At 49.9% G+C, this 66,510-nt stretch overlaps 7 protein-coding genes and 1 long non-coding RNA gene across 9 annotated transcripts in view; 2 read left to right on the top strand and 6 right to left on the bottom strand.

Moving 5' to 3' along the window:
• The first annotated feature begins 13,502 nt into the window (after positions 1 to 13,502).
• On the top strand, positions 13,503 to 16,808 carry Ino80b (INO80 complex subunit B). Its single transcript, XM_075983763.1, has 5 exons — positions 13,503 to 13,658; positions 13,880 to 14,069; positions 14,233 to 14,351; positions 14,498 to 14,667; positions 16,197 to 16,808. The coding sequence occupies exons 1-5, from the start codon at positions 13,550 to 13,552 to the stop codon at positions 16,731 to 16,733; spliced, it is 1,125 nt and encodes a 374-aa protein (XP_075839878.1). The 5' UTR covers positions 13,503 to 13,549; the 3' UTR covers positions 16,734 to 16,808.
• A 137-nt stretch (positions 16,809 to 16,945) lies between these two features.
• On the top strand, positions 16,946 to 19,470 carry Wbp1 (WW domain binding protein 1). Its single transcript, XM_075983764.1, is given in 6 exon segments — positions 16,946 to 17,353; positions 17,679 to 17,780; positions 18,266 to 18,368; positions 18,501 to 18,677; positions 18,839 to 19,055; positions 19,057 to 19,470. Coding segments are annotated over 6 exon segments (879 nt in total). The 5' UTR covers positions 16,946 to 17,284; the 3' UTR covers positions 19,268 to 19,470.
• A 92-nt stretch (positions 19,471 to 19,562) lies between these two features.
• Positions 19,563 to 23,029, bottom strand: Mogs (mannosyl-oligosaccharide glucosidase). The gene is made up of 4 exons (XM_075983762.1): positions 22,591 to 23,029; positions 22,256 to 22,485; positions 21,690 to 21,886; positions 19,563 to 21,538 (listed from the first exon to the last, which is right to left on the bottom strand). The coding sequence occupies exons 1-4, from the start codon at positions 22,934 to 22,936 to the stop codon at positions 19,807 to 19,809; spliced, it is 2,505 nt and encodes an 834-aa protein (XP_075839877.1). The 5' UTR covers positions 22,937 to 23,029; the 3' UTR covers positions 19,563 to 19,806.
• Positions 23,030 to 29,134: 6,105 nt separating this feature from the next.
• Mrpl53 (mitochondrial ribosomal protein L53) lies at positions 29,135 to 30,170 on the bottom strand. Its single transcript, XM_075983767.1, has 3 exons — positions 29,933 to 30,170; positions 29,669 to 29,781; positions 29,135 to 29,594 (listed from the first exon to the last, which is right to left on the bottom strand). Exons 1-3 carry the CDS (start codon positions 30,022 to 30,024, stop codon positions 29,428 to 29,430), a joined length of 372 nt encoding a protein of 123 aa, XP_075839882.1. The 5' UTR covers positions 30,025 to 30,170; the 3' UTR covers positions 29,135 to 29,427.
• Positions 30,171 to 30,358: 188 nt separating this feature from the next.
• Ccdc142 (coiled-coil domain containing 142) lies at positions 30,359 to 39,924 on the bottom strand. Of its 2 annotated transcripts, none has more exons than XM_075983765.1 (9): positions 38,821 to 39,923; positions 38,390 to 38,476; positions 38,163 to 38,312; positions 37,911 to 38,041; positions 37,724 to 37,837; positions 31,972 to 32,086; positions 31,518 to 31,695; positions 31,199 to 31,398; positions 30,359 to 31,063 (listed from the first exon to the last, which is right to left on the bottom strand). In XM_075983765.1, exons 1-9 carry the CDS (start codon positions 39,773 to 39,775, stop codon positions 30,804 to 30,806), a joined length of 2,190 nt encoding a protein of 729 aa, XP_075839880.1. In that variant the 5' UTR covers positions 39,776 to 39,923; the 3' UTR covers positions 30,359 to 30,803. The 2 variants fall into 2 exon arrangements, 1 of the variants encoding a protein (XP_075839880.1); XR_012911628.1 differs by having other exon boundaries at positions 30,931 to 31,063; positions 31,199 to 31,391; positions 38,821 to 39,924.
• An 8,936-nt stretch (positions 39,925 to 48,860) lies between these two features.
• Lbx2 (ladybird homeobox 2) lies at positions 48,861 to 50,345 on the bottom strand. The gene is made up of 2 exons (XM_075982032.1): positions 50,146 to 50,345; positions 48,861 to 49,249 (listed from the first exon to the last, which is right to left on the bottom strand). Exons 1-2 carry the CDS (start codon positions 50,339 to 50,341, stop codon positions 48,861 to 48,863), a joined length of 585 nt encoding a protein of 194 aa, XP_075838147.1. The 5' UTR covers positions 50,342 to 50,345.
• A 6,004-nt stretch (positions 50,346 to 56,349) lies between these two features.
• On the bottom strand, positions 56,350 to 59,545 carry Pcgf1 (polycomb group ring finger 1). The gene is made up of 10 exons (XM_075983768.1): positions 59,120 to 59,545; positions 58,880 to 58,957; positions 58,369 to 58,474; positions 58,093 to 58,245; positions 57,869 to 57,940; positions 57,629 to 57,734; positions 57,417 to 57,450; positions 57,234 to 57,320; positions 56,569 to 56,649; positions 56,350 to 56,491 (listed from the first exon to the last, which is right to left on the bottom strand). Exons 1-10 carry the CDS (start codon positions 59,150 to 59,152, stop codon positions 56,444 to 56,446), a joined length of 798 nt encoding a protein of 265 aa, XP_075839883.1. The 5' UTR covers positions 59,153 to 59,545; the 3' UTR covers positions 56,350 to 56,443.
• A 5,664-nt stretch (positions 59,546 to 65,209) lies between these two features.
• LOC142855554 (uncharacterized) overlaps positions 65,210 to 66,510 on the bottom strand; it is a 1,875-nt gene continuing 574 nt past the window's right edge. Inside the window, exons 2-3 of the long non-coding RNA XR_012911524.1 lie at positions 66,331 to 66,510; positions 65,210 to 65,639 (exon numbers count right to left, since the gene is read on the bottom strand). The exon at positions 66,331 to 66,510 is cut by the window's right edge and continues 31 nt beyond it. This is a non-coding gene — a long non-coding RNA (uncharacterized LOC142855554). The remainder of the gene's footprint in view (positions 65,640 to 66,330) is intronic.

The following is a 66,510-nucleotide window of genomic DNA, read 5'->3' on the forward strand; positions in this document are numbered from 1 at the left end:
CTAGTCTATTCTATGAGGATATTGTAGTCTCAGTTGCTACAAAATTCATAGATGGGAATGAAAGTGAAGCCCTCACAGAGAAAGCGCCCGATAAGCAGAGCTACAAAGACTGGGGAGCAGGTCCTCAATGACTGAGTCCCTAGATGCAAGTGCTTCATCTCACCCCACCTAAACTTTAAGTGTCTTAAGAGTGTTAGGACTGTTCCCGGCATGATGGGGCAAAAAGCTTTATTCCAGATCTCAGGAAGCAGACGTGGATCTCTATCAGTTTGAGGCCAGCCTGGTCCACAAAGCAAGTTCCATGACAGACAGAGCTGTTATACAGAGAAACCCTGTCTCAAAATACAAACAAACAAAAAATCCAAAAACAAAACAACAACAAAAAAGAGTCTAAGACCTGGCTCTCTCTACTGCTGCTTGCCAGGGAGCAGAGCCCTGGGGTTCTCAAGAACAGGGCTCCCTCCTCCCTAGCAGAGCTCAGTGAGACCAAAGGGAATGGCAGAGGACTAGTTGGCTCACTGGCCAACTAAACAGAGTCTCCTGGAAACTTCAGAACTGGCTGGGTAGAGTTTGAGACAGGGTGGGGCTTCTACAGAGCAGATGGCAGGAGCCAGCTTGCAGGGCAGCCAACTTGGAAGCCCTGTGCAACAGTCTCTTAGAAAGTGGACTTAAACCACTTCAGCAGAAGATGGAGAGAACTGGCTTATACACCTGATAAGTGCAGGGGTCTGGCTTTAGGTGTGGCTTTGACCCAGGCATCCAGAGTCACAAAGATTCTGTGTTTTGTTCACACGCGCACACGTGCACGCACACACACACTATTTTGTTCTACTTCCCTTCATATTGTTCTTATCCTCGATAGCATAGCATAACAATATTGCTGCCAAAAATCCTGGTACTGCATCTTTCAGATGGAAGTTCAACTACCGCCCGTCCTCCCGTTCCCCGCCTGCTGCAAAAGAACAAACATCTGCTGCTTGAGGCTTCTGCACATGTCTGGGATTCATGCTTAGCCATCTGAGATCATTCAAGCATCCCCAACACATCCTGTAGCCAGAGGCTTAACTAGACCTGAACCAGTCTAGTTCCCTGGCAAAGACTCACAAGGTGTTTGCGGCCACACCTGAGTCACTTGGTCACTCCTAGAGAGTAACTAGAACCCAATCATCTGGAGGGGGGGAGGATGGGAGGGAGAGGTTCCTCAAAGGATGCTTCAGATACTACCAACAGGTGAGGAAGTGGATGGTGGCAGGAAGAAAGACAGCCATCCGCCTTCATCCTCCTACAGTCACACAGCTGTGACAGTTGATATAAACTCTAATGAGGGATGAGGGAAAAGGAGACAGGCATGTCCTCCTCCTTCACTCCACAGGTCCACTACTGCTGCTCTAATAGGTGAGCTTTCCAGAGATGGGCAGTCGTCTCATCCCTCTCCTATCCCCTGTACATCACCAGTACTCAATAAACAAAAGCCACACTGGATTTAAGATGGCTCATTAAAGCCACGTCGTGGATTAAAACAGCTCATTACCCCGCCATGAATAACAGTGAACACCAGTAATCCTAGCACTCATGAGGTTAAGGCAGGAGGATTGCTTGGAGTTTGTGGCTAACCAGTGCAATATAGTAAGAATCTGTCACAAAAAAGGGCAGGGGTTGTGGAGATGGCTCAGCAATTAAAAGTCCAAATCCTCTTCCAGAGGACCTGAGTTCAGTTCCCAGCACCCAAGTCAGGAGGCTTACAACTGCCCCTAACTCTAGCTCTAGAGGCATTCAACGCCTCCAGACTCCTCAGGCACCTACACATACACACTCACACACTCACACACACACACACACACTCTAAATCTTTTACAAAATCATTCATCCACACAGACAGAATATTGTATACATAATAAATAAATAAACAAAATCATTCATCATGATAAATATTAATTGGATTGGAGAGGTACTTCAGTGGCAGAGTACCTGCTCAACATGTACAAGACCCTAAGTACCACAAACAACTAAAGAGGTTCATTTCCAGCTGGACATGGTGGCACTTGCCTTGATCAGAGGCAGGAGGATCTCTGGGAGTTCAATAATACATAGCGAGTTTCAGAACAACCAGAATTAGACAGTGAGACCCTGACTTTAAAAAAAAAAACAAAAGCAAAACAAACAAAACAAAATGTCCAATTTCAGTGTTTGCTTCCCAGCACAGAACCAGTTTTTCCCAGATTAAATGTGACCTGGGATGGGTGACACCTGAGTCCAGCGTGGGACAGAATCAGGTTCTGGAGTCAGCACCCCTGTGGCGCAGGATACAAGAGCTTCTAGGCTTCCAGAAAGGATGGCACAAGCAGTAAGGTGGCTTTTTGTGCAAGGAGCTGTGGAGGAGCTGTGCCTGGGCTGGTGAAGCCAGCCTGCAGGACTCAACAAGGGAGAAGAAATAAGAGACAAGATAGTCATGGATTGATTTTTAAATTGAAATTTTATCTGGCAAAGTATTTACAGCCAATCTCAAAGACCTGAACTCTATCACAAGGGGACCACATGATGAAAGCAGAGAATCAGCTCCTGAAAGTTGTCCTCTGATGCACACGCACACACAAACACAAACACACATGCACAAGTGTAAAAGAAAAAAATTAATATGTTTTTACCAAGACAAGGTTTCTCTGTGTATCCCTGACTGTCCTGGAACACACTCTGTAGACCAGGTAGGCCTTGAATTCCACCTGCCTCTGCCTCCCGAGTGCTGGGATTAAAGGTGTGCACCAGCCACCATGTTAAACTAAAAGAAAAACATAAGGAGAGCTGGAGAAATCATACGTCAGTTAAGAGCACTGGCTGCTCTTCCAGAGGACCCGAGTTCAGTTCCCAGCACCCAAGTCAGCTTCACAAGCACCTGCAACTCCAGCTCCTGTGCTTCTGACCTCTGGGCCCTCACCCTCATGTGCATCTCCCCACACACGACATACACATAACTAAAGATTAAAAATGAATATGGAAACCAAGCCGCGGTGGCACACGCCTTTAATCCCAGCACTCGGGAAGCAGAGGCAGGCGGATCTCAGTGAGTTGGAGATCAGCCTGGTCTATAGAAGCGAGTTCCAGGACAAGGTTTCAAGGACAAGGACAGAGAAACCCTGTCTTGAACCCTCCCCCTTCCCCCCCCAAAAAAGAATGTGGTTTTCATGTTTATTTTAAAAACTAAAGCAAAGGTGGTCAATGCCAGATGCTCATTACTTCCTGGTCATTTTACTATTATCTCCTTCTGTGTTTACTTCTCTGGCATCTGTAGCACAGAAATGTTATGTTAAGCTATGAGGTTTGCCTATCTGCTCCTGGTTGTGTGTTTAGTGACTTTCCTGTTTGAATGGCTTCAATGAGAGTATTTACATAACAGACGAGGTGGCTGACTTTCCAGTGTAGCTTTTGTCAAACATTTACCAGTGTACCACTGGTTTCAGAGGCCTCTCTTTCCCAGGGTTTCCCATCATTTGGAGAAGAGGTTAGTCACACAGGTTGCAGATCACCTTCCTTGTTGACACCAGCACCCTCAGGAACATGCTGGTAGCAGGAGCTGTAGCTCCTTTAAGGCAGCTGAGGAACATTTGTCTCCTCTGCCCACCCCATGCCCTTCTTCCTAGACCTAGAGAAGCTGGATTGCTCCCAACTGGACTTTGAATCTTGGAGTGCAGACAAGCCCCAGTCAGAGTTCATGATAAATTCGCTGCAACTGCAGCCCCTGAAGACTCGATGCTTTTGGCAACGAAGCCTCATCAGGCAGTTCCTGGACATGGGTTCCCATGTGATGTCTTGGCACAACCTCAGTCATGTGTTCCTTCGCCTGGCCTGCCTCTGTTCTTAGTCCTTACCCTGGGAGAGTCTAGTCTCAGCTTAGAACATCTGGTAGTGTCAGACAATAAAAGTGTGTCCAGGAGCCGATGAGATATGTCTCCGTGGGTAAAGGCTCTTGTCATGAAGACCGATGACCCGAGTTTGAGCCCCAGGAGTGGAAAGAGAGAACTGATTTCTGCTTGTGGCCTGCACACAGCTCTGTCTTCCTCAGGGTCTCTACTGCTGTGATGAAACACCATGACCGAAAAGCAAGTTGGGGAAGAAAGGGTTTCTTTGGCTTATTCTTCCACAGCACAGAAGGAAGTCAGGACAGGAACTCAAGCAGGAGGCAGGAGCCGATGCAGGGGCCACGGAGGGGTGCTGCTTGCTGGCTTGTTCCCTATGGCTTGCTTATGTCAAGTTTACATAAACACTATTCATCAATGCATCATGGCACACCTCCCTGCCCCCAAATAAATAAGTAATAAATGTGATTTTGTTGTTGTTGTTGTTTTGAGACAGAGTCGCTCTGTTTGTCCCAGAACTAGACTAGGATCGCCTCAAAGTCATGGAGATCTTTATTCCTCTGCCTCCAGAGTGCTTGGATTAAAGACTTGTACCATCACACCTAGCTTGCAATAAAAATTTATTTATATAAAATAATTTATTTTTAATTTTAGGTGCATTGATGGTTTGCCTGCTTGTGTGTCTGTGTGAGGGTGTTGGATCCCCTGGAACTATATTTACAGGCAGTTATAAGCTGCCATGTGGGCACTGGAAATTGAATCAGGAACCTCTGGAAGAACAGCCTGTGCTATTAACCACTAAGTCATCTCTCCAGTCCCTTGTAATAAAAATTTAAAACTCCTTTCTTGGCTGGAGAGATGGCTCAGAGGTTAAGAGCACTGGCTGCTCTTCCAGAGGTCCTGAGTTCAATTCCCAGCAACCACATGGTGGCTCACAACCATCTGTAATAAGATCTGGTGTCCTCTTCTGTACTGCAGGATACATGAAGGAAGAAACCTATATACATAATAAATAAAAATCTTTAAAAAATAAAACTCCTTTCTTGAACTGAGAATCTAAACTGATATAAATATATATATGGAAATAAATAGAAGCCAGACATTCTGGCACACACCTGTAATTCCAGCACTTGGGAGGTGGACGCTAGGGAACGAGGAGTTCAAAGTCATCCTCTATCCTGGGCTACTAATGATCTCAAGGTTAGCAGCATGGGCTATCGGAGATCCTGTCTCAAAAACAAAACAAGCCAACCAAACAAGCAGCCACCCCTCACAACAAACAACAGCAAAGAGGAAACCCTTCTTTACAGTGGTATGCTGACTAACATATGACATGAAGGCAGTAATAAAACGTATATCTTCTTCGTGTATATCCGGCCCTCCACGGGAGAGTGTGGCGGGACCGTAAGGGCCAAAGGTCAGCGAGGCCGGGAGTGAAACTGTGTTCTGGACCACTGACCACACTCATGAGCTCACAGCAGCTGGGGTGGCCTACTCAAGATCAGCCAGTCAGCATTCTAGTGTGGGGTGGGGAAGGGATCCTGGGGCCTTGGCGGTTGATGACTTCTCAGGGAGAGTCGGTTTCCTTTGGGGGTGTAGCGCTAGTAGGCTGACCACTCTCTGGAGGATGGCCCGACACCCAGGAGTCCATAGGCAGTGCAAACTGGAGTTGACATGCAGCTGACGGGGATATGGGGGTAAGGGTATGATTAAAATACATTGTATAAAGTTCCTCAATAATTAATAAAATATATATTTTTCAAACTAGATCATCTGAACATTAGTAGGGCTGACTGCACAGTACTGCTGGGTAAAGCCTGATTGGAGACACGGGGATGGCTCTGAGGGAGATGAATGGTATAGTAATTCATCTCTTCAGAGCAGTTCCCCAGAAAATGTTCATGTTTCCGAAGACAAAAGTTGTGATGTTGAGATTGGTAAGCTCACAACAGGCAACAGAGAGTGGGAGAAGCTGGTGACACCATCTGGATAGGGCTGAGCAAAGTCAATGTCATGGGTCGGATGGGAAGACGGTACTTCTGATGAACTACACTCAGAGCACAGCAGAGGGATTGGAGTAAAGGCTCGGCTCTTAGGAATGAGTTTTGCTCTTTCAGAAGACCCAAATTCAGTCCCCAGTGCTCACATCTGGTGACTCAAATCTGCCTGGAACTCCAGCTTGAGAGATGCAGGTCTCTGACCTCCTCACTCATGTATGCAAAACTAGAATTGTGTGTGTTTGCATGCATGGCGTGTGTGGGAGTGTTGGTGTGTGTGTGTGGGATGCTGATGTATGTGTGAGGGGATGCTGGTGTGTGTGTGTGTGCTGGTGTGTGTGGGGAGACGCTGGTGTGTGTGTGGGGGAAGCTGGTATGTGGGGGGTATGTGGGTGTAGGGGGGATGTGGGTGTGTGGGGATGTGGGTATGGGGAGATGCTGGTGTGTGTGTGGGGATGCTGGTGTGTGTGGGGGGCAATGCTGGTGTGTGTGGGGGATGCTGGTGTGTGGGGGATGCTGGTGTGTGTGTGGGATGCTGGTGTGTGTGTGGGATGCTGGTGTATGTGTGAGGGGATGCTGGTGTGTGTGTGTGCTGGTGTGTGTGGGGAGATGCTGGTGTGTGTGTGGGGATGCTGGTGTGTGTGTGGGGGGATGCTGGTGTATGTGGAGGATGCTGGTGTGTGGGGGATGCTGGTGTGGGGGGGATGCTGGTGGGGGGATGCTGGTGTGGGGGGATGTGGGTGTGTGGGGGGGATGCTGGTGTTTGTGGGGGGATACTGGTGTGTGTGTGGGGATGCTGGTGTGTGTGGGGATGCCGGTGTGTGTGGGGAGACGCTGGTGTGTGTGTGGGGTATGTGGGTGTAGGGGGGATGTGGGTGTGTGGGGATGTGGGTATGGGGAGATGCTGGTGTGTGTGTGGGGATGCTGGTGTGTGTGTGTGGGGGATGCTGGTGTATGTGGAGGATGCTGGTGTGTGGGGGATGCTGGTGTGTGGGGGATGCTGGTGTGGGGGATGCTGTTTGTGGGGGGATGCTGGTGTGTGTGTGGGGATGCTGGTGTGTGTGGGGATGCCGGTGTGTGTGTGGATGCGGTGTGGGGGGGGGTTGCTGGTGTGTGTGGGGGATGCTGGTGTGTGTGGGGGATGCTGGTGTGTGGGGGGGATGCTGGTGTGTGTGTGGGAGGCTGGTGTGGGGGGAGATGTGGGTGTGGGGGTATGCTGGTGTGTGGGGGGGGATGCTGGTGTGGGGGGATGCTGGTGGGGGGATGCTGGTGGGGGGGGAGGCTGGTGTGGGGGGAGATGTGTGTGTGTGGGTATGCTGGTATGTGGGGGATGTGGGTGTGGGGGGATGCTGGTGTGTGGGGGATGTGGGTGTGTGTGGGGGAGGGAGGGAAGATCTCCCACTAAGAGTTTAACCCTGGGAAACACTGTAGAGATCCTACACCGAAGGACATCCTACACCAAAGACTCTAAATTGTCAAGTTAGGGGCTGGAGAGATGGCTCAGTGGTTAAGAGCATCGCCTGCTCTTCCAAAGGTCCTGAGTTCAATTCCCAGCAACCACATGGTGGCTCACAACCATCTGTAATGAGGTCTGGTGCCCTCTTCTGGCCTGGAGACATACACACAAACAGAATATTGTATACATAATAATAATAAATAAATATTTAAAAAAAGTTGTCAAGTTAGAGATGACAAGGGAAGTGAGGGAGGAAGTGAGAGGCCTGGCTTCCCCTTCAGGACCCCATCATACTCTACATGATAACCGTCTCTCCCACTCTCCCCTGTTTCCGGCCACCTCTTTTAATGCAGCTCCTCTCTAAACTTTTTTTAAAACTTATTTTATGTGTGTGGGTCTTTTTCTTGCATGTATGTCTAGCCCCACATCTGAACCTGGTATTCACGGAAGTCAGAATAGGACATTAGTTCCCTTGGAACTAGAAACCCAGGTATTATGAGCCATCATGTGGGTGCTGGAAATCAAACCCAAGTACTCTGGAAGAGAGCAGCACTTTGAACTCCTGAGCTATTTTTTTCAGGCCCCTAAGTTTCTGAAGAGAAGGCTTTTCCCCTTAAGGCCCTATCGTGCAGCCTGGTATGAAGCTCTGTCTCCTAATTGCTCTCCCATTCCAAAGCCTATCTCGGCCCTTCTGCTTACAAGAGTCTTTCCTAATAAGGAAATGCCCATGGGAAGCAACTGGACACCCGTGATAAATAACTGCACTGTGTTATCTGGACTTAGCTCCTGGACTGCAGAGAAGGAAAGGAGGCACTTGCTGCACACTTGGTGAATTTCAAATGGACTAGATGGTGGTAGGCTCTGTAATTTGTTCTCAAATTGGTCGGCAAAAGAATAATTATAATGGCATTAAATACGAGGAAATGTTACCTTTTGTTTGTTTGATGTTTGAGACAGGATCTTGTTATGTTATGTAGACCATGCTGGCCTTGAACTTGAGAGTCCAATCCTCTTGCCTCTGTCTTCTGAGTGCTGGGATTACAGGCACGTGCCTGGCCTGTTTATTTTTGTTTTGTTGTTGTTTGTTTTATTGTTTTTAACCTTTATTTTTGGTTTGTGGGTTTAGGTGTTTTGCCTTCATAGATGCCTGTGTACCACATGCATGCAGAGTTCGGGGAAGTCGGAAAAAAACATGAGGTCCTCTGGAACTAGAGTTCCAGGTGCTGTGAGTCTCCGTGTGGGTTCTGGGATTCAAACCCTGAGCCTCTGGCAGAGCAATTCAGTGCTCTGAAAGGCTGAGCCAATCTTCCAGACCCAAAGCCTTTTTTTTTTGTTTTGTTTTTTGATTTTCGAGACAGGGTTTCTCCGTAGCTTTTTTTGGTTCCTGTCCTGGAACTAGCTCTTTTAGACCAGGCTGGCCTCAAACTCATAGAGATCCGCCTGCCTCTGCCTCCTGAATGCTGGGATTAAAGGTGTGCGCCACCACCACCAGGCCTTGTTTTTGTTTTTTTGAGACAATTTCTCAATACATCTGAGACTGGCCTCTAAATAAACTAATGATCTTCGTGTCAAGCCTCCCAAGGGCCAGAGGTTGTGACTATTGTTCCTCGGCTCCTGGCTAGCCTCTGGGTCAATGCCAACAGCTGCAGGGTCTGGATTAAGTGGGGAAGAGAGCTCTTCTTGCTGTGCCCGCACTGCTCTCCCTGTGTCTTAGTCCCTGTTCTGTTGCTATGACCAAGGCAGTTCTTTTTATTGAAAAAAAATTTCTGACTCCTCCCAGCCTCCCATTTCCCTCCCCCTCCTCCCGCTCCTCTCCCCCTACCCCAACTCCTCTCCCCCTCCCTCTCCAGTCCAAAGAGCAGTCAGGGTTCCCAGCCCTGTGGAAAGTCCAAGGTCCTTCCCCCTCCATCCAGGTCTAGTAAGGTGAACATCCAAACAGCCTAGGCTCCCACAAAGCCAGAACATGAAGTAGGATCAAAACCCCATGCCATTGTCCTTGGCTTCTCATCAGCCCTCATTGTCCGCCATGTTCAGAGAGTCCGGTTTTATCCCATGCTTTTTCAGTCACAGTCCAGCTGGCCTTGGTGAGCTCCCAATAGATCAGCCCCACTGTCTCAGTGGGTGGGTGCACCCCTCGTGGTCCTGACTTCCATGCTCATGTTCTCCCTCCTTCTGCTCCTCATTGGGACCTTGGGAGCTCAGTCCAGTGCTCCAGTGTGGGTCTCTGTCTCAAGGCAGTTCTTATAAAGTGTTTAATTGGGGGCTTGCTTACGGTTTCAGAGGTTTAATCCATCATTTGTTCATCACCATGGCGGGGAGCATGTTGGCAAGCAGGCAGGCATGGTGCTGGAGAAGTAGCTGAGAGTTCTACATTCTATCTGTAGACAGCAGGAACCACCCTGCTGGATTCTTGAAGCTTCAAAACCCACCCACAGTGACGCACTTCCTCCAACATGGCCATACTTCCTAGTCCTCCCAATCCTTTTAAAAGTTCCACTCCCTGGTAACTAAGCATTCAAAGATATCAGCCTTTGGTGGCCATTCCTATTCAAATGACACTATAAATTTTAAAATATTTCATGAGATTTTAAAACACGGCTTAAGAACTCCTTCAGAGCCGGAGGTGGTGGCGCACATCTTTAATCCCAGCACTCAGGAGGCAGAGGCAGGCAGATCTCTATGAGTTTGAGGCCAGCCTGGTCTACAAGAGCTAGTTCCAGGACAGCTAGGACTGTTACACAGGGAAATCCTGTCTTGAAAAAAACAAACAAACAAAAACAAAAAACAAAAAAAGAACTCCTTCAGAAGCTAAAATTCATCTTAGCTTATAAATTTTTACCATACTAAACAAAGCAAAGTTACAAACCAAAAACTGAAGCTAATTTTTATTTACTTCCTCCCTCCTGGACACTGGATGTAGAAAAAACAGCCCAGACAAGAGTCAGGAAGCCTCTGTTTGATGCTTGCTCTGCTACTCCCACTGTGGCTCTGACCAAAGCATTTCGTCTCCCTGAGCCTCACTTTCCTTATTTATAGAATAGAAAAAACATCACCTTCCTATGGAACAGCCGTGTGTTATACACCCCGGCATGTTCGAGAAAGGCCTCTCTGAGTTAGTCTTCTAAAATGCAGGGGTTACTCTTTTTTTTCCCTCGGTTTTTCTCTATGTAATACTGGCTGTCCTGGAACTTGGAGATTCACTTGTCTCTGCCTTCCAAGTACTGGGATTAAAAACACGCATCACGACCACGTGACACAGACGTTGTTCTTGCTACTACTACCCAGCCCACTCCCGCTAGTGCACCCAGCAAACTAAAAACAAACTGAAAACTGGGCTGGGAATGTTGCTAGAGTGCTTGTCTAGCGCACATGGAGTACCAGACTTCCTCCCGGAACTGCAAACTAAAAACAAACTGAAAACTGGGATGTTGCTAGAGTGCTTGTCTAGCGCACATGGAGTACCAGACTTCCTCCCGGAACTGCAGGAAACTGGGTGTGATGGTGTACATCTGTGATTGTAGCACTGGCAGAGGCAAGGGAATCGGAATCCGTGGTCATCTTCAGCTATACTGCAAGTTTGACACCAGTCTGGAACATATGGGATCCTGTCTAAAAACACATATAACTAAAACCAGGTGCGGTGGTGCAAACCCTTAATCCCAGCACTAAGGAAGCAAGTCTAGCCTGGTCTATGGAGTGAGTACAGCAAAGGTTACATAGTGACAAAAAAAAAGAGAGCAGAGAGAGAGAGAGAGAGAGAGAGAGAGAGACAGAGAGAGAGAGAGAGAGAGAGAGAGAGAGAGAGAGAGAGAGAGGTGAAAGAAAAAGAAGAGGGAGAAAAGAATTAAAAGAAAAGACCACCTTTTCTCCAAACACTTGGGTTACAAGTCCATTTATTGTTGTTACTAATATTCTTTATTTTTTTAATGATAGGGTCTTCTGTATCCCAGGCTGGCCTCAAACTTGCTGAGAATGACTTTGGTGAATTCCTGCTCCTCCAGCCTCCGACTCCATGCACTGGGCTTGCATTTGTGGATCACCACAATTTTATCCTGTGCTGGAAATGTCCAAGGCTCCGTGCATGTCAGGCAAGTACTCGTCCAACTAGTTACATATCCAGCCCTACATTTATTACCTTCCAGGAACATCTTTTATTGTGGTCAATTCTACATAAAATATTTGTGTTCTTGGTTTGTTTTATAGCTTGGAAGAGCCCTATGAAGCACTCAGCAGTAGAACACTTTCTTACCATGCACAAGACTCTAAATTTAATCCCTACTACTGAACAAGGAAAAAGCTCAGTGAAGTAGGTTTTACTTTATCTTATCTTACAAACTTGTAACCAGAGGGTTCAAAGAACTTAAACAACCTTAAGCCCGAGATGTCCGGCAAATAAATAGTAGAACTTGCATTTGATAGTCGGCATCTCTGACTCCAAAGTCCATTTTCATTTAATAACTTTATCACATTGCTCTCTTGCTGAATTCCCACATAGAACTATGAATTGGCTCTTCATCACTCTTGAATAAATTCTCCCCCTCCTGTTCACTGCCAGTACCTTGCTCACATACTCTGTTCAGATATGAAGTACATATACATAGGTGTTGTCTTCTTCCTAGTTTCAAATGTATGTAAGAAAGCTTATCGCAATGCCGGGTATTGGTGGCACATACCTTTAACCCCAGCACTCAGGAGGTAGAGAGACAGGCAAATCTCTGAGTTCATGGCCAGCCTGGTCTACAGAGCAAGTTTAAATCTAGACAGTAAAAGATCCTTAACTGTAACCTTTAGAGACAATCAACATTAGCGACACATTGTATATTCCTCAATTTTTTTTCTAAGTAGATACTACCTTATGATACTTTTAAAAATAAAACCAAGGAACTGGATTTGGTGGCACACACAGTCCCAGTACTCTGGAGGCAGAGGCAGGGGAATCTGAGTTTGAGGCCAGCCTGGTCTATGAAGTGAGTTCCAAGACAGTCAGGGCTACACAGAGAAACCCTGTCTCAAAGACAAACAAACAAACAATAAGCAAGTAAACAAATAAATAGAATTAAGGGCCTGGAGAGATGGCTCAGCTGTTAGCAAGATTTGCTTGTAGAGGACCTGAGGAGGCCAGAAGAGGCAGACAGTCTGAAACTGGAGTTACTGATATCAAACTGTGAGCAGCTGTATGGATACTAGGAACAAAACCAGGATCCTCTGAAACAGAGCAAGTGATCTTAGCTGATGAGTCATCTCTCCAGCCCCAGCCATATTTTTTTTAAAAAATTTTTTTTTTTCGAGACAGGGTTTCTCTGTGTAACAGCTCTAGCTGTTCTGGAACTCACTCTGTAGACCTGGAACTCACAGATATCCACCTGCCTCTGCGTCCCAAGGGCTGGGATTAAAGGCGTGTGCCACCACCTCCCAGTTTATTTTTTATTTTTTTAAAATATTTATTTATTTATTATGCATACAATATTCTGTATGTGTGCAGGCCTGAAGAGGGCACCAGACCTCATTACAGATGGTTGTCAGCCACCATGGGGTTGCTGGGAATTGAACTCAGGACCTTTGGAAGAGCAGGCAATGCTCTTAACTGCTGAGCCATCTCTCCAGCCCTCCCAGTTTGTTTTTAAAATTTATATGCAGGTGTATGTCTGTGTCTGCCTATGTAGGTGCCTGCACAGACAAGCGGTATCAGATTCGCTTAGAGATGTAGCAAAATAGGTTAACTGTTTCATTAGAAGGTTGCCTTCTTTAGAGGGATGCATTCTTTACTATGTAACTATTCTCCGGAATTTAAATTCTGTGTCTATTTTATTATTCCACAACTGTCCTTAGTCGAGAAACTTAGTATTTCCGACTGTATAGATACACTGTAATGGTCTTGCCCCATTTTCCCACGAGAATGCAGGAGAGAGGAGAGGGAGACAGAGAAAGGGAGAGTGAACAGCTCTGGAACCTAATATGGAGAGACCAAGTTAAGGGAAAGCTTTCTTTGTGGAGTTTCCAGATTCATAGAGGCTTAGACCTTTTGTTTTGACGGCGTGAAGTGGCCTCGAACTCGTGATCCTCTTTTTAAGGCCGGTATGCCAGGTAGGTACTTAGCAATGCCGGAACTTTTATTTGGATTGGGTCTTGTTTCTTACCGGAGTATTTTTTAGCTGTAAACCGTGCCACGCACAAAGATGGTTGCCAGGCACCGGAAGTAGCCGGTTATTTTGCTGGATTCCATTCTTCCGCGGGGCGGAAAAGGCATGTCGGCCTGTGTCCCGACAGTTTCCAGTCCTCTTCCTTTGCAGGACCCCATGAGCAAGCTGTGGCGGCGCGGGAGCACCTCTGGGGCTATGGAGGCCCCCGAGCCAGGTAGGCGCAGGCGGCTCAAACTTAGGTGATCTTTGAAAACGAGTCCTCCCACTCGGTGGAGCCAGGTCAACTCGCCACAGGTGGGAAGGAGCGAGGCGGTGCTGTTGTTATGATAACGCCTAATAACGTGGAAAGATTGGGATTCGGTAGACTTGTTAGGTTTTTAAGATCTTCCCCTACTACTGTTTGATGGACACCTCTGATAGCCTCTCCTTCTTCAGGGGAAGCGCTGGAGTTGAGCCTGACAGGTCCTCACAGCCACGGAGTACACAAGAAAAAACACAAGAAGCACAAAAAGAAACACAAGAAAAAGCATCATCAGGAAGAGGAGGCCGGGCAGACACAGGCTCCTGCCAAGCCCCAGCTTAAACTTAAAATCAAGCTGGGTGGACAGGTCCTGGGCACCAAGAGGTAAGGTCAGATATTTAACTCGGGGGAAAATTCAACATCAGGTGGGCTGGGCTTTTTTGAAAATAGAGAATGAACATCGACTTCAGGGTCCAGGTTACCGCAGTTGGCTCCAGTGCGGGACAGAGCCACTTGCTCACTTTGGAGTAGTGTTCCTTCTCTGCAGTGTTCCTACCTTCACTGTGATCCCTGAGGGGCCACGATCACCTTCTCCCCTGATGGTAGTGGATAATGAAGAGGAACCTATGGAAGGAGTGCCTCTGGAGCAGTACCGAGCCTGGCTGGGTGAGAAGACCCTGGAGGTGGGGTCGCTGGGTTGCTCATTTATACCCGGCAAAAGGAAAGGGGTTGGTTCTGAGAATTTTCAATAATCCAGGATCAATTTTGCTAAATTAATGTTATGCTTTTCATTTCCCAACTTTCCTACCCAGATGAAGACAGTAATCTGTCCCCCTCCCCACTTCGGGACCTGCCAGGGGATCTGGAGGGTCAGGAGGAAGAGGAGGAACAGAGGTGGCTAGATGCCCTGGAGAAGGGAGAGCTGGATGACAATGGAGACCTCAAGAAGGAGATCGATGAACGGCTGCTTACTGCGAGACAGGTAAGTTAGTTCAGTCTTTATCCACTCAGCAAACACAGGGGGAGAATATCAGTGGAACAGAACAGATAAGAGGCGGATCCTTTCCTGCATGCTGAGGGATGGTAAATTATTATTTTCGTTTTTGAATTGGGATCTCACTGTTTAACCCAAGTGTCCTGAAACACAGAGATCTGCTTGCCTTTGCCTCCCAAGTGCTGGAATTAAAGGTGTGTGTCACCACACCCAGCTCACTGATAAATTTTACAAATTACAGAAAATAGGAATAATGAAATAGAAAGTGGCAAGGCAGAGCATTAGGGTAGTTGTAGGGAATGGCTCGTTGTTTGCTTTTTTTTTTTTTTTTTACTTTTTCGAGACAGGGTTTCTCTGTAGCTTGGGAACCTGTCCTGGACTAGCACTTGTAGATCAGGCTGGCCTTGAACTCACTGCCTCTGCCTCCCGAGTGCTGGGATTAAAGGCGTGCCCCACCACCGGCCCACGGGCTGCTTGTTTTAAAGATACTTCCAGGAGTTCTGCTGACCTCTGGCTGCTGCCCATGAAGGCCAGAGGTCAGCAGAACTCCTGGAAGTAGATTGACAGCCAGTTGTGAGCTGCCCTTTAGGTGCTGGGAACTCTGCAAGAGTAGCCAGTGCCCTTCACTGCTGAGTGGTGTTTCCAGCCCGCGATGACATTTCCAGTACCGGCAGAGTGTCTCAAGCAAAGGGGCCAGCTGACATAGGCACAGGAGGAAAATATGGCTTAGCCACCAGTCGGTCATATGTGGACAAGTGACAAAGCTGACTTAAATTTTCAGTAATTATTTTGGCGATTTTTGTGGAGCGAATCTTAGTGATTTCTGGAGAAACTGCTATGCAGGCTGTGATGGGGGCATGCCCGTAATCCCAGAACTTGAAAGGCAGAAGGATGGCTACAAATTCTGAGCCAAGCAGGAATACATCTAGAGATTCTGTCTCAATCAATCAATCAATCGGGAGAGGGGCATGGAATGTGGAGAACAGGAGAGAGAGTGATAGCTTAAACAAGAAGTAGTAATAGAATGAAGAAAGCCCCACCAAATCCTGGATCTGTTTTGGAAATAGCTACTTGTTTGGAGATGACTGGAGAAGAAAAGGAATCCAGAGTAATTCTGAGTTTTTGGTTTGAGCCTAATCCAGCAAAACTCTTCACAAGGATGGTACAGGTCTGTCACTTGGGGCAGGTGGGGGATGTTTTCCTCCATTGAAGCTGAGCGAAGGTCCGGAGCCCTGGGAGGAGCAAGTGGTATTAACAGTCTCCTCAAAACAAACTTGGTGGCACAAACCTTTAATCCCAGCCATTGGAAAGCAGAGGCAGGAGGATCTCTTGAGCTCGAGGTTGGCCTGATAATGAGTTCGAGGACAGCCAGAGCTACATAGTGAAACCGTTTCGAAAAACAAAATTGGGGGGCGGGGGGATATGACTCTCAAGACCCTGCCTTCCAGGTCCTCTTTCTCATCCCACGACTTGGGGACCTGACATTAAGTTCTCAGACATCCTCACTCTTTTCCCAGCGAGCCCTGCTCCAGAAGGCGCGGAGTCAGCCGTCCCCCATCCTGCCTCTACCGGTGGCTGGGGGCTGCCCTGCCCCTGCCCTCACCGAAGAGATGCTGCTGAAACGTGAGGAGCGGGCACGGAAGCGGCGGCTGCAGGCGGCAAGGCGGGCCGAGGAGCACAAAAATCAGACTATTGAGCGTCTCACGAAGACTGCCGCTCCTAGTGGGCGCGGAGGGCGTGGGGCAGCACGGGGCGAGAGGCGCGGAGGGCGGGCAGCTGCCCCGGCCCCTACACCCATGGTGCGCTACAGCAGTGGGGCACAGGGCTCCACTCTGTCCTTTCCTCCCGGCGTCCCCGCACCCGCGGCGGTGGTTCAGCGGCCCGCCCCGTCGGGCCCCGCTCCGCGCTGCTCCGTCCCCGGCTGCCCCCACCCGCGTCGTTACGCCTGCTCCCGCACCGGTCAGGCTCTCTGCAGCCTGCAGTGCTATCGCATCAACCTACAGCTGCGGCTGGGTGGACCTGAGGGCCCGGGGTCCCCCCTCCTGGCCACTTAAGGCCTCCCCCGTGCCACATTCCTTCTGTCTCCCTCACCCTATTAAATTTAGTGCGGTGCCTCGGCTTGTAAAGAATTGCTGGAGTGAGAAACCGGCCGACTTGGAACCTGTGCGATTCACCCAGCCAATCGGCGGCAAGTTTGTGCTCCTGCACGGCCGTTCATTGGCTGATAAGTCAAAGCTTGCCCTGTTGTCCGTACTGGCTGTTGTTGCTGTCAATCAGGTTCTCGAGCGAACCTTCCCCTCGGCTTTGTCTGTGCGAGTTCTTGTCTGGGAGTGCGGAAGAGGCGCCGCTGCGGATTGGACAGCGGGAGAAACCTGTGATCCTTTCCTATTGGTCAGTGTGTCGGTGGACGATACTGATTGGTTGGACTGAGCAATCCTTGTCCTCTGGAAGAGCTCTCCCCGGATGGGAGCTCCGGCCGCGGAGTGATGGTGGCAGCATCGGAGATGGGCCGGGCAGGGACCATGGCGGTGGCGGCAGAGGTGGTAGGGGCGGGGCAGCAGGAGGTAGAAGAGGCTGTGGTCTTCAGGGGTCTGTAGGTAGAGGCATGGCTCGGGCCAGCAGCAGGAACAGCAGCGAAGAGGCCTGGGGGGCACTCCGGTCGCCGCAACAGCAGGTATCCCTGCAGCTCTAAAAGCCTATCACGACAGCCATTTATTTCTCTTTACCCTTTCCTGTCACTTCCTGTCCGGGGTGGGGGAGGAGCTCTCGGAGCCAAAGGTACTATGAAGTTTCTCAACGTGACCATTCTACTCTTTGTCTAAACTTTGTAACGTAGACGCAGTTGACTTTACCTGCAGCCTTTAGACCCCATCCCATGGCTGCAGTGCAAGCCTGCAGTGGCTTTCCAGTTACCAGAGGCGTAGTGAGGACCCCAGGGAGGCTCTCTGTCGTGCAGCAGTTATCTGTGATGTTTTTCTATGTGCCTATTGTCACAACAGAGTCCGGCAGCGTCTTCTCTTGAGGGAGCAATTTGGAGACGAGCTGGGACCCAGACTCGCGCCCTGGATGCCATCCTTTATCATCCACAGCAATCCCATCTGGTTGGGAGCACTGCTCTGGGTCTCACATTGCCCCTCCTCTACCCTAGGGAGTTTGAGACCCAGGGGTGGAAAAATCCATCTTGGGGTTGTGGGAGGCAGACCATCGGGGTGGGGGATGTTGAAAGCATTTTAGCTATGGAATTGGCCTTAGATCCCTACCCATTGTCAGATGGTGTTTGCTTCTTCCAAACCATACCTTGCCAAAAACCCCTTGGGGCCAGGCTTAGGTGAGAGAAATCTTGGGTGTAAAGAACTGAAATCACCTGCCTTGTGTATCCACACTTTATCTTCTACACTAGTTTCTGGCTATTCCAGATCTTTCATACCGACAGCCCTCCATATATTTAAACACTCCTCAGCATCCCTCTGCCATCTCCCCAAGCTATGTTGGCTCATGGGTGGGATCGTGTATGCTCGTGCAGGAGGTGGGGTGGACAGGGCCTTGGGTAAATCTCCCTTAGTTCTAAGTGCTGACTTGCCTCCAGCTTCAAGAGCTATGCCCAGGAGTGAATACCCAACCCTACCTCTGTGAGAACGGCCACTGCTGCGGGGAGACTGGCTGCTGCACCTACTACTATGAACTCTGGTGTGAGTCTCCGAAGGGACTCCTCTCAGGTCCCCTGCCCGTCCTCCCTTGGGTTTCTGAATTCAGCTCCTGAGGACCCTTCTCTGCACGAAGGGCGAGGCTGGTAATCGGAGATGTGCTCTTGCCTCTCACAGGGTTCTGGCTGCTCTGGACAGTCCTCATCCTTTTTAGCTGTTGTTGCGCCTTCCGCCACCGGAGAGCTAAACTCAGGCTGCAGCAGCAGCAGCGGCAGCATGAGATCAACTTGCTGGCTTACCACGGGGCATGCCATGGGGCTGGCCCTGTTCCTGCTGGTTCCCTGCTTGACCTTCGTGAGTGACTTGAGGCTCTTGAGTGCAGAACCAGCAGCCCCTCCCAAGCCAGGACCCTCAGCCACCCCACACTTCCACTGGCACTTTTCAAAGCACTTTCCCCCACTAGAACTCACTCTTCTGCCTGGCTTCAGTCATCCATGCTGTTCTCTCTCCTGCAGGCCTTCTCAGCACCTTCAAACCCCCAGCCTATGAGGACGTGGTTCACCACCCTGGCACACCACCACCTCCTTACACTATGGCCCCGGGCCACCCCTTGACTGCTTCCTCTGGATGCACCTGCTGTTCTTCCACATCCAGCTGCTCTGCCCACTCGGAGGGGACAAATGTGGAAGGTGTCTCCTCCCACCAGAGTGCCCACCCTCATCAGGAGGGTGAGCCCAGTTCACATACCCCCTTCCTGCCGCTATCGTCGCCTGACTGGTGACTCGGGTATTGAACTCTGCCCTTGTCCTGACTCTATTGAAGGTGAGCCAGTCAAAGAGATGAGGGCTAGTCCCACCCAACCAGATCTGGAGGACCATTCCCCTTGTGCACTGTCCCCAGATCCTCCCTTGGGGCTGGCTTCCAGTTATGGGGACATCCCATAAGTAGTTTCAGGAGGGAGGCCACCAGGAGCAGCCCCGGTTTCAACTGTGGTCCTCCATGTGGGCCTCTCCCCTCCTCTCCCTCCTAGAATATGCCTGAAAGGGCTGGAGTCCCGAAGAGGGCAGTACCGAGGACTGTGCTATCTTTACTCACTCCCAAAACATACACAGGAGCCTTTAATCTCATTAAAGAGACGTGAACCAGCTGCTTGTGGTTTTGGGTAGAGTAGATCTCCAATTATTGCATGCCCCCCAACCACACTGGGGTTGAAGGAAAAAGTGGTGACCATTTATTACCTTATCTGAGGGCAACAGGTAGCCCTGAGGCTAAACTGCCAAAGGCAAGTTTAGTTAGGGTTTTTTCTTTTTCCAGTTTATTTAGAAAAATAGACTCTTGAGTTCACAGTCACCCCAGCACTGTATGGGGTGACAATAAGGAGACACCTGAGATGGGCTTACAAGATCTGAGGGGACCAGAAACCTAAGACCTTGTCTCTGCATATTCCAAGTGACACAAGTGGCCTGGCTCACCCCCACTCCCTTCAGTACTCTTCAGCCATGACCAGTAAGACAAGGCTTGTCCATCCGTGGAAGGGGCGGCAGCCCATGCCCCGTCCGTCCTGGTCACTGTATTGTTCCCACAGAAACCCCGTAGCCTGGTATTGCCGCCATACATTGCTCACTACATTGGCACGGAGTTCATGGTAGAGCTTGGCGGCCTGAGCCTTGTGGGGACCCTCCACGTGCCCGTAGTGGTGGAGTGCCCCCAAAGCTAGGTAGTTGATGTTCAGCCACACGGCACCCCGCCAGTACGGGGGATCATGCTCAGAATTACGCTGTCTATAAAAGAGGCTGGAGGCTGAGAGGGAGCGCAACCCAAAGGGGCTCCAGAGATGGCGGCTGTCAGCTAGAATGTCCAGCAGGGGCCCCAAGCGGGGCGAGCTGGGGTCCAGCAGCTGTAGCAGGAAGGGAAAAAGAGAGACATAGCCGGGGGCATCCACATACTGCAACTTAGGTGGAGGCCGGCCTACCACCCTAACCAGCCCCTGTGGAGGCCTGGACTTGAGCTGTACTGCTTTTGTGTGGTTCCCAAAGTCAGCAAAGACTCCCAGCTCAGGAGCCCAGTGCAGCTCATCTAGGCTCCTGGGTTCTTCCAGAGAGGCAGCCAGAGGGCCCAGCTCTGCAGCAGCTTCAGCCTCCCCAAGCTGCTCTGCAAGCCGTGACAGCACCCGGGCGCCCAGTGCCACCCAGCATCGCAGGTCCAGGTGTCGCTCTGCCGTAGAAGGGTGTGATGCCCTGGGGTAGTCATCCAGGCCTGAGGGCAGCGTTTTGGGATTGAGTAGGGTAGGCAAAGCCAGGTCTCGGCCCCGCCAGCGGTAGGACAGTGGCACTGGCCCTGCCTGACTTTGATGGAGCCAAGAGAACCAAGCATGCAAGCGGGGGAAAGCCTTTCGGAGGAAGGCCAAGTCCTCAGGGTCACTGCCTTCCAACATCCGTAATACCGGCAAGAGCAGGGTTGGAGGGTTAGCATGGGCTGCACGTTGCACTAGGAATTCTGGGGGTACCCGGGATCGGGCCTCATCCCCCAGTATCTGCTCCCGCCCAATCCAGCCATCAGCATTGAGCAGCCCCAGCCAGTGGCCTAGGGCCTCTCGGGTGAGGTGGGGATCCCATCGCTGAACCAGTAGTTGGTGAAAGCCTTCATCCCAAAGGAAGCCTCGTGGGAAGAATGACCGGGATGGGACTCCAGAGAAAAGAGGGACGGGCGGAAATAGGGCAGGGTCTACTTTCTGCTCAGACCCTTCCATACCAGTGTCTGGCAACACCAAACCCTGCCCATAGAAATAGCCAATCCCACCAAGGAGGTCACTCAGGGCAACCTGCCCCAGAGCCCGCTCCTCGGGGCTCAGGCCCTTCTCCTTTAACTTGAAGGTCCTCTCAAAACGCTCCTGGAAAGCTGCAGCATGGCTCTCCAGGGCCTGGGTCAGCTGGCTGCCCACCAATGGCCCACGGGCTTGGTTTCTTCCTGCCTGGGCACTGCCAGACTCAAATATGAACTCCACAGAGAAAGGGACTTTCAGTGTCACCTGCTGTATCAAGAACTGGCCTTGCCCACTAGGGCCTCTCTCCTCCCACTTCAGAGATCCAAGCAAACCAAGGTAGCGCTCCGGAGAGGCCCCTGGGGGCCGGTGCTGAAACCAGCTGTTCAGGCGGCTCTTGACCATATCCGTGAGCAGTGGCAGCCCTGGGTTGGAGGACCAGAAGACATTGTAGCTTGAAGGCAAGAAGACAAATAGGGATGGTTATTCAGGAAAGGAAGGTCTTGGCAGTCTCTCTGGTGGGAAAGTGGGGTGGGGTCACAGAAGCCAGGCTAAGTCAACATCCACACCACCCCTGTACCACTCTGCACCCTTCCCCCATATACCTGCCATGCTTAGGGACAGTGTCTCCTGGACTGGTTGGCGGCAGAAGGGTAAAGCGGAAGTCACCAAGTTCACTGGTGTGCCCACTGATGAACTTCAACTGTCCTTTGGCTCCAATCTCTGGCAGTAGGACTTCCTGACCATCAGTTACCACATAGAAGAACAGGGACACCAAAGGGAGGGAAGAAGTACCTGAGGCCTGGGTGACCAACGACAACAAAGCATTAGAAAAGCATTCTTTTGAGATTACGAGGAAGAGCTGTGGCAAACACGTCAATGCTTGAGGGTAAGTGGGTGCACTGGAGTGGGCCGAGCTGAAGGGCCTCGAACAGGGCTCCCCGGGGGAATATGACAGGTGTTTTAGGATGCTATATGGATTGTTTCACTTAATCTGGGGTTAGGTGTCAAGGTGATAACTGCTTTACAAACAAGGAAATGAAAGGTTGGAGGTGCTCAGCAAGGTTGGTGTCCAGACCACTGTTAACCTCCATTTCATTAGGACATTTGCTGCTGCAAGGGGAGGATGGGGGAAGTCTGTGCTGAGGAAAGAGGTCCCTGATGCCCTGACCTGAGGCACTACGGTCACTCTCCAGCTCCAATCCCCTCCATGCTGTCCCCCAGGCCTCTTGACGAACTCAGTAGTGAGCCTTAAAGCCCCATCGCTGATATGTTGCCGGCCGAAGGAGAGGCCATCGTGGAACTCCCAGCCATAGGGACCCACGCCGTCTCCCTGTTCACACGTGTGCCTGAGCTTAGGAGGGGTCCCCGGGGTGGCGCTCTGCTGCGCCCACATCAGTCCTGGGGAATAGAATGGCCATGTAAGTCAACAGATAACGTCCCTCTAAGCCTGCGAAGACTGCCGGATCCTCCCCACTCCTCCCCTGTCGCCTGCCCCAAAGTTACCGGTGAGCAGTGGTTTGGAGCTGCGAGTCTTCATGCCGAAATAGACGTGTGGACGGTAGGTGCCCCAGAAGAGTTCCGGGGCCACAGCGGGACTGGAGGAGTCGGGGGACAGCGCGGGCGGCGCGGGGTGCAGTGTGAGCGCACGACGCATACGGAGCCATGCCATCACCCAGCGCCCGGACAGACCGAAGGCTAGCGCCAGCACCACCACGGCCAGGGCCGCGCCGCCAGCCGAGCCGCGTGCCCCGCTCGCCCGGCCGTCCCGCCGCCCAGCGCCCCGCGCCTTCTCCAGCGACCGCGCCCCCTCTGCAGCCGCGGCGCGCCGTCGCCTCTCGCTGCGGGCCATCACGGCAGATGGCCCGTACCCCGGCCGCCACCGTGCGGTCAGTCAACTGAGCCTACTGCCCGCAGGTCGCTGAGCACCCGCGGAAGCCTCGCGGAAATCCCGCCCCGCCACGTCAGGTCCGGGACCGGAACCCGGAAGCGCTGTAGTTGGCGGGGTTCGGTACTTAGTCCCGGGCTCTGCGGGTGAAATGCGCCAGTGGGCGTTGGTTCACCGGGTAGAGAGAAAGAGAGAAGCAATACCATGCTGAGCCCATCGTTTTGCTTTGTTTAAATAATGATCTTGGGTTGGAGAGATCGCCCAGCGGGTAAAGGCGCTTGCCGGCAGCTGACGACCTGAGTTAGATGCCCGAACCCACGTCGTGGAAGTAAGAGAACTGACTCCCACAAGCGCGCCTACACATCTGGCTTCCACACTTGTGCCGTAGCACGAGCGCACCTCCACACGTACACTCACAAGCACACACGAATGATTATAAAAAAGAAAAAAGTACTTGGGGTGAGGCTGGAGACCTGACTTGGCGGTTAAGAGCACTTGCTGCTCTTGCAGAGGACATGGTATAATTCTCAGCGCCCACATGGCATTTTACAAATCGTCCAGAGGATGTGACGCCCTCCTCCGGCACTGCATGCACTGTGGTGCACAGACATAATGCAGGCAAAATATCCATACACATAAAAAAATAAGTATTAAAAACCGATCATACTTAGGCTAGTTTTTTCTCCTTGGGAGATGAGTTTGTCTAAATTTTCCTCCAACTTGATATGCAAAGCCAGATTGACTGAAGCAGGGTCTTGCTTTGCATATATAGCCCAGGCTGTTTCAAGCTTGATATCCTCCTGCCTCAGCCTAGAGTGTCAGGAGCTAGGATCTAATATGCTACTTTTACATATTGCTGTCCAGTCTAATCTGGTAGCAGGAAAACGTGGCCTAGGAAATACAAGCAACCAGGTCCAAGATACAGAGCTGGGAAGGGGCTAGCTTCAGACCCACGTGGCTAGCTTAAACCTGGGAAGTTTAATGAATTAAGCTCTGTCATTACTCAGGCCCTGCACTCCCGTCTTCCTGGAGTGGACTCGCGAGGAAGCCCGGGGTCAGGCAAGTAATGAAATGACTTGACTCATGAAATGACTAACTCAGCCTGTTCATTTTTAAATTTAAGAAAAAGTCTGTATTCCAGACTGGCCTGGAACTTGCCATTTAGCCAGAGATGACCTTGAACTTGATTCTCCCACCTCTACATCCCCAGCACACGTGCCGTTACTAGTGTATGGAGTAGTAACTCCATACAAAGAGCTTCGTGCATGCAAGCCAAGCACTCTGCTGAGCTGAGGCCCCAGCCCTCATTCATACACTCATTCATAGTGCCAGAAAGGAACACAGAAACGCTTGCGTGCTAGGCGGGTACTTTACCATTGGGCTGTATCTTAGCTCCTCACTACCATGCTTTTCTAGATGAACTCAGGGTTAGACGCTATGAAAGGCATTTTCTTTCCTATGATCCAAGAAATAGAATACCTTATGGAAAACATGACTTATGTCTGTCTTAAGGTTGTTCGGATGTAGTACCTGCACCTCAGACCGACCTATGAGCAACTTAGGGTCTCACTAGGAAGCCAAGGTTTCCCTGGAATTTATATAGCCAAGCCCGGCCCTTGACACTTGAGTGCTGAGACCACTAAGTTTGTAGTATTCGCATGTAACCTACACTTGACTTATACCTTAAGTATTCTCTAAATAACTTATATGAAAGCCAATCCATTATTTCTACTTTCAGTCCTCAGGGTGCATACCCACTCATCAACAGTTTTTTATTAAATCGTCAGGAAGCTGAGGGCAGAAATGGCACAAGGAGACAGATGTAGAACAAGTTGGAGGTACTGAATGAAAGGTAAAAAGCCATGAGGCAAAATGTAGATGAATATACATGGGCTAATTTAAGTTATAAGAGCTAGACAAGCCTAAGCTAAGGCCGAGTTTTCATAATTAATAAGTCTCTGTGTCATTATTTGGGAGTTGTCTGGTTGGACAGAGAAGGACTCCTCACAGTGGGAACCAGGAGGAATGGAGGCGCTCATGAGAAACGGGATGCTCAGGGAAGCGGGATGGACAGATAAGGTAAAATCTCAGACTGGCAGGACAGACACTCATTACACCCGGATGCAGTATTCCATTTCAAGGTTAATGGAATCAGCACCGAACCCTTAGTGGACAAACCTATTATCCTTACTCGATAAATGAGAAAGCAGGCAATGATAGATTTATGTGTCCCATGTCATAGGTACTTAAGGGCAGAGATGACACCCCAGGCAGGCTGGGTCTTTATATTATACAGTCTTCAGGGGCTTGTCTTTGGCCTGTGGCCATGTCAGAGGAGCAGCGGTGACAATTAAGCTTCAGGCCTACCAGGAAGCAAGGCACTAATGGGTAAATCTCAGGCAAGGCCGGAGGGCTTCGGCTCCAGAACGTTTCTCGCTACTGCTTTGCTGATGCCATTGTTCTCTGGTATCTGACATGGTGAGAATGGGTGATGGGTGTCAGGGGATCCCCACTGCCTTTAATGTAGTGTGATTATCTCATGGAAATATCTCATTCTACTGGGCATATTTACCTGTGAATTATTATAAAGATGATTTCCTCTTGAGCTGTACTGTTTAATCGAAGCAATGATTTTATACAATAATAGAATTAGTTTAAATAGAATTTTGATTAAGGGTTTCTAATCAAATATAGTAAGGGATTGTGACAGAGGTTCGTTTAGTGGGAAAATTAATAGCAGAATATACTGTTGACCCTCCCTCTGGAAGAGCAGGGGCTGCAAATGGTACAAAATAGAAACTAGAAATTGTCACCCAGCTAGGACTTAGGAGTTTCTCTTGAGGAGCCACGTAGATTGTGGCTTAGGTTAATGATCAAGGAAAATAGCTGAGTTCCAGGAGCTAGGCTACCTTGAGTTCTTTTAATCTTAATGTTGGGAAATGTGCTCACAGGTTTCAGTGTGCATCATAGCTAAAATGAAGCTTTAAGTATGACTTAAGGTTAGGTTAAGATGATTTTGTTCATGGTGCTGAGACAGAAACCTTAGGGAACAGTTTAAAGTTTAGAAAAACATATTTTTAATAGTTGAGTGAGAGACTCAATGAGGTCAGGGAACAAAAACAATGGCAGTCTGGCTATTGCTGGCTGACATTCCTTTCCTGCTAAGATGGGATGGTGATCAAAGGTGATTAATTCCTTGTGCCATTTCTGCCCTCAGCTTCCTGATGATTTAATAAAAATCTGTTGATGAGTGGGTATGCACCCTGAGGACTGAAAGTAGAAATAATGTTTTTTTTTTTTTTTTGGTTTTTCAAGACAGGGTTTCTCTGTAGCTTTGGTGCCTGTCCCAGAACTAGCTCTTGTAGACCAGGCTGGCCTCGAACTCCCAGAGATCCACCTGCCTCTGCCTCCCGAGTGCTGGGATTAAAGGCATGCGCCACCACTGCCCGGCTGGATTGGTTTTCATATATAAAAGTTTAGATTTGTGAATTTTAAAAGTTTTTATAAGATTACCTTTAGTGATAAATAATAAAGTGATTGATCCTTTCTTTCTCACTGAAAAAAGCAGCCTGCCAGTAAAAGAATTGGCTGAGAAAAATACCTTGCTTGCTTGCTTATACTCTGCTAATCTATAACAAGCTGCTCGGACATTAATGTATTGGTTCTTGGGAATGATTTTTTTTTTAAGATTTATTTATTATGTGTACAGCATTCCTTCCGTGTGTGCCCGTGTGCCAGAAGGGGACGCCAGGTCTCATTACAGATGGTTGTGAGCCACCCACCATGTGGTTGCTGGGAATTGAACTCAGGACCTCTGGAAGAGCAGTCAGTGCTCTTAACCACTGAGCCATCTCTCCAGCCCTCTTGGGAATAATTTGTTTCTTACTTATAATACACAAAATGTTTAATCATGTAAGGAAAATGGGAACATGTTGTTTTTTACCTGTATTCATTATAATGATTCACTTGAAAAATAGAATGTAACCACACTGTAATTTTTATAATGCTTGAAAGATTTTGATGAGATATATAAGCTGTAAAGGAAAAATAAAGATAGAGAATAAAGAGACCCTGAAAGTGTGTTAAATGTTTTCCCTTTTTCTCAGGCCCGAGGCTTAATTTTTACTCCCTCACAGAAAAGTCAACTGAGTGATTAGTTTGCTGACTCTATGGCTCCCCTTCAACTCCTGAGCTGCTGAGGGCTGGTTCTCACAGCAGCAGTCTTTCTTAAAGGAGGGTGGAGAGAGAAGTCTCTGGTACCTTAAAGGACGGTGGAGAGAGAAGCCTCTGGTACCTTAAAGGGCGGTGGAGAGAGAAGCCTCTGGTACCTTAAAGGAGGGTGGAGAGAGAAGTCTCTGGTACCTTAAAGGGCGGTGGAGAGAGAAGCCTCTGGTACTTTAAAGGAGGGTGGAGAGAGAAGCCTCTGGTACCTTAAAGGACGGTGGAGAGAGAAGCCTCTGGTACCTTAAAGGGCGGTGGAGAGAGAATCCTCTGGAACCTTAAAGGACGGTGGAGAGAGATGTCTTTGGTACCTTAAAGGAGGGTGGAGAGATGCTGGGCGATGGTGGTGCACACCTTTAATCCCAGCACTCGGGAGGCAGAGGCAGGCGTATCTCTGTGAGTTCGAGACCAGCCTGGTCTACAAGAGCTAGTTCCAGGACAGGCTCCAAAAACCACAGAGAAACCCTGTCTCGAAAAACCAAAAAAAAAAAGGAGGGTGGAGAGAGAAGTCTCCGGTATCCTTTTAGGCAGGGAAGAGTTATAGTACTGCTGGACGGAGGGGGGCTCCACAGTTAATGTAGTTGGTAAATTACATAGCAGCCTGATTACCTTCACTGGGCATTACGTTCTTCTTTGGCAGTAACTGTGGCTATTTTTTTTCTTCCCTTGTAATACATAGTAAGAAACAAGGGGGCTGGGAAGGTGGCCCAGTGATTTGAGCACTTGCTGGGAAAGCATGAGAAATTGACTTGGGATCCAGTATACCTGCATAAAAGCCAGCTGGGGTAGTAACCTCAGCACTGAGGAATGGAATCCTGGGGAAGACAGGTCTATAGAGCAAGTTCCAGGACAGCCAACAGCCAAGGCTGTTACGTAGAGAAATTGTGTCTCAGAAAAACAAAACAAAAAGAAACAATGTGTACTGTAACCCAGTACTTGCAAACACAAACACACACACATTGGAGTGCCTTTATGTTATAAAATACACATGGTTATTTGCTTAAAACTAAAGTTTCCTAAAAGAATACTCATGTAGCATGAATGGCTAACTTTTTATACCATTTAATCCTCTAAAATGATTTCATGGTCACATCAATGTCTGCTGGACTAAAACCTATTTCAGGTGCTCTGAGAAATAAGCCATTATGTATCTGAAGAATAAGATTAAGTAGCAGCAAAAAATGATTCGGGAAAATGTCACCAGGAAGGAGAATGCCAAATGGTACAGGAGAAGGAGTGAGAACGGAAAGGTCTTGCTAAATAGACCAGGCTGGCCTCCTGAGTAGCTGGGATGGTCTGTGCCACTTTAAGGAAAGAATATTGGTGGCATATGAAGGAAATTGGGAGCAGGTAACCACAGAAGTTGGGGTTAAAACTAAACAGAAATGTAGGGCTTAAGTCTGGAGCAGTTTAAATTATGACAGAATGGGTGGTTCTGTGGTGGTTTGAAAAGAAATGGCTCCCACAAATTCATGTGGCCTTGTTGGAGGAATGTGTTATCGTTTCTTCCTGCTGCCTATAGATGAAGATATAGAACTCTCTCAAGTCCTTCTACAGCACCATGTCTGTATGCCATCATGCTTCCTACCAAGGCAATAATGGACCTCTGAAACAGTAAGCCAGCCCCAATTAAATGGTTTTCCTTTATAAGAGTTGTCATGGTCACGGTGTCTTGTCACAGCAATAGAAACCCTAACTAAGACAGACTCCTTATGAGAGTAAACAAGAACTACTAAAAACAGAGAAAACTACTAAGAGTAGACAAAACTACCAAGAACGATGAGGCCTGAAGCCTGGTGTGGTGATGTTCATCTATAATCCCAGCACTCAGGAGTCTGAGGCAGAAGAATCCACCTTGGGCTACATACCAAGTCTCAGGTTAGTTCATGACAAGAGCCTGTCTCGAAAATCAACCAAGCAAACAACCTGCGCAAAATAACATTCATTCGGCAATAAATATTTAATTAAACAGTACTCGAGCGACAGATGACGCCAAGTTCAAATATGATTAAGCAGTGAGGGAAGAGATAGAAAAATTCAAATTTGTCCTGACCCTTCACCACCTAATCTCACTTATTTTGCCCCCAAAGCACTGTTAAGTGTCAGGGTTCCTTGCACACTGTCAGTCTGTTTCATGACACCCATGGAGGCTTTAAAATGATTAAGCCCAGCTCTTCTTAGACAACTGTCTCTAGTTCCAAGTTAACATTCGGTAGTTGTCCTCTTCTGCAATGTCAGCGCCGGGTACCAGTAACTGAGCCCGGCTTAACTGAGCCCGGCTTGTCTGTGCTGGGTGCGGATGCTGCCGCTGCGTTCCTGGCCCGAATGTGGGAGGCGAAGGCAGTGAACATTTCTTGAGCAGTGAGGTGGGCGCCGCGCATAATCAGCCGATACCCGTCCCCTGGGGAAGATGCAAACCGATGAATCAGGGACCCGGAGTCCGCCGTCGCCCGCCCGCATCCCAGTCAGGCCTACCGAATACCACGTCCACGCAGGGCTCGGAGCCGTCGTGCCTCACGTCGGCGATCACCGAGCAGTTGAGGTTTGTGGCACGGACCTTCTCGCTGCTCACCGCCTGGAGAAAGGTCCTGCGGTGGAAGGACCCCGTGAGCGCGCCCGGGGACGAAGGGGCGTGCACGAGGCAGGGAGCGCAGGTCTGAGAGGCCTTGGAACTCGGGCAGGGGGTGCGCGCACAGGCGTCGGGAGCGCGGACGCCTCCCACCTCCCCAGAACCCGTACCTTGTGGATTCCACGTTCTTCTCAAACGGGCAGAACTGAACTCGAACCAGCTTGACCGGCCGCAGTCCCAGCCGAGATAAAGCCGCCGCCATGGTTACCTCTCCCCCGGAAGTAGTGCTGGGGATCGCTTTATTGGAAGGGACCGCTTCCGGCGGCCTCTGCGGGACCTGTAGCGGCTGCCCTCCCGGGCCGCCAAGGAACCCAGGGTGGGCGGTCCGCGAATACTTCAGGCGTTAGCCTTACCCTGTGCGACACGCAGCGTAGACAGTGAATGTGCAAAAACCCCCTTTGCACGAAAACACTTCGTCTCCCGCAGCTTTGCCCGTTCAGCATCCTGCCTGCTAGATCTAGGTCAACACCATCCTAAATCCTGGCTGCTTCCGATGAAGGATTACCACAGCAGGGACTGTCCAACCCACCAGGAAGCAAGCCTCACCTGGTAATTGAACAGTTTAAATGTTGTCAAGGTCCTACAGCCTAATGACTAAAAATAGAAACAGGGAAGGCTTAAGACAAGTTCTCCACGTGTAGAAATGCTTGCTCCCTCTGTGTTTCCCCATGAATTAATTAACTTTAGCCTTGTTGCTGGGATTCAAGAGAAAGCATATAGATTGCTTCTGTCTCTTGCGAGCCAACCCTGTAAATCTAGCTATTTCTAGCTCTTGTCTTCATTGTCACGGACTTTCAGATTTCCGGCTGTAGTTTGCCCATTACTCTGGATTCCAGGTACTAGGATGATCTTGGATTCAATTCCAGACTGTGTAGTTTATATACGTGTTCTCCCGAGATCCCGATTTTAAGCCTCTCTAACACACAGTTCCTCGACTGAAGCTTAACTGCCCACGATTTGGAACTCCTGGTTCTAGGCAACCTAGGGCTCAGGGCTTGTTCCCAGGCAAGAAAGAAAGGATAGGTGCCACCGAGGGTGAGGGTGCAGCCTTAGGGCAAGCCAGGCCTGCTGGTTTCCAGCCAGGTAAGCCTCAGGACTGGGTCCTCCTCCTCCTCTTAGGGTGCTTTGCAGGTGCATGTTCTGAGCTGGGGAGACTCCAGGCCGTAGAGGGGGTGCCAAGTTCTCCAGGCTGTTGAGGTTGCTGGTGGGCAGTTCAGTGGTCTGGACTTCATTACAAAAACCTGAAAAGGCAGGCGTGGAAGGCAGGTTGGTGGGTGATGCTAATGCCAATGATGAGATGGGGGTGTGGTTTCTTAAAGCAGTGATGGAGGGACTTGGGAAAACCTGGGATTGGGGAGGGGTAATGAATGACTCACAACAACAGGAAGGTCTTCTGTGGCCTGGATTCTTGGGCAGGGGCTGCTGCAGTAGACACAGCAGGGCCCCATCTATCCGCTGGAAGATGCTGAGTGAGAGTAGAGTCTGGCGAAGCTCCCGGGACAGGCCCCACTGCTCCTGTTCCAGAACTGCCCTGACCACTCCGAAGTCTTGTTTGAGCTGCAGCGCCCCCTGCAGACTAGATGTCCAGGTACAATGTGGCCACCTGACACGTGCCTCCCCAGACTGCTCTGCCCCAGTGTTCTCCATTTTCCCTGTTGACATTCTCCCTCGGCCACGACCATCTTTCCTTCCCACCTGAACCGGATCCCATGGGTGAGGATGTGGTCAAGCCAGGCACCCAGTATGGCTGTCAGTGCCTGGCTGAGGGCAGGGACTTGGGCTTCGGGTGGCAATCCCTGCAGTCCTTGCAACACAGGCTCCAGCACAGTGCAGACCACCATCCCTGCATACTCACTAGGAGCACTGGGATGTTCTGGAGAGAGAGAAGAGTAAGGACAGATTGTGACACTCTAGAAATCCAGTGGGCACCAGAGGGAAGGGCACAAAGGTAAGGACAAGGATGCTGACAGTGGTGTTGAGTCACCATTCATGTTGGGAACCCTTGGAAGGAGAAGGTGGACCTGAGGAGTTACCAAGACAGTGGGCTGGGGTTTCTGTGTGTCTCTCTCAGTCGGTAGGGCTTGCTAGCCTAGCATGTGTGAAGTCCTGGGTTTCTTCCCCAGCACTACAGAGAAAAAAGAAAAATTACCAGGGCACAGTCGAAGCCTCCAGTATCGACCCCTTGGCATGTGAATCTTGAAGCCCTGTGTGGCTTGTTTATGGCATTCTTGGAAAAAGAGACTCAGCGACTCTTCGGGCAGGAGCTGTAGAGGGGGAGGAAAGTAGGAAGGGCCTGTGGGTTACACTGATGAGATGGTGCTTCTCCCTTCTGAGGGCTCAGCGTGGGGTCTGTGAAACCCCAAATCCATGCATCACTGTGGGAGCCTGGGCATTTTCTAAGGAGAAATGTTGCAACTTTAACTGAAGTTTCCATGAGGTCTGGACCCAAACTGGGCACAGTATGTAGGATTACCAGTTCTTAGTAGTCAGAGGCACATGACAAGTCAGGCATGTTGGGTTATAGACCTGTGTGGAATATTCCTTCACACTGTGTGAATATATGCCACTGTGATTGTTTTAATAAAGGAGCTTTCTGGCCTATAGCTAGGCAGAATGAGGTTAGGCAGGAAAACCAGACTAAGAGACTGCAGGGATGAAGGAGGAGGAGTCTCAGGAATCGCCAGCCCAACTCAGAAGAAGCAACATAAAAAGCACACAGATGAGGTAAGTGGGCCTAGGGGCAGCACACAGATGAACAGAAATGGGTTAATTTAAGTTATAAGAGCTGGTTAAAAACAAGTGTAAGCTATCAGCTGAGCATTCAAAATTAAAAAGTCTCCGTGTGGTTATTTGGGAACTGACTGGTATGGGAAGGGGGCATAAAGGTCTACCTACATGCCTGTACTCCCAGCATTTGGAAAGTGGAAGCAGGAGCATCAGGAATTCATGACCAACCTCAGCTACATAACAAGCTTGGGGCCAGTCTGGACACCGTCTCAAGAAATAAAAACAAAAGCCAAGTTGGCTTATGACTTACAGTAGACAGGTGGGTCTGTGTGCTCTGGTCAGGCCAGGCAGGGGCTGAGGCAAAGGGGGAAATGAAAATGATCTGGCTACATCCAAAAAGGAAGGCAGTGGATGCAGACCAGGGTCCATGGCTGTGATTCTGGCATTCAGGAGCCTTTGAAATGTCCTTTTCATTAAGTATTTTTTGCCATCTGCAAAGTAAATAATAAAAGGGGACTATCACAGCAGGCTGTCTTTTGTGAAAGGGAGAAGACAGCGATAACCAGGGTCTTTGTTTTGCTGCTTATCTCACAGAGAAGAATCTGAAAAATGGGGCATTTGGCAGAAGTTGTCAAAATGTGAGCTGAGCACAACGGCATATGCTATAACTCCAGGTCGGGAAGCTGAAGCAGGAGAATCGCAAGTTCCATGAGGCCAGTTCGAGTGTACTCTTTCATGAAACAAGAAGGGGAGAGGGGGAAATAAAGAACAAAAGAGAACAAAGAAAGATATGGCTGTGTGATCCCAAGAAGCTAAAGGGAGGAAAGACAGCCATTGGGTTCCTGGCATATCTGACACTCAAGAAACCTAAACTCTTCCCTTCTCCAACATGGCGTTTTCTCCTCCCTCCCATCTTCACAGGGTCTTATTGTCTAACCCAAGTTGGCCTTATATGTTCCATGTAGCCCAGGCTGGCCTCAAACTCAAAATTCTGCGTCAGCCTCCTCTGTACCAGGACTAAAGGTGTACACCACCACACCTGGCCTTGCCTCCGATGATTTAATACTAACTCGCTTAGTCTGCCAATTCCCACACTCTTTTCTGACACACATGAGCCCACACACATACAGAAGAGAGAGAGAGAGAGATTGAGCATTTATATCAGCAGAGCAAGCATATCAACCATCAGCTTCGGTTCCCCAAGAAGACTCTATGGGGAACCCACTCTTACTACTCTGAGGCTGCCTGCTACTCAGGCTGAGAACTGTCCTGCTACTCAAGAGGCTGCCCAGCCACTGGTTAAGCCTCAGGTACTTTATGGAACACTCCACAATGTTCACACCTGCCATGGTTCTCCTTTAGGTTCCCAAAACATCACTGTCAGGTCTTACTCATGATCCCGTACTCTGGGCAACAACAGTAACCATGGAAGAAACGCCAAACAGTTGCTGGACTGTCTGGGATTCAGGAGAACTGAGGTGTGAGCTCACGGCAGCAAGATGCTTGGTGAGCAGAAAAGCAAAGCAAAGAGCTGAGAGTCAGCAGGGACTCGACAGTCGCACAGGAGAAAATGAAAAGAACCTCATATTCTACATTTTCCACAGTAGGGAGCAATAGTGTGCAAAATGGGACAGAATTAAGACAGAAAAGCTTTATCAATAAATGCCGAAGGAAATCACGTACAGTAAGGGGCTGATGACATAGCTTGGTGACATGGAGCTTATCTAGCACACATGAGGCTCAGGAATGATTCAGAGAGAGGGGGAAACAACCAACCAACCACACAAAGAAGGTGGAATTGTTCTCATTAGAGGCCTTAAAAAATAATACTTTACTTTTTAATTATTATTATTATTATTTAGTTTTTCGAGACAGGGTTTCTCTGTAGCTTTGGAGCCTGTCCTGGCACTAGCTCTTGTAGACCAGGCTGGCCTCGAACTCACAGAGATCCACCTGCCTCTGCCCCCTGAGTGCTGGGATTAAAGGCGTGCGCCACCACTGCCCGGCAATACTTTACTTTTTAACCTCCCTCTCCCCACCTTTCTCTCTGCGCGCGTGCAAGCGTGTGTGTATGTGTGTGCACATGAATGTGTGTGTGTGTTGGTATGCTTACATATGGAGAGGACAACTTGCAGACACTGGTTCTCTCTCTTCCCCACATGGACCCTGGAGATGAGTTCAGGTTGTCAGAACCACCTTGCTGCTTCCCCCGACCTTTCCTGCTCACAGTTGGAATCAAAGAAAGTCTTGCTACATGATCAGTCCATGCTTTACTGTTAGCCACAGCCCCAGTTTACATCTTTCTTTTTTGTTTTGTTTTACTCTGAGACAGCCTTGGCTGTCCTGGAACTTGCACTCAGAGATCTGCCTGTCTCTGCCTCCCGAGTGCTGGGAGTAAGGCTTTCATCACCACCGCCCAGCTACATTTCACTTTTTAAACTGTAGACATGTACTATTATACTATTACATGTAGACATGTAGTATTATAAAACTATAAATTAAGATGTGATGGTATACACCTTTAAACTCAGCATTTAAGAACCAGAGGCAGGCAAATCACTCTGAGTTTTAGGCTAGCCTTGTCAACATATCGAGTTCCAGACCAGCCAGAATGACATAGTGAGACCCTTTCTCAACAAAACAAAATAAGCAAGCAAACACACACATTAAACCTAAAGAGAGAAGGACCATTGAACTGAACATTAGCAGGAGCAGTGAAAGATGTAATTATAGAATACCACTTTTTGCAGTCGCTAATGAAATAAGTCTAAGCAATGATGTCAGTGGCTTTCACTATTAGCAGGTGGGTGCGAATCATAACTGACCATGAGCTGATTACTGTGACGACCATATTTGAAATTTTTCCATAGTAAAGACTAAGGCAGAACAAGAAACCAACAAAGAAAAAGTGAATTTAGTGGAGACTCCAAGGAGATTGCAACAGATTCTACTCTGCTCATTCCCTAGTTGGGGCACACACTGCCACTATCAGGGGTTCTGCTCTCACTTGGACCTGTGCTCTCGCCTGCACCTGTGCTCTACCTACATCTATCTGTGCTCTCACCCACACCTGTGTTCTCTCACCTGCACCTGTGCTCTCACCTACATCTATCTGTGCTCTCACCCACACCTGTGTTCTCTCACCTGCACCTGTGCTCTCACCTACATCTATCTGTGCTCTCACACGCACCAGTGCTCTCTCACCTGCACCTGTGCTCTCACCCGCACCTGTGCTCTCTCACCTGCACCTGTGCTCTCACCTACATCTATCTGTGCTCTCTCACCTGCACCTGTGCTCTCACCTACATCTATCTGTGCTCTCACCTGCACCTGTGCTCTCTAACCTGCACCTGTGCTCTCACCTACATCTATCTGTGCTCTCACCTGCACCTGTGCTCTCTCACCTGCACCTGTGCTCTCACCTACATCTATCTGTGCTCTCACCGACACCTGTGCTCTCACCTACATCTATCTGTGCTCTCACCCGCACCTGTGCTCTCTCACCTGCACCTGTGCTCTCTCACCTGCACCTGTGCTCTCACCTACATCTATCTGTGCTCTCTCACCTGCACCTGTACTCTCTAACCTGCACCTGTGCTCTCACCTACATCTATCTGTGCTCTCACCCACACCTGTGCTCTCTCATCTGCACCTGTGCTCTCACCTACATCTATCTGTGCTCTCACCGACACCTGTGCTCTCTCATCTGCACCTGTGCTCTCACCTACATCTATCTGTGCTCTCACCCGCACCTGTGCTCTCTCACCTGCACCTGTGCTCTCACCTACATCTATCTGTGCTCTCACCTGCACCTGTGCTCTCACCTACATCTATCTGTGCTCTCACCTGCACCTGTGCTCTCTCACCTGCACCTGTGCTCTCTCACCTGCACCTGTGCTCTCACCTACATCTATCTGTGCTCTCTCACCTGCACCTGTGCTCTCACCTACATCTATCTGTGCTCTCACCCACACCTGTGCTCTCACATCTATCTGTGCTCTCACCTGCACCTGTGCTCTCTCACCTGCACCTGTGCTCTCACCTACATCTATCTGTGCTCTCTCACCTGCACCTGTGCTCTCACCTACATCTATCTGTGCTCTCACCCGCACCTGTGCTCTCTCACCTGCACCTGTGCTCTCTCACCTGCACCTGTGTTCTCTCACCTGCACCTGTGCTCTCACCTACATCTATCTGTGCTCTCACCTGCACCTGTGCTCTCTAACCTGCACCTGTGCTCTCACCTACATCTATCTGTGCTCTCACCTGCACCTGTGCTCTCTCACCTGCACCTGTGCTCTCACCTACATCTATCTGTGCTCTCACCGACACCTGTGCTCTCACCTACATCTATCTGTGCTCTCACCCGCACCTGTGCTCTCTCACCTGCACCTGTGCTCTCTCACCTGCACCTGTGCTCTCTCACCTGCACCTGTGCTCTCACCTACATCTATCTGTGCTCTCTCACCTGCACCTGTACTCTCTAACCTGCACCTGTGCTCTCACCTACATCTATCTGTGCTCTCACCCACACCTGTGCTCTCTCATCTGCACCTGTGCTCTCACCTACATCTATCTGTGCTCTCACCGACACCTGTGCTCTCTCATCTGCACCTGTGCTCTCACCTACATCTATCTGTGCTCTCACCTGCACCTGTGCTCTCTCACCTGCACCTGTGCTCTCACCTACATCTATCTGTGCTCTCACCCACACCTGTGCTCTCACATCTATCTGTGCTCTCACCCGCACCTGTGCTCTCACCTGTACCTGTGCTCTCACCTACATCTATCTGTGCTCTCACCCGCACCTGTGCTCTCTCACCTGCACCTGTGCTCTCACCCACACCTGTGCTTTCTCACCTGCACCTGTGCTCTCACCTACATCTATCTGTGCTCTCACCTACATCTGTGCTCTCACCTACATCTATCTGTGCTCTCACCCGCACCTGTGCTCTCACCTACATCTATCTGTGCTCTCACCCGCACCTGCGCTCTCTCATCTGCACCTGTGCTCTCACCTGCACCTGTGCTCTCTCACCCGCACCTGTGCTCTCTCACCCGCACCTGTGCTCTCTCACCCGCACCTGTGCTCTCTCACCCGCACCTGTGCTCTCACCCGCACCTGTACTCTCACCTACATCTATCTATGCTCTCATCTGCATCTGTGTTCTTACCTGCATCTTTGCAGTTAGCTTCTGGATCTCCAGGCCCAGCTGCTGCTCCACATCCAGGGTTAAGGTTGCCTCTGAGGCCAGGCTGGACAGATCTTCCACTACACGCAGTAGAGGCTTTCAGTGGAAACAGGGAGTGAGGGCTCAGTTCAGGGCAGGCTGCTCCCTTCCCTGCTTCCTGGATACTCACAGGCAAATCCTTTTGGATCAGGAGCAGGAAGGAGCCAGGGGCCCAGGCTGCCAGGTGATGCTGAGCTCTGCCCAAGAACCAGATCAAGGTTGTCTGCAGGGTACAGAGCCCCAGAGCGACAGGTGCAGGACCTGGAGGGGAAGAGAAGAGTATCCTAGGGTCTGTGGGCTACCTTCATGAGGTCTTCAGAACAGAGAGAAGGAAAAAGGTATCAACTGCTCTGCCTCCTACCCCATTCCACACCTGTCTCACCTGGAGGAAGACACAGGCTAAGTTCCGACTTAGGCTCTCGAAGGGTGTCCAAAAGCGGAGGAAAAAGCCGCTGCAACAGCTCAGCAGTCTGAGATAGTGAAACAGGGCTGCTTTGACCCGCCAGGGATGAGCCCAAGGCCTGGCAGAACCCTGGAATGACAGAATATAGTCTGAAGGGGGGAGCAAACTGACTCTTTGGGCCACCCCCAATATCCCTCTCTCCTTACCTTGATCCCAGCTCCATACAAGAGACCGATGATGCAGGCTGTGACACAGAGACAACAGCTCCTTCTCACACTCCTGAGGCAGGGATGCTGATGGGAGAGATGGTGAGGGCCGGAAAACAAAACCTCCCTATTTACAGGCCTCTACCACTCAAACCAGGGTGCAAAGTCAGTCACAGTGGCTCTCAGCCCGTGGGAAGCTGACACAGGAGTTTGAGGCCAGTGTGGACTACCTAGTAAAAAACCTACCTCAAAACAAAGACAGGTTGGGAAGCAAGGTGACCTGGGAAATCTTAATCTATAAACTCAGGGAAGTTCATTCTAAAGGACCTGCTCTTGCTGACAGGCTAGAGATGAGTGAGCCGATTAAGGTAAACGGAGAGAGAGAGACCCTCACCACAACCCCCACATGCCAGCTTGGATTTCTCACTCACCTTGACACAGTGCCTGACTCAGCTGTTGGGCCACTGCTCTGGGGTCCCCCCAGGGTCCCACGCTTAGTTCCAGACTCTGAGCACAGGCTGACCACAGCAAGGTCCAATACTGGCTCCACAGGGCTCCAGGCCCTCCGAGCCTCAGTCCACTGCTGTCGGTGCTAGCCACGCCCCCTATTAGACCGAGCAGCCCTGGCAGCAGCTCTCGTTCCTCGTCGCACTGCCGACGGAGTTGGTCTTGTAAACTCGAGCCACCAAGGGCCTCAGCCAGTCTGTGTGCCACCTGACAACCCCGCTCAGCAGCCAGGAGATGGAGCACACGGGTCGCGGGGAATGGGCGCGCGGCCCCAGGAACGCAGCTCACGACTTGTCTCTGTAGCGTGTGGTAGAAGGGAAGGACCAGCAACAGTTCGGCTAGCTGGGACGTCAGGCCCAGGCTGGCGGGTGCCCGACCTAGGGCGCGAAGCTGCATCTCAATGGCAGCATCCAGGCGCTGCGCTGCTAGCCCGACGGGGCGAGCCAGGAGAAGCGACTCGGTGGAGCCCGGGAGGCCGAGGCGCAGAGCCGCCCCACGCGAAGGGCACAGCTGCAGGTCGCCGTGCAGCTGCTGCAGGGAGAGGGCCCTAGCGGACGGGCTGGAGCGGAGCAGCCGCACGACCGCCTGCAGGTGGCGGGCACAGTCCCGGGCCCGCAGGAGCAGCTCCCGCTCGCGGTGCAGACGGAGCAACGTGGCCCGGAGCCGCTGCAGAGCGAAGGGCATCGGGCCGCTGGCCGATGTGGGCTCCCACGGCTGTCTGTCGGAGTCCCGGCGCGGGACGCCCCCAGCAGCGAACAGCCCAGGCCCTCCGCGACTCCCCTCGCCCCGCTCATTCCCAGCGCTCACAGGATGCGCCCACGATGGGGGTACGTTAGAGAGAGGAGGTAGAAGGCCACCGGATCGGGGTGCCCAGGCCATAGTACGGCGGGTCCCAAACGAACCTAACGCCCGACACCTCCCCGCATCCCGCGGCGCTCCACACCCGCGGGCGCCTGGATTCACCAGCTTGCAGTCGAAAGTTTCGTGGCCTCACTCGCTCTCCGTAGCCGCGGCTTCTGCCCCTAATAAAGATGGCCGTCAGCACACTCTTTCCCAGCCCCTAGCGGGCACCAAATTCTAACCAAACTTTCCTCTCACGGTTTGACGAGAGGGGGCGCTGATGCCAAATGTTGTAAGGCAAGTTAGGTGAGTGGTGTGACCTGATGGTAGGAAGCCCAGGAGGAGAGGCCCCTTGAATCTCCCAGGGTCTGGACATTTTCAGTAGAATTTTAGGCTTCAGGTGGAGACTGGAGGACTCTGGCCTCTCCATCTTGGCCTCCCTAACTTCGTATCGCCTTCCTTTCCGAAAGACTGGTTCCTGTGGTCTGGTTGCCATCTAGGGGCCCTGTGGTTCTCGATTTAGCAAGGAATTTCGATACTACAAAAAAGAGGAAGGAGAGACCCCAGTTTCCTTTTGCCCCATCATTGTCTTTATGTTTTGTTTGTAGGTCTGTGGTTGTTGTGTTCTCTCCTCTTTGAGTCTCCCCTTGTAGATCAGGCTGATCTCTAACTCACAGTTGGCTGCCTGCCTCTACCTCCACTGCTGAAGTGGTGTGTGTGTGTGTGTGTGTGTGTGTGTGTGTGTGTGTGTGTGTGTGAGAGAGAGAGAGAGAGAGAGAGAGAGAGAGAGAGAGAGAGAGAGAGAGACCATGGCCAGCCTCCTTTAAGTTTTCTTTTAGTTCAGGCCCTGCACATCTTAAGCAAACAGACAGTGAGGCCCCTCAGGCTGCTGCTGGTATGATGCGCACAGCAGGCAAAATTGAGCATTTGAGGGTCTCACGTTTGGGACCTAGGCAGTGGTGACAAGTGCCTTGGAAAGATATGTGAACAAAGGGCAATTTGAGCAAAGACGCTAAAGCAAGGAGAAGAGAATATCACTACAGCCCACCCCTCAGGTGGATGAGACAGAAGGATTGTCGTGAGGTAGTCAACACCTGGCCTACATAATTTCGTGCTAGCCTGGACTACAGTATGAGACACGGTCTCTGAGAGTTGCTTGAAAGGCCTCAAAGGTTTAGATTTCCTAAAGCATATGGTACAGTTACTGAAGGAGAGACAAAAGCATCAAATATAGGGGCATTGGCAAGCTAAATTTCCAGTTGCTTTCCTGGTCACTTCCTGATTTATTTCTAGAATTTCAGTTAACAAATCCTCAGGCTAAGGATACAGATCCACACAGAAAATTGGCCCCAGCCTCAGGGCCATGAGCCCTCACCCCTCACACATAAAATCAACAAGTCTAAAATTTAATTAATTGAAACTGAAGAGATGCCTCCACTCATGCAGAAGACCCCTGTTCAATTCCCAGCACCCACATCAGATGGCTTGATACAACCTGCCACTCCAGTTTCTGGCGGATCTGATGTCTCTGGTTTCTGAAGGCACCTGCACATATCCTACATGCCCCCCCATACAGATACATATATTTAAAAAGTAAAATAAAAATTTTAAAAGTTAGTTATCTTTTATTTGGTTGTTTTTTGGTTCATAACACAAACCTGTTTGCTTAATAAAAAGTCTTGACAATCCTTTTGTAAACCTTTTATCTCTAAAGTTTATTAGAAAGGCATTTGCTTGGGGGCTGGAGAGATGGCTCAGTGGTTAAGAGCATTGCCTGCTATTTCAAAGGTCCTGAGTTCAATTCCCGGCTACCACATGGTGGCTCACAACCACCTGTAATGAGGTCTGGTGCCCTCTTCTGGCCTGCAGACATACAGAGGCATGAAACAAGAAAGAAACAGTAAGTGGGCGTGAGAGAATTGCTGAGAATAATCTAAGTATAAGGTTATGTTTTTGTTAAAAGGGTAAAAAGGAAAAGGGAATTTTTGGATAAGGGTGGACTTTTTATGATAAAAAGATTTTGTTCTATGAATGAAAAATAAGCGATGGAGCCTATGAAAGCCTAAAGCCAAGCCACAAGGAATTCAAATAAACCATACAAAGATAGAATTTAAGGATGATCCATATGCTGGATGATTAAAGTTTATTACTCTTTCTAAGACTGGCCTGGAGAGATCACTCAGCTGTTATGGGCACTTGCTGGTCTTATAGAGGACCTGGGTTTAATTCCCAGCACCCACATGGTTGCTCACAACAGGGGATCAGAAGCCCTTGTCTGACATCCGCAGACATGAAACATGCTTATGGTGGACCTACATACATGCAAATAAAACACTTAAACACATAAAATAGATTTAATAAATCTTTTAAACCCCCAAAATCATACTGTAGTTAGAATTTTCTTTGGGTAACCAACAGCTCCCAATAAAGACACAGAGACTTGTTATTGATTATGAATGCTCAATCTTAGCCTAGGCTTGTCCCACTAACTCTTTTAACTTAATTTAACCTATCTTTACTCATCTACATTTTGCCTCAGGGCTTTTTATCTTCATTCTGTATGTCCTGCTTTCTACTTCCTGGCTGGCTGGCCCTGGCACCTCTCTAGTGTCTTTTTTCTTTCTTCCCCCAGCCTAAACTCCTCCTCTTGTTTATGTTCCTTGCCAAGAAGTCCTACCTAGACCTCCTTCCTCGCTATTGGCCATTCAGCTTTTTATTAGATTAATCAGGTGTCTTGGGCAGGCAAGTTAAACAGCAACACATCTTTACATAGTTAAACAAATCCAACACATCTTTACATAGTTAAACAAATCCAACACATCTTTACATAGTTGAACAAATCCAACACATCTTTACATAGTTAAACAAATCCAACACATCTTTACATAGTTAAACAAATCCAACACATCTTTACATAGTTAAACAAATTCAACACATCTTTACATAGTTAAACAAATGCAACATATCTTTGCACAGTTAAACAAATATTCTGCAACATTATACTGATCAACTTGTGATAGTATTTCCAAAAACTGGCTTAAAAGAACAAAAATGTGGGGCTGGAGAGATGGGTCAGTGGTTAAAGGCACTGACTTCTTCCAGAGGCCCTGAGTTCAATTCCCAGTCAACTACATGGTGGCTCACAACCATCTGTAATGAGATCTAGTGCCCTCTTCTAGCCTGCAGGGAGAACACTGTATATATAGTAAATAAATAAATAAATCTTAAAAACAAAAAACCAAAAATTAATGTCTAATCCAGGTAATTATTTATATTTTTGCTGGCTTAGACTTTAATCATGTGGGGAAACCAAGTCACAGCAAAGCCAAGATTTATGTAAAACTGCTTGGGTTGTTTAAAATTGTCTAAGCTTTACCTAACTGTGACACTGAGATAAAATGACAAGACTGGTAAGGTTGTCCTTCAGAAAACCTTGGGAGTCTACACCAGTGAGGGGAAGAGATTCAAAGAAGAAATGTAGCAGTGTGGCCTTTGACCTCCAAGGTCAGCTAGGACCCAGGGGACAATGAGATCCTCTGATAAGTCCCTTGTCCTTTTGATTGAAGAGGCCATGGCTTCTTCAGAGGTCAGACTGTAGCCAGAGTAATCTGACCAGAAGGAAAGTCACAGGAGACCTCAGGCTGTGTCTGATCCAATACTAAGGTTATAATCGCTCGAGGGACTACACCATTGCTATCCAGCAATGTGTGAGGTGTGTAACTCCTCATCCAGCAATGTGTGAGGAAGTCCTGGAAACTGACCGGATTCTTTAGCCCCTCCCTTCCCTGGGCTGTTTAAGCAGTAGGGACGGCTGAGAGTTGCCCTCAGCCAAGGTGAACTGCATGGAAAACAGAGACAAGATGATCTCTCTGGAGAAGGACCAGACCAACTGAGTCACAAGGAAAGGGCACTCCGACCTGTTGAGCTGCCTGCAGGCTGTGCAGTGTGCTCCAGATGTGCAGCTTGCCTGCAGGCTGTGCGGTGTGCTCCAAACGTCCAGCATTCATGAGCTGTCACCGTGCTGAGGCGGGTCTTCGTGAAGCAGCTGTCTTTGAGTCATTGCTGCTCCTCTAAGTAATCCCAGTAAAACTCATTGGTTCACCACGTTGTACTCTGGCGGTATCTTCGCCTTGGTCTACCGTGGAATCCTAACCTGGAGTGAGTAATGTTTGTTCGTGTCTCCCCAGGATTAGGATAATACAACTGTAGTGGTTTGAAAGAGAATGACCCCAGAGAGAGTGGCACTACTAGGAGGTGTGGCCTTGTTGGAGGAAGTGTGTCACTGTGGGGGTGGGCTTTTTCTCAAGCTTTATTCAGTATGACGGTCACTGGACTTCCTGCTGCCTCTGAGTCAAGAGGTAGCACTCTCGGCTCCAGCATCACGTCTGCCTGTATGCTGCCATGCTCCTGGCCATGATCACAATGAACTGAACCTCCATTAAATGTTTTTCTTATAAGAGTTGCCATGGTCATGGTGTCTCTGTGCAGCAATAGTAAACCATAACTAAGACCATATTTCCACCCCAATGTCCTCCACCCAGTCTAGACTATTCAAGGTTACTTCTGAGGGTTTGCCCATCCCTGCCCTCTCTTTTGTTTTTGTTATTTGAGACAGGGTCACTATGTAGCCTTAGCTGGCCAGGACCTCACAAAGTAGACTAGATGGTCTCCAACTCATAGAAATCAGTCTGTGTGATGGAGTTAAAAGTGTGAGCTCAGTCCCTTCATTTGCCCAATAGAGGCAATCCCTGCCTCCCACAGTAGCTAGAGGACTAAAGGAGAAGGCTGAGAAACTATGCATCCAGGCTGCTAAAAACTGAGTTTTCCCGCAGCTGTCCGGAGTACTTGTGACTCCTAGATAGACAGAGGTGTGTGAAGACACTGCTTTTTAAATTAACAGAATGCTGAATTCCTGGGTCTGTGGACCTCCATGTGTGGAGGTCAGAATCAGCCACATCACCTAGGAAACTGATGGATGTAAACATGCCAGCACCAGGCCAGGAACTTCAATCAGGCTACAGAGCATTGAGCTCACAGCAGTCGGTGCTCAGTAAGCCTTCAGGTAATCACTGTTTACATTCCGAGACACACACAGAGAGAGTGTTGTACACATATGAGAGGGATGTGTGTTTGCACACATACACACACTCATGGAGGCCAGATGTCTTGTCTTCTTCTATTGCTTCTCTCTCTCTCTCTCTCTCTCTCTCTCTCTCTCTCTCTCTCTCTTTCTCTCTCTCTCTTTCTTTTGTTAAGGTAATGTATCACTATATGGCCCTAGCTGACCTGGAACTTGCCATGTAAACCAGCTTAGCCTCAAACTCAGAGATCTGCTATCTCTGCCCCTCTCCATCCCAAGAGCTGGGATCAAAGGCATGCGACACCATACCTAGATCATCATCTTTTTTCTTTTCTCTTTTCTTTCCTCTCCTTTCCTTTTTCCTTCCTTCCTTCCTTCCTTCCTTCCTTCCTTCCTTCCTTCCTTCCTTCCTTCCTTCCTTTAATAAGGGGGAGCCAGACATGGGAGCATGTGCAAAGACAGGCAGCTCTCTGAGGCTTCAAGGCCAGTCTGGTCTACATAGTGGGTTTCAGGCTAGCCAGGGCTACAAAATGAAACTCCAACTCAATAAAGTAAAATAAAATAAAATAAAATAAGGTAGAGAGCAATTGAGGATGACACCTGCTATTTTTCTCTGATCTCCAAACACACATGCATGCACACAGATGAGTACAAATACAAAAATATCCTTGCAGTCACATATACATGGAAAACAGCACACACACACACACCAAAAAAGCCCTTACAATGTTTTAAGTACATTTACCGTTTTGTGTTGGGCCGCATTCGTAACTATTCTCGCACTGACTGACTCTTAGACACACCTTTAAATAATGTTCCCTCCTCAGGACTTCTTAGCCTCATCTGAGTCTGAGTCACTCCGACACCCTTTCCCCGTCTTACTCCTAGAGGACAGGGCTCTGCTTCAGAAGCTCAAGTGCAGGGTCATCACAAAAGGAGGTGTCCAGCCATCCTGAGTCTCCTGGAGGTGCTGGTGTATCAGTGCTAAAACCTGGCAGTGCTGGGCAGCCCAACAGAGCAGACTGTCTGCTGGAGAAGTCTAGAAGGTAGAGCCATGGCATGACCAGAGCCAGGTTGCTGTGTCATGGAAGGGTGGTGCAGTTGCAAAGAATATGTTTTGAGCATGACTGGCAGATTTTAGCTGTTTCTCAGTGGCCACAGTTTCTGTCCCATGCCATTTTCCTTCCAGTGCTGAGTTTATAAGGTTGTCAATCATATAGTCCCAGTCACTAGGAGAATCACACGGATTCCCTTCTGTGACTGCGCCACTCTTCTCCCAGTCCAGCTGCTGCCCTCGGCAGTGGCCAAAGGCCTCTGCCAGTCTCTTTCATACTGTGTCAGCCTACCTTCTTCTGCTTGGCCTCCCTAAACCTTGAAGACATGCTTGTTTACAGTACAGAGCCTATTCCTAATCGCCTCTATAGGGCTGGTACCTGGGGGAGTCGAAAGCACGCCCTTTTGTTTCAGCCAGGGGACGGGGACAGGGATGGGGGGGGGAGCAAACAACATGTTAGGAGAAGTGGCACTTTCTGTTCTTGCAGAGGTGCAGAGGACTTGGGTTCAGCTCCCAGCTGATGTGGGTTCACAACTGACTAGACCTCCAGTTTTAGGGGATCCAACACCTTCTTCTGGCAGTGTGGGTGCCAGGCACACACACAGTATATATACATATGTGCAAACAAAACACATGCATATGGTTAAAATAAATTAATCTTTTATCATTTTTCATTTATTTACTTTTAGTGTTTGCTTTTTTATTGAACTCTACATTTTTCTCTGCTCCCCTCCCTGCCTCTCCCCTCCCTTTCAACCCTCTACCAATGTCCCCATGCTCCTAATTTACTCAGGAGATCTTGTCTTTTTCTACTTCCATGTAGATTAGATCCATGTATGTCTTTCTTAGAGTTCTCATTGTTGTCTAGGTTCTCTGGGATTGTGATTTGTAGGCTGATTTTCTTTGCTTTATGTTTAAAAACCACTTATGAGTGAGTACATATAATAATTGTCTTTCTGGGTCTGGGCTACCTCACTCAAAATGATGTTTTCTTTTTTAAAAACTTTTAAAAAATATTTATTTATTTATTATATATATAATATTCTTTGTTCATGTATGCCTGCAGGCCAGAAGAGGGCACCAGACCCCATTACAGATGTTGTGAGCCACCATGTGGTTGCTGGGAATTGAACTCAGGACCTCTGAAAGAGCAGGCGATGCTCTTAACCGCTGAGCCACCTCTCTAGCCCCCAAAATAATGTTTTCTAGCTGCATCCAGTTGCCCTCAAATTTCAAGATGTTGTTATTTTTTTCTGTTGTTTAGTACTCCATTGTGTAAATGTACATTTTCTTTATCCTGGGTATGGTGGCCTATACTCTTAATCCCAGCACTTGGGAGGCAGAGGCAGTGGGATCTCTGTGTTCAAATCCAGCCTGGTCTACAAAGTGAGTTTCAGGACAGTCAGGGCTACACAGAGAAACCCTGTCGTTTTTTTTTTAATTTATTTATTTATTAAAGATTTCTGTCTCTTGAGAAACCCTGTCTTGAAAAACAAAAACAATACAAAACAAAGGCTTGTATCAGAAAAGCATAAAGATGGACCTCATCTTACCACCTACGGGTCGGTTTCCTTGGTCTTTCCCAGCACCCGACCCGATGTCCACGGTTGGCTGTTCTGCTGGTTGATTCACACAAAGCATTCGGTTATTGCGTGAAGACACCAGCATCACCATTCGGTTATCGCGTGAAGACACCAGCATCACTCCTGCTTTCTAGCCTTATTCAGCCTCCCTGGAATTTCCCATTCTTGGCCCTTCACCTGCAGCAGAGGCCCTAGCTCGGTGGTGGTCTCCTAAAGATGGGCAGGGTGGGCCTGTAACTCCTAGATGCTCCCAGTCCCTCCCCAGTGCCCCTGCAGGAGGGAGATCAATGACCAGCATAAGTGAATGTCAGAGACATCAGCAGTGGGGCCAGGCCGAGATGTCCTCGTGGCTCTCACAGCTACTCTGAGCTCCTCTCACCAGTCAGGCGTGCCCTGCTCCCACACCAGGACAGAGGTCCCAGAGGTAGAAGTGGTGTGCCCTCTTTCCAGACACTGGTGTGTCACTGTGTCCTATCATAGAATTCTTTCTTTATTGGTGTGTGTGTGTGCGCGCGCGCGCGCGCGCGCGCGCGTGTGTTCGCGCACGCGTGCCTGCGCGCACCTGCGAGCATGTTGTAGCCCAGGCTGACCTAGAACTCTTGATCCTCCTGCTTTCACCTCCCAAGTGCTGGGATCACAGGTGTTCTAGGCTTAGTGTGGGGCGCTAGTAGAACTTGATTAAGAGTAGGGAAAGAAAAGCTGGGCGGTGGTGGGATGCTCCCCGCCTTTAATCCCAGCACTCAGGAGAGGCAGGTGGATCTGAGATCGAGTGAGTTCCAGGACAGGCTCCAAAACTACACAGAGAAACCCTGTTTCTCAAAAGAAAAAAGAGGGAAAAGAAAGGAAAGAAACACGTTATCACATAGGGGACAACCTAAAGTTTCCCGTTGAGCTCTCCAAGTCTGCAGACAGACTTGGGAACAAAGGTGGCCAGGAGGAGATAGAGGGTGGTGACCGAAAGCCACCCTAGAGTCCTGCCCACTTCCTCTCCACCCAGTGTCTCCGGAGAGGAGAGACAGTCGGATCTCTGAAGGGTAGCTGATGCCCGAGTCCAAATCCTGACCTCAAGATTCTTTTGGAAGATGAGCAGAGCCAGACACCTGCCTTTTAAGGTTGCTACCTGGGCTAAAAGAAGCACCACGTTTTAAAGGAACCGCAAGGCAGCAGAAGCAATTTCCCAGTGAGTAGGAGATTGCGTTGGTTTGGGCTGCGGACATCCCGGATTGAGGCGCCTTGCTGCAGAGCGGCGGTTTTATTCTCAACGAGTAAAAAAAAGTAGGAGTGTGGACTGAGGGACATAACAGGGCTAAGTGGGTCTCTCCCCTCCACCCGGGAACCCAGACAAGGGCCCTAGCAGAGGTGAAGAGTCCGGGGCCCTGGAATCCAGGCTGGCGGGGGCTTTATCTTTCAGTCGTCCACCTGTATCTCTTCATCCGATAAATGGGGCTCAGAATCAGGTCCTGTAGGGCCAGGGTCAGGGCTTGAAGCGCTGTCTGGCAGTGTCAGGTGGCACAGGACTCCCGGGGACAACGCGCATAGAGAGGCCACATCGGCGCGCATCTCCTCTACATCCCGCCTGAGTTTGGCGCGACGGTTCTGGAACCAAGTGACCACTTGGGCATTGGCCAGGCCCAGTCGCGCAGCCAGTCCGTCGCGCTCTGACGGTGCCAAGTACTTCTGGAAGACGAATCGCCGCTCCAGCTCCAGCACCTGCTGTGCAGTGAACGCTGTACGCGACTTGCGGCGTCTCCGGACACCAGCGCCAGAACCCAGCGGCGCCTCTGGGGTGACTCTGCCTGCCAGGATGGGACGGAAATGTCAGTCTCCAGCTTTGGAGGAGCTGTGGTCTGGGTGGAAAAGCTAGGGTCGCAAGGCTCAAGCAGGTGTGGGGGAGGCTCAGCACCACGTTCCCTTCACACCGGGTCAGGACAGGGATTCGAAGAGCAGCGGGCCTCTGGAAATGCTGGCGACAGAGAAATGAGGTTGCTCACGCAGGGGAGTGGGTGGGATTGACCAGAGGAGATCTGGTGTAGGGATCAAGGCCGTTTGGAGAAGATCCTCTGACGCCTTTTGGAGTTCCGGGTAAGGTAAGGTAGTAGGTTAGAGGCTAGATTGAGGTAGGGTGACCCACAAGGCCTGGTGGCCATATAAAGCCGTCTGTTTATACGTCCTTAAAAACATCCACTCCCTTTCCGGGAGCCAAAAAAGGACACAGTGGGAGCATGGGGAGGGAAGGGGGCAGAGAGGTGGTTCCTATGCCCAAAGCAGCTGCAAGGACCTTCTTGCACAGAACTCTCTAGAAGGTCTCCGAAGCTTTCTGCCTAGTCCTAGCCCTCCCTGCCTTACTCATTTCTTGCCTAGAGCTCAAGCCTTTTGTCTCTTCCACGGCCTTTCTCGGTCGCAATTGTCCCGCATACAGCGAATGCACCAGCCCAAGCTGGAGGTACCCCGCGGCGCTGGCGACCCCCTGGAGCAACTGCAAGGTCTAGGAATTAACGCTAGGGACTTGCAGGCCGGGATGCAACTCTTGACACATGGACAGAGGGCAGGGCTGGGTAAAAATGACAGCCCAGGGTTGAACAAAACTTTGTGACTAGGGACGAGAGAGACAGAGACATTGAGACACAGACAGAGAGAGACAGAGGAAGGAGAGAGAACTGAGTTCAAGCCCACGACCTTGTAGGCATTGTACCTTCTGAAGGCTGCAGAGCGCGCAGGTCACGGCCCAGGAATGTTTTACTTGTCAGCTCCTCCAGCGCACACAGCGGCGACGCGGGATCAGGGCTGGCCTCGGGAAGCTGTGGCTCAGAAGGTGCTCGGGGAATCATGCTCGGGCCTAGGATGTCTGCGATGCTGAAGGGTGTCCGGTGCTGGCGTCCAGAGTTCATGGCAAGCCGGGTTGTAACGATCCCGCCTCCTGCTGCTCTTGGCTCTACAACCTCCTTGGCCCCCAGTGCTCAGCTTCCGATCTGGGCCCCCTGTCTCGGACCCGCCCCCTAGAGCTGGGAGGGAGCCCCATGTCCCCTCCTTCTGCACCCGCACCTCCCTCCAAAGCCCACAGTGAGTCTGGAGCCCGTAGGTGTCCTGGCAGCCTTATTTCTTCTATGGGGTGGAGAGAAGCCGGTGATCTCTCTGTGCACGTTCAAACTGGGCTTACTTTACTGGATTCTGCTTGCTGCTTGGCTCCCCACCCACGGCTCTGGCTCATAAAGTCCTGGGCAATAAAATTGCTTTCCCTGGCCCTGAGGGCTGGGGATTTGCAGAGTTCTTAGAAACAGGATCAGGGCTGATTGTGTTAGGCTCCTGGACTTTAGCTAGGAACTCAGTATCCTAACTTGGCCAAATCTAACACACCCAACCCTGGGGAAAGGTCTTAAAGAGAACACAGTGGCTGGAAATGGTTTGGTACAGTGTGGGGGTCCAGGATCAAGACTTGGGAGAGCCTGGCCTAGTGGAATGACTGTCATAAAAAGACACCACAAGGAATGGGAAGGTGAGTCTGCCTTGTTGTAGCCTAGAGGTCCCAGTAAATTAAAACACACCCGAAAAGCTTCCAGAGCCCTGGACTGACACTAAGGTTCTGGAGGAGCCCCTCGCTCCACAGAAAACCTGCTCTTCTTCCTGGTTTACCAGTGGGTCTGCCTTTGTCATTTTTTAAGCTCTCATAATCCAGGTGTGGTGTCCCTGTGGGGTCATTCTCCAGGGAAGACTATTTGAAGAGCAGACCCCACAGACCCAGCCAGAGCACGAAGCAGGCGGCATTGGCAACTTAGGCGTAAACTCTGAGATCTAGTCTGTTCGCTGTTGTTTGTATTCTCTGTCCTCTTCTCCCCCACGGGTATTCTCACCTGAGTTTGCCCTCCATGATCATCTTGAGTTGAAATAAGACAGTTCAGGGACAATGAAGCTGGGTTAGTGAGGCTCGACTGGCCTGGGCTCTCTTTCTACTATAACCGCCTTGAATAGCAAAAGGCGGAACCTTATAGACATGGAGACTCAACTACTACCAACGGGATGCCAATGTTCTTTTTAAATTGTTATTGTTATTATTATTATCATTATTATTATTTTGAGTCAGGATCTCACTATGTAGCCCTGGCTGTCCTGGAGCTTACAATATGTAAATTAGGCTGGTCTCAAACTTATCTGGGACTAAAGGTGTGTGCCATCACACGTGACTTTTAATTTTAATTAACATATTTATGATTGAGCTAAGGTCTCATTATGTAGCCCACGCTCTCTCAAACTCAAAGCAATCCTCCTGGCTTGGTCTTCTGTGGAGTGAGCCACTGTGCCAAGGCAAAACTAGTATTCTGTTTGTGTTTGTTTTGTTACAGTTAAATAAAAAACAAGAACAGCCCGCCCCCAACCGCAGGACTATTCCCCATGTCCCCTTTCCTGTAGGCCTCTCTGCATCTCCCATACTATTCAACGCCACTGGTCTGTCCCCTAGGGCAAATGTAGCTTAGAGTTGTGGTGCCCCAAATAGGACTTAGGAGATCCTGGGGACCTGGGCCAAAGGCTCCTTGACAGTAGGACACTTCCCTTGAAAGTGGGAGGGGTGTCTTCCCAATAAAGGGTTCCCTTTCCCTCTGATGACACCCCAGCCTTCAGGCATTCAGATCCTCCTGGAAGCCTGGGGGATGTTCTCGAAGCTCAATGAAGGGTCAGAGAGCAGAGCCAGGCCATGGGGGAAAGCTGAGCTGCTTCAGAACCTTGTTAATTGGTTATTAATGGGGGCGGAGTGGGGGAGAGGGCAGTGGAGGGCCTCTGCTGCAGGCCTCGGTCCTCAGCACAGACCCTGTGGTTTCACTTACTCTGCAATTAAAGCCGATCCCAGGAGGCAGCAGGAACTGCCCCACCGCATCCCAGTCCTGTCGCCCAAAAGACACTGCAACCTTGCCTCGCATGTCCATTACGTGGCTTTTATGTCCTTTTTACCTCTGTTCTCAATTACTCCCGTGTGTGGGGGTGAGGAGTGTGGGGCTCTCCTGAGGGGCTTTGCCTTCCTCTCCTTCCATCTCTCCTGCCTGCCTCCTCCCTGCAGCAGATGGGGTCAGGTGATGGACGGGATAGTCCTCAGACACAAGTTTTGGGGGGAGGAAAGAGAAGTGGAGAGGTTAAAGGGAAGATGTCCCGACATCAGAGGCTGACTAAGGCCACCCCAATGCCTAGGGACTAGTCCAGACTATCCTGGGGCCATGGAGGGGGGCTTCTCCTGGCTACGCATCTGGAACCTGAGCTGGGGAGAAACCGGATCCACAGAGGGGGCCAGAGGAGGGTGAGTGATTAATGAGGGATAGTAAGAGATTAAACCTGGGTTCTGGGCTTGAGAGGAGCGCTCAGCTATCTCTTAGACTTTTCCCTACAGGAATAGGGGAGCACAGAAACTTCCTGGTGCCCCGTTGTTTTGCACCCACAGGTCCAGCACTCTGGTGTCCTAAAGGATCCGGGATGTCTTCCCTGGCATCCTCAGGCAATTCTTCTGGCCTCCAGCCTTCTCTGTCTCCCCATTGTGCCCTCACAATTCAGGGCCTTTTAAATTCCTCTCAGAGTAGAAGATGGGATGCTTACACTCAGACCTTCATTTCCTTCAGACACTCACCTGTCACCCAATGGTTCCCTCCACCCAGGCCCCTTTAGCCCTTAGTTCTGTTCAATAAATGACTGTTGCTCTCAGAGTGGCTCACCTCACAAAATCCCTTTGAATTCTGAGTGTAAAGCAAACTGGATTGGAGGCTGCTCAGAATTGCCCTGTTGTGGCGGTGGACAAAGAACCTTGTCAGGGGGGCTGGAGAGATGGCTCAGAGGTTAAGAGTACTGATTGTTCTTCCAGAGGTCCTGAGTTCAATTCCCAGAAACCACATGGTGGCTCACAACCATCAGATGTAATGAAATCTGGTACCCTCTTCTGGCTTGCAGGCATACATGCAGACAAAACACTGTATACAAAATAAATAAATAAATCTTTAAAAAAAAAAACCTTGTCAGAAGCCAGGTGTGGTGGCACATACCTTTAATCCCAGCAATGGGAAAGCAGAGGCAGGCAGATCTCGGAGTGTGAGGCCAGCCTGATCTACATAGTAAGTTCCAGGACAGCCGGAGCTACACAGTGGGACCCTGTCTCAACAACAACAAAAGTATTTTTAGAGGCTGGGGATATAGGTCAGTTGGCAGAGGACTTGCCTAGCACACACAAAAAGGAAAAGGAAGAAGAACCAAGCAAGGTGTGTGGGAGAGGTCCCTCTATCTCTGGGTTGCTTTCTTTTGGGGGCTAGAGTTGAAACAGGGTCTTGTTGTGTAGCCCAGAGTGGCCTAGAACCCACAGCAATCCTCTTGCCTCAACCTCAGAACTGCTTGCACTCAGCCTGGGGCAGTTTCCTTTTTCAGACTGAGGACCTAAGTGGTAATCACATCCCTTGGGTTCTGGAGTTGAGTTCTATTGAGTTCTGCACCCCTTCCCCCAGAAGCATTGGTGTGATATCCCTAAATGAGATGCGAGTGACCTCGGGGTCAGGGTGGGAAAAGGAAAGTGAGTCTGCAGCTGCGCAACATCAGCAACCACAGGAGATGAACTGCAGCTGCCGCCACTGCGCTGACAGGAAGAAGATTGCGAAGACCTTGGCAACCACCAGACCCCATCATTCCAGCCAGATCTAAACCTTAGCACCTTCGGCTGCTCCAGCCTCAAAGTAAAGACCACATCTCCAGGCATGGAAGCTCAGGATTCCTGAGCTAGGAACCCATAGTCTTCAGGCCCGACTTAATTAAAATAAAACAAAAGCGTTTATTTAGCGCGCGGGAGTGGCGGTGGTGCACGGGGTTTCATGGATACAAGCTGCTGACATTTTTAATTTTATTTAAAAAATTTTGCTTTGAAAATTTTATACTTTGTGTTTTGATCATATTCAACCCCAATTCCTCAGATTTCTTTTTGCTGCTGAGCTGCTGCCATATCCAACAGCAAGCACCCTGGAAGAAAGCGGGCGGAGGTTGGGGGGACAACACACAGACCACAGTCTAACTCCCGCAGTGTTTGCTGTGCTTAACAGCGCTCCTCCTTGCCCGTGCCTCCATAAGAAACTCGGAGAGGTGCATAAACTCTCGAGGCGTGTGATGTAGACTTTAGATTGGGATGTAATAGGGGAACACTATTGGGATATTTATCCCAACTTGCCCTGCTGTTGAGGTCAGCTTCTGGGAACAGCTGTTTTGAATGGGGGAGGGGTCCCTGGAGGAGGTGAGTCTCTTGTCCACCCCTCCCCACACATACCCAGCTTTATAGGAATGAGCCACGGATCGGGAATCTTTGGGGATGCATCCCCACCCAGATCCATCATCTGCCTCAGACACTCAAGCACTTTTTGTTGGAAATGGCTTTGTACTCCATCCAGGCTAGCCTAGAACTCCCGGTAATAAATACTCCTGCCTCAGCTTCCCCAGTGTTGGAATTTATAGGTGAGAGTTGCTTGGCCCAGCTCATCTTCTGCAACACTTTTGCCTTGGCCCTATATTCTCCATGTGTCCCAAGGACTTGAGACAACATAATGCAAAGTGGGAAAGTTCCAGATGCAAGCGTAGGGCGGCCTGTATTGACTGACAGCCTTCTAACCTCAGCTGTATACAAGACCCGCTTGAGCTTCAGCCAGCAAGATTTAGGCTTTACACTTAGGAACCCTCACTGCAGCTCATCCCAGACTGGGCAGCAGTCTGAGGTTTTCTTCACAACGGCCTGGGTGTGTCTTTGGCCTCTTACTGCCTGGTTTCTGTTGTTTCAGTTTTTTTTGGTTTTTGAACACAGTTTCTTTTCTTTTCTTTTTTTGGATTTTCGAGACAGGGTTTCTCCATAGCTTTTTGTTCTTGTCCTGGAACTAGCTCTTGTAGACCAGGCTGGCCTCAAACTCACAGAGATCCGAGTGCTGGGATTAAAGGCATGCACCACCACCGCCCGGCCACAGTTTCTTTTAGTAGCCCTACATGTCTCATAGACCAGGGAGGGCTCAAACTCAGAGATTTGCCTGCTTTTGCCTCCTGAGTGCTCCAAGTAGGTGTACCCCACCTATGTTTGTTGTGTTTTGTTTTTTTTTTTTTTTTTTTTGGTTTTTCGAGACAGGGTTTCTCTGTGGTTTTGGAGTCTGTACTGGAACTAGCTCTTGTAGACCAGGCTGGTCTCGAACTCACAGAGATCCGCCTGCCTCTGCCTCCCAAGTGCTGGGATTAAAGGTGTGTGTCACCGCCGCCGCCAGGCTGCTTTTTTTTTTTTTTGTCTTTTGGGTATGGACATACTTTGACCCTTCCACATAGTTATCCATAGAATTAGGACACTGTGGGATTATTGCCAAAGTTCATCAAGTACCATGGGCTTTTAGAGACAAGATATGCCCTTGCCTGACCACGCCCCTCTTCTGTGAAGCTCCTCTTGGTGTCTTCCCCATCCCAGCTTCACTGACTCCCCTCCCCAAGGCTAGTTGCCTCTGTAGACAGCTGTCCTAGGCTCAGACTGCCCCACTAGATGCCATCTGTGGGGTCTTCTCTCTTGACTTTGGTTCCCAGGCTACAGAACCAAATGCAATTATTTGGATTTTTCCTTAAATATTGCTTTTCCTCCTCTTCAGCCCTGTAGGGGCCACAGGTTGTCCTCTCGACACGTTTGTGACATTTCCGCTGAGGCTGCTATCGTATCCTACAGCACACGAGGACAGCAAGAGCTGCCATGTAGACGGTCTTCTCTCACCTTTTGGTGAGATTTCAGTTCACGCGGGCCTCTGTCCCGCTCCTTCTGGAAGTCACGAAGGACTCCTGAGGACATCTGGTAGATACCAGGGAGACTGCTGAGCAACCAGAACACAGGCCAAAGCTTGAGTGTGCAGTGAGTAGCCAAGGAAAATGAAAATGCTTTTTAAAAGCTTTTATTTCAAAAAATAAAGCCACAGTTAATTTCACATAAATATCTGGGAGGGGTGGGAAGGGGGTGGAAGCTAGTCTGGCCCCTACCTCCTCTTCTCTTTCACACTGTATTGTAAAAGCAAAGGAGATGGCTACGGAAAGAAGGGAAAGAAAAAATGAGTGGGCTGTTAGCACCTGCAGGGTCCTCAACCCATTGCACCCGGCTTACCTTGCCGAACCAGCGGGACAGCCATAGCTGCTTCATTGTCATGTGATCAGGGAGAACCTCATTGTCAAAAAGAAGCTGTACCTAAGGGGGAGATGCGGCAGGGAAGAGACCTTGGTAGTACTCGGCAGAGACTATTCCCTGGACTGTCCCCGAGTGCGTATATATTATGTATGTGTGTATGTATGTATGTATCTATGTTCCTGTGTACACTGTGTTTATGTCTGTGGAGGCCAGAGAACAGCTCTGGGTGTTGTTCTTCAGGCTCCATCCATCTTGTTTCTTTTCTGAGACAAGTTCTCTCACTGCCCTGGAACTCATCAAGTAGGGTAAGGTTAGTCCCAGCCCCAGTACTGGGAATATAAATTTGCACTGCCTCACTAGGTTGGTTTTGGTTTAGGTCTGGGGACAGAACTCTGGCTTGCAAGGCAAGCGCTTTAGGGGCTAAGCTGTCTCACCAGAGCCTCCTCCCACTTTTTTTTTTTATTTCTGAAGACAAGGCCTTACTCTGGAGCCCAGACTCGCCTGGAATTCACTATATAGCCTAGGCTAACCTTGAACTTGAAGTAATCTCCCTGTCTCAGCTTCCTTCCAGACACAAGCCTCCAAACCAGACACGTCCCTCCCTTTCAGCCTCTTGTTCTTTCATATAACACGAGTGTACTTACATGTTGTGGATTTAGCATTAGGCGGTGACACAGAACCCTTCGGAGATGGCGTACCTCAGCTCTAACAGAGCATCGGACATATTTGTTCTAGGAACAGTGAAGGGGGAAGAGGACAGGTGTGTGAGGAAGGGGCTGTGGGGAGAGGCTCTCCTTCAAAGAGGCCCTCCCTTCAGCCTTTCTCACCTGAAGGACGTTTTTATTCTTGTCTTTGCCAGAACTGGACGGAAACAGAAACAAGTTAGAGGATTCCATTTTTCCTCTCTTCCCACCTAGATCCATAGCACACTCTTCAAGGGAACAGACACTCCCTCACCCCTTGGCCTTTCCGTAAGTCCCTTAGCCGATTCTGGGGCACCAGTAGTATCATCTCACGCAACCTCTGACCTGCCCCTCACCTCAGCCGCTCCAGGCATAGGCTCAGCTGTTCATCATAGCGGTAATAGTGGGCTTTAGAGTGGTCAAAACTGCTGAAAGGGAGGCCAAGGTTGCTCAGGGCTGGCTCTGAGAAAAAGTAGACATTGAGGCTGGTACAGGTTCCACACCCCCATCCCCCAGAGAGCAATCCTGGGCAGGGAAAATACTCTGAGAGATTTATTTGCCCCCCCTTCTCCCCCAAATGACCACCAAGGACATACCTTCCCCACTGGGCTGGGTGACTCTGTCCAAGCCTCGGGACTGATAGAACTCCCGAATCCGTTTCTCTTCACCTAGGAGGGGGTGAAGGGCGGCCATGTTAATTCTCTTTGTCCTGGCTGTTGACCTCTTTATCTAGATGATTCCCAATAAGACTCTTGTTCACATCAAGCTGCCACCCAGCATGAGAGTCAGGAGGCCCCACGAACACAAGGTGGCCACTCACTGTCTTGCAAGCCTGGTACCAGTTTATAGACTATGTCCTGCATGACCCGATCCAGCTTGAGGTTGAGCAGCGGCTGCGTCTCGTGGATCTTGATGTTGCACATGGGGCAGTACTTGCTGGTCTGCAGGTACTTCACAATACAACTTTTGCAGACTGTAAGGAGAAACGCAGACGCTCAGGCCCTTTGGGACCCCGGCACATAGGGCAAGTGGGACAGACAGCACAGAGGCTTGCAGCCAGCCTTGGTGAGGACAGGGCAGGATCCGGGACACTCACAGGTGTGGAGACACTCTGTGATGGTGGTGGCATCCACGAAGTAGCCGGCACACAGGCAGCAGACGATGTGTTCATTCAGGTCTTTGATCTTCACCCGGACCTCCTCCTGCGGACACACCCCCAGTCACTCCTCACTGGTCTCGCAAACCCACCCCACATCACCTCCGCACTTCCCAGCTCCGGTTCCTGTCACTGGACTCAGGCCGTGGAAGGGGATGGGGGAAATGAGCTCCCCCTCCGCCCAGCAGAGGGCTCCGCGCACAGCGGGTGCTCTCTTCTCCAGGACTCGCCCGACCCTCCTTTCCCTAGGGAGACCAAGCGCCGTCAGTGACACTAAACGCGCAGGCGTCCAAGTCCAGCGTTTGGCAACCGTGCCGGAATCGCGCGTGCGTACCGCGCAACCCACTGCTGCGCAGGCGCACTGGGCGCCTGTCCCGCCACCGCCCGTCCTCTCGCCCGCTTGGGTTCGCACAGCTAACGGACCCCAGCAGTCACCCTGCCGCCCCTGCACCTCGTTCCGTAGCGGGTCCATCTTGTACACTGACTGGAGCTGGTTCCGAAGCCTCATCGCGATCGCAATCTGGCCCCCCTGAGGAGACGCCATCTTAAAGGCTGATCCCAGCCCGCCACTTCCGGTACCGCCTGCGGGGCGGGACTTGTCTCATAGCAACGAGGGCCTCAAATTCTCCGGATTGGCTAATCTTCCGGCACACCCCGCCCTCACCCCTTCGCTCTTTCCCCGTGTGCTCACCTGAGCCCGCTGGCCCCCCCTCCCCGTGGTCATTAGGGAGTGTGGGGGGGTGGTGGTCGTGGAGCAGGGTCCCGGTATTGCACGCTCCCACGGGCGTCCTTCCGACGGCGCGCACCCGATCTCTGGACCAACTTCAGGAGCTTGTGATAGATAGCCCGTGCCCTCCGACCCCGAGGCCGTGCGATCGCCGTCCGCTGCTGCTCCGGAGAGTGGGAGTCCTGGGACGCGACCTCGCCTGGGACCCCGGGTCCTCACCCTGCAGTGCGACCCTACCCGGCTGCTGCGGCGTCCGCGCTGCGGAACTGCGTCCGGGTGGCGGGCCTTCTCCCCGCTCCACCGTGGGAGTTTCTCCCGGCTTCGCGAAGTCTCGGAGAGGGTGCTTGGGGTGGGGTGGGGAGGGAGAGACCCTCCGGGAACGTGGTGATCTTACCCCCCACTCTCTCGCTGCTGCCGGGGGTGGGGGGAATAGGCCCTGGTTAATGATGATGATTTAATCATCGGCGCCTGCGGAGGCCTGGGATAGACTAATGCAGAGCAGATGCCGAAGGAGGAGGGGAGGACTGACAGCGAAGATACTTGGGCGCGAGTGCCTGAAGTAGCATAGGCCCAGGCCCCCATTGGGTGAGGAGCGGGGGGGGGGGGGCGGGGGGTAGGTACACTGTCATCACTGCGTTCTTATAGCGAGCGAAATTGAAAAATAAAAAATTTACTCTGAAGCGTTATTAGCACCGAGTACAATTGGAGATTGGAGCCAGAGGGGAGATAACCACCGGAACATTGAAATGCTCTCTGAAAAAGATGGAACTCTGTGTAGGCATGATTGACACATGGATGAGGGGTATAAGTGTGATGGAAGTAGGAAAGAAAGGTAGCATGGAGAGGACCGATCAAGAAAATAGAAGTACCGGGCGGTGGTGGCGCACGCCTTTAGTCCCAATACTTGGGAAGCAGAGGCAGGCAGATCTCTGTTAGTTCGAGGCCAGCCTTGTCTACAAAAGCTAGTTCCAGGACAGGCTTCAAAGATACGGAGAAACCCAGTCTCGAAAAACCAAAGAGAGAGAGAGAGAGTTCCAAGACAACCGAGACTGTTACACAGAGAAACCCTGTCTCAAAAAAAAAAAAAGATAGATAGATAACAACAAATGTACGGATTGGGAGTGGTAGTAGAAGCAATGGGGCCTAAAAGGGTTGGAATGATGAGACTGATGGCAACAGGTACCTGACAGAAAGGAGAGAGTGTGTGTATGCATGCATGTGTGTTACCCCGTGAATGGGATAAAGTGTTCTTTTCAGAATGGAATACATAAACAGCGAGGAAGTACCAATGACTTGTTAATCAACTAATTACAGCTATGGTTTACCTAGTCCATGCTACCCTCATCACAACTCAGGCCTTGCAGGTCTCAACCACTTTCTTCCTGTCCACCACTGCTCCCGCTCCTGTCCCTTCTTCCCACAGCATGGAATAGTGATTCTGATCATAGGTTGGACAGAACATAGCGTTTCTGATGGATGTTTCGTATTTCGATTGTGGTGTTAGTTTAATGGGCATTTACATCTGTGGAGACCAGTCAGAGTATACACTTTAAAAACTTGCAGCTTATTGTAAATTAGATCTCAATAGAACTGTTAAAAAAATTAAGGAACAGGCCTGTAATCCTAGCACTTATGAGGTAGAAGCAGGGGGAATCAGGAGTTCAGGGTCATCCTAAGCTACACAGCAATTTTGAAGCCACCCGGAGCTACATAAAACTGTCTCAACAACAAATACAAGCAAGCAATAAGTAAATCATAAAATTTAGAAAATCAGATTGTTGAGCCAAGAGTGGTGGCACACACCTTCAATTCCAGCGCTCAAGGCAGAGGCAGTTGGATTTCTGAGAGTGAGGCCAGACAGGGCTACACAGAGAGACTCTGGAAAAAAACTGAAAACTAAAATAAAAAATTAGATCATGTTCAGCCGGGCGGCGGTGGCGCACGCCTTTAATCCCAGCACTCGGGAGGCAGAGGCAGGCGGATCTCTGTGAGTTCGAGGCCAGCCTGGTCTACAAGAGCTAGTTCCAGGACAGGCACCAAAGCTACAGAGAAACCCTGTCTCAAAAAACCAAAAGAAAAAAAGAAAAAAAAAAGAAAAATAAAAAAATTAGATTATGTTCTTTCCTTTTTCTGTTTAAGATATTTTAGCACTGAGGTTACAGCTCTGTAGTGAGTGCTTGTCCCAGGCTTTGGTCATCCTTAGGAACACGCACACACACATGCACGCACACACAACTTAACAAACCTAGGGACTGGAGAGATGTCTCCGATGTCTGCTCTTTCAGAGGACTTGGGTTCACTTCCCAGCACCCACAAAAAGGTTTACAACAATCTGTCACTCCAGCTGCAGGTCCCATGCCCTAGCATGGCCTCCACGGTCATTATACCGTGTTTGTGGTGCACATATATACAGGAGGCAAAACACTCATGTACATCAACTTCAGAAACACAAATAAGCCCCAAACTTGATAGTTTCCCTTTTCCTTCAGAATAGAAGTCTAACACCTTGTGTGGTTTCCCCAGCCACACTGACCTCCTCGCTGTCTATTCCATAAAAACACTAAAATGGGGTCTGCTTCGACACACTGGCCATGCATGCTTTCTCCCTCTTTCAGGTTTCTTTGAGGCTTCTGGGTTCCCACTGCACAAACTATTCACTTAACGTCCTTGCTTTTTTTTCTTCTTACCATATTTTAGCACTGTTAGCATCTGTTTTGTTTTGTTTTTTGAGTTGATCTCACTATGTAGCCCTGGCTGCCTGGAACTTACTAGATAGATCAAACTTGGCTTTAAACTCACAGAGATCCACTTGCCTTTCTCTGCCTTTCAAGTGCTGGAATTAAAGGCAAGTGCCACCACAGCAGGATCTCTTTCTTCAGATAGATAGATAGATAGATAGATAGATAGATAGATAGATAGATAGATAGATAGATAGAAAAAAGTGTGGGCCTGAGGATGGCTCAGTGGTTAAGAGTTTACTGCTCTTTGAGAGGACTCAGGTTGGGGTTTCAGTTCCCAAGTCAAGATGTTCACAACCACCTGTAACTCCAGTTCCAGGAGATCTGATGTCCTCTTCTGGTCTCCATGGGCACTTGCATACATGTGGCACACATAAATTTACACAGGCAAACGTGTATACCCATAAATTAAACAAAGAGATCTTTTAAACATGTAACTTAATTTGCATATGTGCATGTGCACGCTACAGTGAGCACACATGTATGTGCCTGCATGTGTACTGTAGGCCAGAGAACAAACTCCAGTGTCCTTAGGATCCTGAGGAGAGAGAGGATCCTTGAGAATGAGGTTCCGCTGACTGGCCTGTGACACTCCTGTCACTACCTCCCCAGTGCTCCCCCACACCCAGCTTTTCCCAGGGATGCTGGGGACTCCACTCAGATCTGAACATCTGCATAGCAAGCTCTTTATTGCCTGAGCTATTTCCTGAGCCCCCCTCTTTTATTTTATCCTTCCTTCCTTCCTTCCTTCCTTTCTGAAACGCCCACAGTATTATTCCAGCTGACCTCAAATTTGTGATCCTCCAGCTTCAGCCTCCTAAAGTAGCTAGAATTACAGGCACACACCACCATCTCTCTCTTTCTCTGTATTCTATTATATCGCCTTATAGAGTATATAGATATACTATTAGTTTATAGTATTTTTCTAGTTTTTAATCTGCCTTTTGTATTCGAATGTAAGTTTCCAGAGCTAGGTAGCTCCTTCCCTCTGCTGTTCATATCTGTATCTCCAGATCTGAGCACATAGTGGGTGTCAGAATATTCTGTATGGTGGCTGGAGGGACAGCTCATCAAGAGCACTCACTGCTCTTGCAGAGGACATGAGTTCAGTTCCCAGCGCCCATGTTAGGCAGATGGCTGACAACTACCTGTAGCTCTAGTTTCAGGGGATCCAACTCCTGGCCTCTAAGGGCTCCTGCGCATATTGTAGTGCATATAAAGCCAAAGAGGCAAACACACGTGGTTATAAAATTTAAAGAAAACTTTTAGAAATATTCTGAATGAACAAATGAAAGAATGTAGGTGATGGTGACAGCTTAGAGTAAGGGTTTAGCAGTGGAAAGGAAAGACTGTACTGGAAATGAAGCACACCTGTTAATCCTAGCACCCAGAAGCAGGAAGATCAGAGTTCAAAGCTAGCTGTGGCTACAATAGCAAATTCATGGCCTGAGCTATAGAAGACTCTGTCCAAAGGCGGAGGAGGCTCCATGTTAAATTTTAAAGGAAAGTATGGCAGAAGGAAGCAGCTAGGGACCTGACTGGGTAGGCCTGGGTAAGTAAAGGCTGAATAAGCATCTTGAGGAGTGGGCATTTCCTGCAGCCTGTTGCACTTAAGGTGGTTTCAAGAGAGAAGGGTGGAGTTGGCCAGAAAGCTAGGACAGAAGTGAGACTGGAGAGATGAGGCTCAAGTGGCAGATGGCAGTGCTGTCTGGGTGGTGTGGGAATTGAGGCCACTGGAATGGATGAAACCTCAACAGAGATAAAAGCTAAATTCAGTCCCCTGAAGTCCTCTCTGCAGCAGCAGATGCAGAGCCAGCGGAGGATTGCCATATGCAGTAACAATGGAAGTCCATGTTACAGAATTCGAGAGAAGCATAATAAAACAGGGCGGGGGAGGCAGCTCAGCGGTGGGGCACTTGCCTAGATGCATGGGCCCTAGGCTCAATTCCCAGCGCTCAAAACAAAGCCAAAAATGAAAAGCAAAAGAAACCGAAATAGAAGCTAAAGGAAAGGACATCTCGAGGATTGATGACATGGACCAGCAGGTGAAGGTGATTGCTTCTAAGCCTGATGACCTGAGTTTAACCCCTGGGACCCACATGGTAGGGGACAACAGAGGTGGTCCTCTGACCTCCACACTCATACTGTGGTACATCTGCGCACACACACACGCGTGCGCGCGCGCACACACACACACACACACACGCACATACACACGCGCGCACGCACGCACACACACACACACATACCACACATGGACATGCACACGCACATACATGCACATACACACACACCACACCACACATGCACACACATGCACACACACACATGCACACACACGTACACACATACACGCACACACACAAAATGGTGGGAGACAACAGAGGTAGTCCTCTGACCTCCACATTCATACTGTGGTACATCTACACACACACACACACACACACACACACAGAGAGAGAGAGAGAGAGAGAGAGAGAGAGAGAGAGAGAGAGAACTAAAAATAAATGTAATCTTAATTTTTTAAAGAAAAAATTAAGAAAAAAAGAAAATTTAAGAAATAATTGGTTGCAAGGTGTTCCTCAGAAGGCAGAAGCAGGGGGATTCTTGTGAGTTTGAGGCCAGTCTGGTCTACAGAATATGTTCCAGGCCAACCAGGGTTACATAATGAAACCTGCACTCCCCCCCACCCCCACACACTGTGCAATAAAAAAGAAGTGGTGTAGAAAAACCAGTCTCCTCTGGGCTAACACAGGATAGCTGAGAAGGAAAGAAATGTAGACACAACGTGGGCATGACAAGGGAAAGAGGAGATGAAAAAATTCACCTGAGAAGTCAGGGAAAGACTGTTCACATGAGAAAATTCTGATATAGCTGGGCTGATGACAGACGTGGTGGCAAAGAGTTAGGACCAACTTGAAGAACAGCTAACACTAGGGAGAAGGGGAAGGGAAGGAGCCGAGGTGGGGCACTCAGCTTCTTCAAGCAAATCAGAAACTCAGGTGGGGCACTCAGCTTCTTCAAGCAAATCAGAAACTCAGGGGTAAATGTACCGGTATGATGGGACAGGCCTATAAACTCAGGATCTGGGAGGTCAAGCGGAAAAGTAGGAGGATGGAGAATTTAAGACCACTGTGGGCTACATAACAAGACACAATCCCAAATATTAAAAAAAGAAGGGGCAGGGGAGAAAGGAAAGAAAACACATGTGGGGGTGTGTCACAGATGCACATGGAAGGACAGGAAGAAGCACTTACCTAGAACCTCCATCTTTAACTTGAACTAGAAGGAACCATTCAAGCAGAGATAAGGCAAGAAGAGAAACTCCTAGGTGGAGCTGGCAAAACTGAATGACCTCGGCCCTACTGTCAGGTACTAGATGGTTTCCTCACTAGCTCCCAGATGTGTGTGTACTGCCGATGGTGACCATTGTCCTCGAAAGGTCGCCAATGGGTGATTGCCACCTGCGCAGACCTCAAAAGGTAAAAGCCAGGTCTTCACCACCTTGCCTGTTTCTCCGTCACTGACTCGCCCTTGGACGAGTTCAGAAGGATTTATTCAGTTTGGTGAGAGACACGGGTACTTCCCTCCTTGAAGCTCATCCTCCTGAGCACACCTGCAAGCCAGTCCCTCTGCAGGAGACTGCCTTTCTAGGCCAGGTCCCTAGACTCCCATGGAGCAGAAGGCTTTGCTTGGGGCTTCATGTTAGGAGCACCTTCCCTCTGCAGCTCAGAACAGGGAGGGTCCTGTGGAAGGTAGGAGAAGTGATAGTGTTCTCTAGGAAACATAAAAAGCACCAAAGCCAAATTGCAGCCCCCGTCCCGCGCACCCTCTGTGGCCAGTGCGGTAGAAGGAATAGCTGAAAAGGATAGAGGTGGCCAAGGTGGGAGAGGGCTCTCACACAGTACTGATGCCCTCCTGGGTCCGGAACCGCTATCCTCTGTCGCCCCCCAACCCCCCACCCTCGCAGGCTTCTGAGAACACTGGAAAGGAGGGCCCACTTTTATCTACTTTTATGTTCCTGTCCAGATGCCCAAATATCCTGGTTCCCAGGAGAGAAAAGACCCCTTCACCCTGCCCCAGGCGCCAGGCTGCCAGCCCATCTGCTGGGAGAAAGGAGGGGCGCCTTTCCCTGGGGGATCCTGGAGAAACAACTAGAACTATTATAGGGAGATCTACACTTGCTAGACACTTCGCTTCACGCGGGAAAGCCGCAGGGTGGAGCAGATCTCTGAGGTGGGCAGGGGTGAGGGTCCAGGCTTGGCAGAGCGGGGCGGGGTCTTCTGGCCAGGATGTATCCAAGGCAAGCTGAGCAGCTCCTCCGTGCCCACCCGCTGCCCCCCTCCCTGGGCCCAGTCTCACCGGCTCGGAGGCGCCAGGGCCCCCCCTAGGGCCGGGGCGGGCTGGGGAAGGTAATGTAATTCCGGCCCAACTAACCCGATTATGGCGGCCTGCACCGGGCAGGGTGGCGGCGGGGGCGTGTCTTCGGCGAAGGGGCCCGCCCGGCAGGGGTCCCGTCCAAGAGAGGGACGCGGAGGTCACACACTCTCAGCTCCTGGGTCCGCGCCCAGAGGTCACAAGGTCACCGAGCCGCTTCATCCTTCCCCCACTCTCCTT

The sequence above is a fragment of the Microtus pennsylvanicus genome, chromosome 8 (assembly GCF_037038515.1).
Source record: "Microtus pennsylvanicus isolate mMicPen1 chromosome 8, mMicPen1.hap1, whole genome shotgun sequence".
NCBI lineage: Eukaryota > Metazoa > Chordata > Mammalia > Rodentia > Cricetidae > Microtus > Microtus pennsylvanicus.

Excerpts from the sequence above, each read along its gene's own strand:
- Ino80b (XM_075983763.1), top strand. The coding sequence starts at position 13,550 with ATGTCGGCCTGTGTCCCGACAGTTTCCAGTCCTCTTCCTTTGCAGGAC. Across the intron at positions 13,659-13,879 it reads TATGGAGGCCCCCGAGCCAG|GGGAAGCGCTGGAGTTGAGC; the intron begins GTAGGCGCAGGC and ends CTCCTTCTTCAG. Across the intron at positions 14,070-14,232 it reads CAGGTCCTGGGCACCAAGAG|TGTTCCTACCTTCACTGTGA; the intron begins GTAAGGTCAGAT and ends CCTTCTCTGCAG.
- Mogs (XM_075983762.1), bottom strand. The coding sequence starts at position 22,936 with ATGGCCCGCAGCGAGAGGCGACGGCGCGCCGCGGCTGCAGAGGGGGCG. Across the intron at positions 22,486-22,590 it reads CTCCAAACCACTGCTCACCG|GACTGATGTGGGCGCAGCAG; the intron begins GTAACTTTGGGG and ends TCTATTCCCCAG. Across the intron at positions 21,887-22,255 it reads GAGTGACCGTAGTGCCTCAG|GCCTCAGGTACTTCTTCCCT; the intron begins GTCAGGGCATCA and ends TTGGTCACCCAG.
- Mrpl53 (XM_075983767.1), bottom strand. The coding sequence starts at position 30,024 with ATGGCGGCGGCTTTATCTCGGCTGGGACTGCGGCCGGTCAAGCTGGTT. Across the intron at positions 29,782-29,932 it reads AAGAACGTGGAATCCACAAG|GACCTTTCTCCAGGCGGTGA; the intron begins GTACGGGTTCTG and ends CTTCCACCGCAG. Across the intron at positions 29,595-29,668 it reads CTGCGTGGACGTGGTATTCG|GGGACGGGTATCGGCTGATT; the intron begins GTAGGCCTGACT and ends CATCTTCCCCAG.
- Ccdc142 (XM_075983765.1), bottom strand. The coding sequence starts at position 39,775 with ATGGCCTGGGCACCCCGATCCGGTGGCCTTCTACCTCCTCTCTCTAAC. Across the intron at positions 38,313-38,389 it reads TGTATGGAGCTGGGATCAAG|GGTTCTGCCAGGCCTTGGGC; the intron begins GTAAGGAGAGAG and ends CTGTCATTCCAG. Across the intron at positions 38,042-38,162 it reads TAGCCTGTGTCTTCCTCCAG|GTCCTGCACCTGTCGCTCTG; the intron begins GTGAGACAGGTG and ends CTTCCCCTCCAG.
- Lbx2 (XM_075982032.1), bottom strand. The coding sequence starts at position 50,341 with ATGAACTCTGGACGCCAGCACCGGACACCCTTCAGCATCGCAGACATC. Across the intron at positions 49,250-50,145 it reads CGCTCTGCAGCCTTCAGAAG|GCAGAGTCACCCCAGAGGCG; the intron begins GTACAATGCCTA and ends CCATCCTGGCAG.
- Pcgf1 (XM_075983768.1), bottom strand. The coding sequence starts at position 59,152 with ATGACCACGGGGAGGGGGGGCCAGCGGGCTCAG. Across the intron at positions 56,650-57,233 it reads TAATGCTAAATCCACAACAT|GTACAGCTTCTTTTTGACAA; the intron begins GTAAGTACACTC and ends TCTCCCCCTTAG. Across the intron at positions 56,492-56,568 it reads TGTCCCGCTGGTTCGGCAAG|CCATCTCCTTTGCTTTTACA; the intron begins GTAAGCCGGGTG and ends TTCTTTCCGTAG.